Source organism: Heterodontus francisci, chromosome 10 (assembly GCF_036365525.1).
Source record: "Heterodontus francisci isolate sHetFra1 chromosome 10, sHetFra1.hap1, whole genome shotgun sequence".
NCBI classification, from domain to species: domain Eukaryota; kingdom Metazoa; phylum Chordata; class Chondrichthyes; order Heterodontiformes; family Heterodontidae; genus Heterodontus; species Heterodontus francisci.
This window is the reverse complement of record NC_090380.1, coordinates 54,775,000-54,847,088: the sequence shown is the minus strand read 5'-3', so window position 1 is coordinate 54,847,088 and position 72,089 is coordinate 54,775,000.

The following is a 72,089-nucleotide window of genomic DNA, read 5'->3' as shown; positions in this document are numbered from 1 at the left end:
TTATAGTTATAAGTTTGTTGTTTTCGATAAGACTTTTCTCTGTCTTGAGCTCTCTGATAATCTTGGACTTCAAGCCCTGGAAATAATTTTTTTGGGTAGGATGGGAAGTTGCGTTTTGAGCTTCCTTCCCGTCAACAGTACTGATGGTGCTAATCCACAAAGCAATGGAGTAGATCTATAGTTTAGGAGTGCTGTTTGAAAATGTTCATTCTTCTTTAACAGTGCTTTGATAGCTCTGACTCCTCTTTCAGTTTCACCATTAGATTAAGGATATCTAGGGGAATCTGTAAGATATACAAATGCAGCAAGACCTGGACAATATCCAGGCTTGGGCTCATAAGTGGCAAGTAACATTTGCGCCATGCAAGTGCCAGACAATGACCATCTCCAACAACAGAGAATCTAACCATCTCCCCTTGACATTCAATGGCATTATGATTGCTGAATCCTCCACTATCAACATCCGGGGGGTTACCATTGACCAGAAACTGAACTGAAATGGACATATATATACCATGGCTACAAGAGCAGGTCAGAGGCTAGGAATCCTGCGGTGACTCCCCAAAGCCTGTCCACCATCTACAAGGCACAAGTCAGGAGTGTGATGGAATACTCTCCACTTGCCTGGATGGGTGCAGCTCCAACAACGCTCAAGAAGCTCGACGCCATCCAGGACAAAGCAGCCTGCTTGATTGTCACCCCATTCACAAACATTAATTCACTCCACTACCGACCCACAGTGGCAGCAGTGTGTGCCATATACAAGATGCACTGCAGCAATGCACCAAGACTCCTTAGACGGAACCTTCCAAACCCACGACCTCTCCCACCTAGAAGGACAAGGGCAGCAGATGCATGGGAACACCACAACCTGCAAGGTCCCCTTCAAGTCACATACCATCCTGACTTGAACTATTTTGTCGTTCCTTCACTGTTGCTGGGTCAAAATCCTGGAACTTCTTTCCTAACAGCAGTGTGGGTGTACCTACCCCACATGGACTGCAGCGGTTCAAGTAGGCAGCTCACCACCACCTTCTCAAGGGCAATTAGGGATGGGCAATAAACGCTCATAAATTCCACAAAGTGCATGAAGTAGCCATTTGCAAATTGTGGACCATAATCAGACATAATCTGGCCAGGAATGCCATGTGTTGCAAAGATCTCTGTTAAAGCTTGAATGACTATCTCAGTAGTCATTGTGCACAAACGTTTGACCTCAATCCACCTGGAAAAGTAATCAATGACCATCAGATAGAATTTCCCATAAAGCATGAATAGATCCATCCGCAGACAGTCCCACAGTCTGGTTGGAAAGTGAGTCGAGATAAGGGGTTCCCTCTGGTTTGGTCTGTGCACTGTACATACCTGGCAATTAGAAATCATTTCTTCTATATCTCTCGCTATTCCCGGCACCACATGGGCAACTGAGCCCATGCTCTGCATTTTGTGATACCCATGTAGCCCTGGTATATTTTTTCCAAGATGTCTGCATGGAGTGAGAATAGAATCACCAGCCTCACATCATATACCAGCAAATCATCCACAGTAGTAAAGTGCTTTCTGTACTCAAAGAAGATTTTCATCACTGTAGCACTGGGATGCTGCTGTGGCCAACCTTGCATGCAATATTGGCGGATACAGATGCATTCCTCATCTTGCATCTGAGCATGACAAATTTCTTGGAGCTTTTTTGAGCTTGCTGGCCATTGTGATGCAGTGAACTGAAAATATGACTCAATCTCATTAATGAAGTTAACATCCTGTTTGTGTAGGATGGTCAACAGTAGCTCTGGACAATGAAGCTGCTTCAACTTTCATGGTAAGATTAAGGTCTATACATGCACTTCTACTTACAAAAGGGAAAATTCTTGATTCTGTAGAACATAGAGTGTTTCTAATATCTGCTTTCCTTTGTGTGGAGTGTTGCCTGTAGCTTTCCCTTTACTTTCAGTTCAATCCCTCCTGGAATATGTAACTGAGTTTCTATTGGTTACAGGTAATGCGTTCATAACCATGGTTCATTGTCTGATAAAATTGTTACACTTGCTCCAGTGTCTAGTTTAAAGTTGGTGATATGTCCATTGGCATATATATCTGCAGTCAGAATGCATGATTAGGGTCATTGGTCTTGCCAAGGAAGTTTTCTGAATTCTCTTCTGATGGAGATTGCTCAACTTCATTAATAGCTCTATGTGTGAAGACCTTTCCTTCAGAATCTGTGAAAGTAGAGGCTCTACTTTGGCACATCTTACCAAAATGGTCAACTTTCTTACAGTGAAAGCATTCTGTTTTGTTTGCAGAACACTGTTCATGCCTGTGAATCTTTTTGGCACACAGCGCTGGCAGGGTTTATGGTGTCTTTCACTTTCCCTCTCAAGTGTACCCTCTTTTCTGGTGCTTCTTTTGCAGTCCTGTGCTTAAGAAACTGTATGGTCATTGTTGGGAGGGGGCGGGGGGGGGGGGGGGGGGGGGGGTGGGGGGGTTCAATCTCAGATCTGTCCCTGCTAGGATATTCTTCATCTCTCAGTATTGTTCTGTTCTGCTTACAGACCTCTGCTTGTCTCACCAGCTGTATTGCTTTTTTTAGGGTGAGGTCTTCCTGCAATAAATTTGATAGGGATTCATCAGCAAAACCTGTGACAAAGCAGTCTCATATTAATTCTGATTTTGTGTCTCCATATTTGCATCCTTCAACTAGCCTGTAAAGATCATTAATAAAAGCATCTACCAGTTTACCTGGTTTCCAGACCCTACTGTTGAATTTGGCCCTTTCTAGAATCTTGTTGCTCCTCAGGTTGAAATAATTATCAAAGGTTTTTAAAACTTCTTCAAATTTATCTGATGCCTCCTTAATGCCTTGTCTTGCAATAACATCATCTGCTATTGCTCATATGGAATAAAGTAATGTGTTGACTTGTTCTGTTTCAGACTTGCTGTCTAAGTTTAAAGCAATTCTGTACCTCAAAAATCTCTTTCTCCAAAGTGAACAGTTTTGAGTTTGATTCGGTCCTTCCATGTGTTCAAACCTCTCTCATAGCGTAAATTTAAGATCCATGGGTTTTATAAGCTTTCTAGGTAGTTTACTTGCTGTTTCAAATTTTCCTTTCCAGTATTGGAAGATATCCCATATTTCTCAGCCTTGGTGGTCGCCACATATAATGCCGTCGATCTCGGATCTGTCCCTGCTAGGGATTTGGTTTTCCCTGTGCTACCTGCCGAGTGCTCCATTGACAGCAATTTGCTACCCTTTTTAAGGGTTGCTCAGTGGATCCTCGACCATTGCTTGATTCTTCAACTCGAAGACTGTGATCGCTGGACCGGGTTTTTTTTCACAGACCACCATGCCTCTGTGGTGCAGCCCAAATGCTTCTGCAAGCTGACTCCCTGACTCTCCATGCCTCCAGCTCTGGAGCTCCTCACAGCCTAATCTCGAGTCCTGCAGTTTTGGTGCCACATTTTTCAGGTCTGACTTTTTAACCTTCTTGAAAATACTTCTTAAAAATTTTCTGGGTGTTGTATGGCAAGAACGACTGCTGTTCACCGCTCCCACCACATTGTATATTTGGTTAGTCTAGCTAGGAGAGATTTCTGAGTCTTCAGTAAATTTTAACAATAACTAGGTTATTACATTTTAGAGAACTATATCTAACTTTACTTAAGCATGTCTAACTCCACTGATGCCATGCTGCTACTCCTTCTCTTCAAGTCTCTTTCTCATGTGCTCTCTTATATTATCATAGTGGGCAGTGTTACTCACACTGTCCCTGAAATTAACCCTTTCAAACCTTATACTACAATTTCAAATATAAAGTTTAACTTATATATGGACCTAGTGAAGGAGACAGTAAGAGTGTATGTTAGGTATGTTTGTAAGAGGGCTAGAATACAAAGTAATAGTGTACTTTTCCATCTCAGTTCAATCTAATTTACCCCAGACCATCAACCCCAACACTGTTGACCCAAGATCATAAATGTTTTCTCTATCTTCAGGTTTTGTCCGTTAGCATTTAGAAATCTGTAATTTCACATAAAATCCATACAAGCCCTGTACCAATGTTTACATTTGGACTCCAGCCTTTTGCTTGAGTTTCATGGTGAAAGACAGGATTTTGAATCGGGAACAAAAACAAGAAATGCTGGAATCACTCAGCAGCTCTGGCAGCATCTGTGGAAAGAGAAGCAGAGTTAACGTTTCGGGTCAGTGACCCTTCTTCGGAACTGACAAATATTAGAAAAGTCACAGATTGTAAACAAGTGAGGTGGGGGTGGGGCAAGAGATAACAAAGGAGAAGGTGCAGATTGGACCAGGCCACATAGCTGACCACAAGGTCACGGAGCAAAGGCAAACAATATGTTAATGGTGTGTTGAAAGACAAAGCATTAGTACAGATTAGGTGTGAATACACTGAATATTGAACAGCAGCAAGTGCAAACCTGAAGAAAAACAACCTGAAAAAAACTTGCTTACCCACTTTTTTTTTCAGGTTGTTTCTAGCTAGCTTTCTCTCTCTCCTACTCTAATTTTTCCCTCATTAATCTTTTAGTCATTCTTTGCTGTTTTTTTATATTCTGTCCAATCTTCTGAGCTGCCACCCATCTTTCTGCAATTCTATGCTTTTTTTTTTAAAGTTTGATAATATCTTTAACTTTTTTAGCTAACCACGGATGATGGGTTCTCCACTTGGAGTTTTTCTTTCTGGTTGGAATGTATCTGTTCTGTGTATTCTGAAATATCCCCATAAACGTCTGCCACTGCATCTCTATTGACCTATCCCTTAACCTACTTTCCCAGTTCACTTCAGTTAGCTCTGCTTTCAGGACTTCATAATTGCCCTTACTTAAGTTTAAAGTACCAGTCTTAGACTCACTCTTCTCTCCCTCAAACTGAATGTAAAATTTAATCATTATGATCACTGCCGCCCAGGGGCACCTTCACTATGAGGCCATTAATTAAGCCCATCTCCTAGTATAGCCTGCTCTCTGGTTGGCTCCAGAACGTGCTGTTCCAAGAAACTACCCTGAAAGCATTCTATGAACTCTTCATTTAGGCTACCTATGCCCATCTGATTTTTCCAGTCTATATGTAGATTAAAATCCACCATGATTATTGCCATACCTTTCTGACAAGCATCCATTACTTCTTCCTTTGTACCCTGCCCTACCATGTAGTTACTGTTAGTGGGACCTATAAACCACTCCCACAAGTGACTTCTTGCCTTTATCATTTCTCATCTCTACCAAAACCACTTCTACATCCTGGTTTCCTGAACTTAGGTCATCCCTCTCTGTTGTCCTAACACCATCATTAATTGACAGAGCCACTTCTCCACCTTTTCCTAGCTTCCTGTCCTTCCTAAATGTCACATACCCTTCAAATTTCAGGTCCTAATCTATGTCATCCTGCAACCATGTCTCTGTAATGGTCATCAGATTGTACTTACTTATTTTTTATTTGCACTATTAGTTCATCCATTTTGTTTCGAATGCTACGTGCATTCAGATACAGAGCCTTTAAGTTTTGTCCTTTTATCATTTTTGTGACCTCAAGCATTGTCTGCTGATTTACTCAGGTTTGTACCCACTGTCCCTTCCTGCCATGGTCGGTTTATCTTTTCCCATATTAATACCTTTCTGCCTTGCTTGGTCTCTACTCTGATTTACCACATCTTCCCTTGATCCCTTGTCCCCACTATTTGTGTTAAAACCCTCTCTACTTCCCTAGTTATGTGTCTTGCTGGAACACTGGTCCCAGCATGGTTCAGGTATAGACCACCCCAACGGTACAGCCCCCACTTCCCCCAGTATTGGTGCCAGTGCCCCACAAACCGGGACCCACTTCTACTACACCAGTCTTTGAGCCATGCATTTATTTCTTAAATCTTATTTGCCCTATGCCAATTTGCATGTGCCTCAGGTAATATTCCAGAGATTATTACTTTTGAGGTTCTGCTTCTTAATTTGGTGCCTAGCTCCTCAAACTGACTATACAGAACACCTGCTTCCTTGGCCTGCCTATGTCGTGGTACTAACGTAGACCAGGATGACTGGATCCTCCTCCTCCCACTGCAAGTTCCTCTCCAGCCCTGAGCAGATGTCCCAAACCCTAGCACCATGCAGGCAACACAGCCTTCTGGACTCTCACTCTTGGCTGCAGAAAATAGTGTCAATCCCCTCTCATCTGTCTGATGGACAGTGGTGTCCCTCAAGGTTTAGTGCCAGGACCACTACTCTTTTCATATATTGTTACGACAAGGTGAGAAGGGGGTCTAGGGGTTCCCCTCTCAGCCTTTGCCTGGTTTGACCATCACAGGGTTTAACTTTTAAAATACTGTGTTTTAAGCTTCCCCTCAGTGAATCCTTGTTCACAGTTCTTCAATTGTAATGGCAAAGAAATTAACCAGACAGGTTTTCTTAGATTTAAACAAGAAAGGTGTAAGTTTATCAACCTTAAAACTCTAATTAATTTGGTTAAAACTACTAGAAATACATGACGCGACCACGCTAGCATGCAGATGCGAGAAACACACGTGCAAAAAGAGACAGAGGAGGAGAAAGAAGGAGAAAGGTTTAAAGTAATAGCTGGAGTTCAGTTGCTGGCTTTTGGGTTTGACGTAAAGTCTTCGATGGCAGTTCTTGTTGGGGCCCAGTGCACACTTTTTAGTTGCAGGAATCTTTTCTCTTGAGGTTTGAGTGTCTTCAGTGGATCCTCCAGGAACTTCGTGACAGAGAGAAAGGGAGAGACTTTCCTTCTCTGTTATCTTCAAATTGCAGCCTCTTCTCAAAACTGTTCTCTGAGCACAATTAAGAACTCCAAGTTGGCCAGCAGGTTTGTCCCTTATTTGGAACAACCACTCCTGCGGTATGTGGATTTCAAAGCTCTCAGGGAGGGTGGGGGGGGGGGGGGATGATGTGGTGCAGTGCTGTCTCTTACACAGACAAGATGTGGATCACCATTGCCCACACCAATCTTTGTTAACTGAATCAGTGAGAAGTTCCCATTGTCCTTTTTTTTTTCCAATAGTCTTTTAGAATGCAAAACAAGCAGTCATGTTTCAGTGATCTTTTGAACCAAGCTACTTTTTCAGTCCAGTGACCACGGTGACTGCAACAACTACCGCAGAATCTCCCTGCTCAGCATAGTGGGGAAAGTCTTTGCTCGAGTTGCTCTAAACAGGCTCCAGAAGCTGGCCGAGCACATCTACCCTGAGGCACAGTGTGGCTTTCGTGCAGAGAGATCGACCGTTGACATGCTGTTCTCCCTTCGTCAGATACAGGAGAAATGCCACGAACAACAGATGCCCCTCTACATTGCTTTCATTGATCTCACCAAAGCCTTTGACCTCGTCAGCAGACGTGGTCTCTTCAGACTACTAGAAAAGATTGGATGTCCACCAAAGCTACTAAGTATCATCACCTCATTCCATGAAAATATGAAAGGCACAATTCAACATGGCGGCTCCTCATCAGACCCCTTTCCTATCCTGAGTGGCGTGAAACAGGACTGCGTTCTCGCACCCACACTTTTTGGGATTTTCTTCTCCCTGCTGCTTTCACATGCGTTCAAGTCTTCTGAAGAAGGAAGTTTCCTCCACACAAGATCAGGGGGCAGGTTGTTCAACCTTGCCCGTCTTAGAGCGAAGTCCAAAGTACGGAAAGTCCTCATCAGGGAACTCCTCTTTGCTGACGATGCTGCTTTAACATCTCACACTGAAGAGTGCCTGCAGAGTCTCATCGACAGGTTTGCGGCTGCCTGCAATGAATTTGGCCTAACCATCAGCCTCAAGAAAATGAACATCATGGGGCAGGACGTCAGAAATGCTCCATCCATCAATATTGGTGACCACGCTCTGGAAGTGGTTCAAGAGTTCACCTACCTAGGCTCAACTATCACCAGTAACCTGTCTCTAGATGCAGAAATCAACAAGCGCATGGGAAAGGCTTCCACTGCTATGTCCAGACTGGCCAAGAGAGTGTGGGAAAATGGTGCACTGACACGGAACACAAAAGTCCGAGTGTATCAAGCCTGTGTCCTCAGTACCTTGCTCTATGGCAGCGAGGCCTGGACAATGTATGTTAGCCAAGAGCGACGTCTCAATTCATTCCATCTTCGCTGCCTCCGGAGAATACTTGGCATCAGGTGGCAGGACCGTATCTCCAACACAGAAGTCCTCGAGGCGGCCAACATTCCCAGCTTGCACACACTACTGAGTCAGCGGCGCTTGAGATGGCTTGGCCATGTGAGCAGCATGGAAGATGGCAGGATCCCTAAAGACACATTGTACAGCGAGCTCGCCACTGGTATCAGACCCACCGGCCGTCCATGTCTCCGTTATAAAGACGTCTGCAAACGCGACATGAAATCGTGTGACATTGATCACAAGTCGTGGGAGTCAGTTGCCAGCATTCGCCAGAGCTGGCGGGCAGCCATAAAGACAGGGCTAAATTGTGGCGAGTCGAAGAGACTTAGTAGTTGGCAGGAAAAAAGACAGAGGCGCAAGGGGAGAGCCAACTGTGCAACAGCCCCAACAAACAAATTTCTCTGCAGCACCTGTGGAAGAGCCTGTCACTCCAGAATTGGCCTTTATAGCCACTCCAGGCGCTGCTTCACAAACCACTGACCACCTCCAGGCGCGTATCCATTGTCTCTCGAGATAAGGAGGCCCAAAAGAAAGAAGAAGACCTATTGTCAGAGCTGCATCTGGGCCCCCGGAGGCATCAGGTATGAAGGCAGCTTCCTGGAGGCAGTCTCTCAGTGGCAGACTCGGGTGGGGAAGGGGATGGCGCCAGCACTCCAGGCAGTCTCTTTGGGACCCTCCCTGCCTACCTGGCGTTAGCTGCAGCCACATGCCGCCCTGCGCAGACCCTACACAAAGGTCTATTTTTTATTTAAAAGTTTAAAATGTTGGAGAGAGGGTGCCTCCATCTTACCTGAAATGGCAGCCTACTGCTTCTGCTGTGCTAGAAGGCCTTCTATTGGTCCTCCAGCTTCGAGAGTCAGGACAGCGAGCCCACTCTCTGTCCACTAATTGGTCAATTTGGGGAAAATCACTGCCGGGTGACAGTTCCCTACACAGTGTGGGGATGTGACCCCCATTTGACCCCAATGTTGGCATCCCGACCAAAAGTGCAAAATCCTGCCCTGAGTTTAAGTACAATTGATGCAGCCTTCAATAGAATGTCTCCTTTACATATCTATATATCATTCATACCTTTTTTAATGTATGCATGGTATTAGAATTGTAAACTCAACAAATGCAGCATTAAGGTAAGCTATGAAAGAAAACATTAGCATGATGAAAGCTGAATGTGAGTGGAGATATTACATAAATTCATGCAGTAATATAAGCGGTATAGGATCTCCTGACACATTATACACTTCATGAAAAATCTCACTAATAAAGAGCAGTAGTATTTTACTGCTAAAATCTCTTTTGTTGCTTTCTTTTGACCTGTGACCCCTCTGATAGCTGTCTTTAAGGCTGAAGATTTGCTAAATTGGTCCTGTGAGATATTTTCAGTTATTCCAAATTTTGAACCAGAAATTGCATGGTGCTATGGTTAGTCAATTTCCTCTCATGCTTCCATCTAATACTCCTCTTAGTGCTAACTCATGATCATATACCTGCTAATGTCATGTAAATCATAAAGTGCACCATCTATACTGCCTAACTGTTTTACCCAAAAATATATTTGGTAAAGCAATGCCTATTCTTTTTAGGATTTGTCTTTCCTCTGTCATTCAAAGAAACATGGCTTGTACTACAATGAAACCAAATATTTATCCAATGACAATCCACCTCATTATTATTAGTATTGTTATTGCTCAAACCTGAGTAAAATAAGCCATGAAATGATTAAATAGTTTATTGATTGTAAGCAATTAATAGGAAGGTTTGATTGTATCTAAAAATAATTAACAAATACAAAATTCATTAATTTCTATTTTAACAACTTCTACTTATTTGGTCTGTTAATATGCACTCCTGTATATATAGATCTGTATGTACAATAATGGAACTTTTAGAAATAACTGTAAATCTACTCTTGAATTCCACTTATAAGGAATTCAAGAACTTATGAAAATATCAATGCTTATTATGCTTCCCTTATTGAACTTCTAAACATGTTGTACTATCATAAATACAAGTTATACATTTATCCTGTAATCAACTGTAAAATATTTCTCAAAAGATTTACAGTAATTACATCATAATCATAAAATTCCCCCTCAGTATAAATGTCGGTACACATTCATGAATTGAGGGGCCCTGGCAGTCGATGTCTGCACTGACACCCCCCACCAAAACAAAAATGAATTCAATTCATGAGTGATGGTGCTGCAGCATTTAAAGTACTGTACTGAGACCAATAGTTGCCTAGAGTAATGTGGAGCTAGCGTCATACTGCCAGCAAAGCTCTGCACACCATCATTCAAACACCGATATTAATGCCAAACATTAAACATTAATGCCATCCAAATGGCAATATCAAACAATTTAAAATTAAGTTAAAGAAGTACCCAGACAATCCAATTTTTAACATTAGTTTCACAGTGGTTACAGTTACATTGGAGTCAATGCAAAGCCAAAGCCACATGAGACTATCCATCTTCAGATGGTCTCATACAACCTGGCAAAAGACAATCATGATAATTTCCGTCCTGAGTTATATACATACATTGGGGATAAAATTGCTCCCAGTCACACCTGATCTCTAGGCAAAAGAAATAAGCCTAAGGAAGGGACAATTTTTGGGCATGATCTTTCACTGATGTGCACCAGCTGCACAAGGTTCCAGCCTAAAACTGGTGTTCGTCCCCACCAACCACCCCCGAATATGCAAATCAGGAACCTTGCATCTATTTTAGGATCTCAATGACAAATTCAGCAAAAAGTAGTCTGCGTCTATAGCAGCCGAACCAGTGAACCTTAAAGGAATTGCTTGAGGTACCAAAGAACAGAGTTGCTTTTGATGTTTACTTACCTTTATCCTATTCTTGATTCCACAATAATACTGTACGTTGTTGCCAGCCACACTGGACCCTTACCGCTCGTCTGCCCTTCACACCCCAGAACTTACCTGTAGCTGGCTCCGAATTTTCCGGATTCAGACTTGCAATCGACAGAGAGATGTTCAATTAGGGTCAAAACTTCATGATATTCTGTAGATGAGGCCTAAGCCCCCATTTCCAGGGATCCTTGGGCCTCCACCTTTGGGTGCATGTTGCAGTCCTGCTACCCACTTCACATCAATTATTCAGCATGAAAACAATTTCCCAGCCTTTGTGTCAATGTGTGCCAAAACTGCTGAGATTCAATCAAAATGTACAGCAATACTCCCTGTAAAACTATCCTGTAAAATTAGCAGCATATTAAAGGATAATAGATACCGGCGAGCAATTTCAAGCCAGTAATTTTATCTTGTGTTTCAGGTGGCAGTAGTAAACCTTTCAAGCTCCATTGTTGCAGTTTATAATGCCATTTGAATGCCTTGAATATTGTCTCATTATAATCTCCAAGTATCCATTAGTTTATGTAATCATGCCAGTCTGAAAATGATCTAATGTGTATTTGAAAAATCTACTGCTTCTGTTTTTGTCTTTGTCTTTCTTTTCAATCAGCAGGATGTAAGAATGCCAAATTTCTCAGCTGATTGCTGTTATGTCTGTATACAAAGCTGTATTTAGTATGCATGGTTTGCATAAAACACTATGCAAATTGTATAGAGTTCTCGATTTACCAAATAGAACAATCTATCTCAGACTGAGCACTATAGCTTATAAATCTGATGGCATTGTGCTCGTTTTACAGGTGCTGAACAAGCACTTAAGCCCACAATATGGCGGCAGGAAGCATGTGCTCATTATGAGCTGCAAGTGCGCCCATCCCCATATTATTATAGGCAAACAAATGGGAATCCAGGTCTACTACGTGAATAGGCATTAGGCCCCTTATTATATACAAAGGGAATAATGTCTGCTTGACATCCCCTGCGCAAAGCTCGTTGCTTGAAATGCTGGGTCAACTGTGTTCAAGAAAACCAGGTCTATATACAGCCCAACCAGTGGTTCTTAAAGGGACAACTGCTGGACGCCACCAAAACGGTACGCATCTTAAAAAATACAGTCATCAGTAAAACATTTAATAGTAATCCTCTGAATAATGTGTCATTTTATTCATCATGCTGGGAGAAAAGAGAAAAACTGAACTAGTGGAATTTTCAAATGGAATGACAAAAGCTCTGCTATGACCCTGTAAATGACATATTGGACGGACCTGCCACTGGTACACCTACTTAATGTGGAAGAATTGGAGGAACCATCCTCTCCCCTGTCCTCACTAGAAAGTGATAATCATTAAGAAATGAGGCAGAATCCCAGCAGAATCAGGTTCCATCCCAAATTCCAGCCTTCAGTGATCAATCTGCTCACTCTTGCCCCAGAAATTAATTTCAGGCTGTTTGATTTTCTGACGTTGGGTATGCACACAATTTCATTGCGATATAATAGTGCCTAGGCATTCGCTTGGCTTATGCTGGCAATGAACTGAAGTATCTGTTAGTAGCCTGGAGGCTGGTTGCACATCTGCACTTCAGCCTCAGTTGCATGCTGGATTTGAACTATTCACATTTTAGATGCTCAGAATGCCAATCTCACCTCATCCCTATTATAAAAAGGGTATGATATGTGAAATTGCTGTCGTGTTCCACAGCTATAGTATTTGGTCATCCAAAGTTGACTTATCGGGCTGGATTTTAAGAGCCTGTCGCCGATGTTGGCGGCGAGCTCAAAATATGACAGCCTGCCCGCATGGCTTGCACGCCAAAGAGCTGCCGCAATCTCCTGCGCAGTGGCTCATTTAAATAGCCAGGGCAGACCGCCCCACCACCCCCACATCAGATGGAGGAGGCATGTTATCTGTCCCCGGCAATGGCGTCAGCTGCCTGTGCACAGGTGCTGGTGCCATTTTTAAAGAGCAGACAGCCCTGCCGCCCAATTTAAATCGTTAAAGTCCTACCCCCCAAAATTAAATAAATACATTTCTAATGCCTCTTTTCCACCTCCCCAATAACAATTACAATAACTATTTGCCCTTCCTACCCCACCCCCCTGAGAAAGGGCTGTATTTTTAGCAGTCCTCAACGTTGAAATCTTTGGCGGAGGTGCCTGAAGATGGCTTTGGATGAGGCCCGCCACGGACCTCTGCGCCGGCAGGGCCCGGCCCGATCCTCTCAGCGATGGTGAGACTCTGTGGTGCCCCCCTACCCCCCCCTCACAACTGCTCGGCGAGGGGACCCCAATCAGCACATTCAAATTAATACAATTAATGCATTTACATATACTCATCCGCGATCTTGAGGGCCCACCGCGATCATTGGCGTGGCGGACGGCACTCCCGCGCCTTCAGATCTTCGTCCAGGGAAATGAGGCACGACACTTGTGGGGAGGGGGGAGGAAGTAAGTTTATCAGTGTGGTGGGGAGGCGGGGTCAAATAAACGTCATGGGTGGAGGGCATGGTGGGAAGGGATGTACTTTAAACTTTTCGCGGTTTGCGGGGAAAAGGTAAGTGTTTTGGGGGGAAGGACAAATAGTTAATGTATTGGTACTGGGGGTGGGGGAGAGGGGTAAAAGAAATGTTTTCATTTAATGTTATTGTATATGTCTTTAAATATTTAAATTTCCCAGCAGGGTTGACTGCTCTGTAAAAATGGCGCCAGCGTCCGCGCACAGGCAGCTGACTCCATTGCCGGGGATGGACAGCCCCACCCCCTCCAAGTGATTAGAGGGGGCGGGCTGCCTCGGCTATTTAAATGAGCCTCAACGCTTGAGATTGCTGCAGCTCTTTGGTGTGTGGCCCACGTAGGCGGCCACCATTTTTTGAGCTCACCACTGAGATCGACAGTGCCAGTGTGGCACTGTGTTTCCCTGGACAGGGATCTGAAGGCTCGGGAGTGCCGGCTGCCTGGCTGAAGAGCATGGCGGACCCTCAAAATCGCAGTTAAGTCTATTTAAATTTAATAATTTTATACATTTGAATATTTTAATTGAGGTCCCGTTGCCCAGCGGTGGGGGGCACCACAGAACCCCGCTACCACTGGGAGAATCAGGCCAGGCCCTCTCGTTGTTGAGGTCCGTGGTGGGCCTCATCCGGAGCTATCTTCTGGAACCACCCCCCCCACCCTCCCGTCATGGAACCTGCGTCTGGGGGAGAACAAAATCCAGCCCATCCACTTGGATCTTATTCTAACCAGTATCCAACAGCAATAAGGTGATATCAACAGATTTCAAAACAGAATAATTTTGTGTACTTTTTAAGTAATCCTTTCCACAGTACATTTCAATAACTAAATTCCAAGCAGTTATAAAGGAAAATAATGTGACTTGCCTACATATCTACATTTGTAGTGTTAATTAGAAATCAGCTCAAGAAATTTCTGGCCTGACACTCAAGCATCAAAGTTGGGAACTAAGTAATTTCCAACCAGAAAATATGTAGTTTCCTTCTAGGCTTTTAAAGTGAGGGACAATTTACATTTTAAGAAGTAAGTGTCAGTATTGAAAAATGTTCTAATTTAATCTCTAATGGACTTGGGAAGATGATATCTGTTCCTTGACATTGCATGTTGGTTTTGAAAGACATCTATTCTATAAAATATAATCAAATATTTACTCATTTCTTTTTCAAATCAGAAATGGTTCCAATGAGTCAAATAATCACCCAGGGTTATCTGGAAATTTCTTTTAACTTCATTTTCTCCTTATTCTTCATTTCCTGCAGGAACGCATTTATAAACAGTACTGAGTCTGACAACTATAGTGGCCAGAAGTAAAAATAAATATTTGAAAAGCACAAAAAGGTTTGAAAGCCAAACCAAAATGTGACGAAGATATTAAGTTTATGACATTGAAAAAATATATACTTGTACTCTACACCTTTGGGTGTAGTGTCTAGGTTATAACTTCCAGTTTTAGAACTTATGTCCTGTTTGTTTTCAAAATATTTAATAAGAAAATGATTAGAACATTCGCATATTTTAGATGGAGTCCAGCATTATTTTTGACACAGCTGTGTGTCTGCCTCAGTGGTAAGGGGGCATAGGGTTGGCAGGGTGGAAGCTGTATCGATGTAGCACCTTGCTACAGCATAGGTGAACAACTGAAAATCTATGAAAAAGACATATAAAAATGCCATTTTGATGTTGCTATGTTCCCAATGGCAATTGCTAATTCACCCCAAACTCCTTCCTGCCTGTCCAGATTGACAAGGGAAAAATTTCAAATTCCGGCACCATCATTTGAGAGTAGAGTTAAAATAGATTGGTACTTTACTCCAATCTTCTTCAGACTAATAGTAAATTCATCGCTGCTGGTGGAAACTCTGAATCTATCCCTCATCAGCTGATGAACGCAGATATCTCAGAGAGTTGTAGGGGTAGAGGAGATTACAGAAATACGGAGGGATGAGGCCAGATTTGAAGGACAGAGGGACAGTATCTGATGAGAGAACTGTTAACAATATCAGCTAACATGGGAGCTAGCAAGGGAAGTTGAGTGGTCAGCAGTTTAGTGGGAATAGGATCGAGGGAGCAGGAGGTGGGCCTTATGATCAAGATGAGCTCAGAGAAGGCATGAGGGGAAATAGTTTTTTTAGTTTTAGTTTTTAGAGATACAGCACTGAAACAGGCCCTTCGGCCCACCGAGTCTGTGCCAACCATCAACCACCCATTTATACTAATCCTACACTAATCCCATGATAGATTGTTTCAGCACTGTTTTGTGTCAATCACACTGGGGGTAAAGGGGAGAGAAGTGTGGCCGTTGCATGTTCTTGTAACATGGCTTCACTGCTGCAACCTAAGAGAATCTTGCATTACTAAGGGCATCCCTGACATCCTAGGCAGCAATGTGAGCATCTGGTGCTGCATTGCCCTCTTTACCCTCCTCCTCCTCATTTTCCTCTTCCTCTTCTTCCTTGGAATTGTCCGAAGAGGATCTGAGCTCTTCCCCTTGTTTCTCTTGCAGGTTTAAACCTCACTGATGAGCAATGTTGTGCATTGAGCATGACCATTCTAGAGACCCTAGCTGGTGCATACTGAAGGACGTCTCCAGATCTGTCCAGGCACCTGAAGTGCATCTTTAGCATGCCAATGTTTTTGATCATACATCTGGTGGTCATGTAGCATTTTTTCGTAGTGATTTTTGGCTTCATTGATTGGGTTTCTGATGAGTGACATCACCCAATTAGGGAGTCGCTATCCCTTGTCTCCTAACAGCCACCTTTTAAGTCTGCTTGTATGTCTGAAGATATCAGGAAGCTTGGAATGCCACAGAGCAAAAACATCATGGCAGCTCCCCAGGCATTTGGTGCACATTTGCAAAAATATCCTTTTATGGTTGCATACCAACTTTACTTTGATAGAGTGGAAGCCCTTGTGGTTCACAAATGCTCCTGGTTATTCTGGAGATGCGTGGAATGCCACATGTGTGCAGTCGATGATGCCCTGCACCTATGGGAAGCTAGACAGAGCCACAAGTCTGGATGCCTGCTCATTCTGACTGACATTATCGCAGGTGAAGTTGGCGTAAATGCTGGCCCTGGCAAACAAGCCTTAAGTCGTGCATTTGTGGGCCGCTGACTGGGAGATCCTGGATATGTCTGTTACAGAGCTCGGGAAGGATCCAGAGTCAAAAATGTTGTGTGTCCTGGTAGCCACTCGTAAGGCGTGGTTACTAGCTCCATGGTATTAGCAGGGAGCATGTCTTCTAGGAGTCTGCAAATGTCTGCCACCGCTTGATGAAAAACCTAAGCCTCCGAGTATTCAGACATGTCAAAGAAACTCAGGCTTGCCTGATCATCCTATATCTCAGATATTGCCTCCTGCAAGCTGCTTTGCTCTCTGCTGTCCAGTGACAAGTCTCTGAACAGCAGGCTGCTGCTGGTCTTATTGCTCCTTGCCTGAGGTTCAATCCAAGACAAAGTGCCATACATCCTGGTGTGATTGCAAAAACATCTAAAGTGTAGAAAGTAACCGATCAGCATAAGTACTGTGAGCAAACCTTTTCCCATTAGCCGATAAGAAAGCAACTGTGTGCACAGAGTAAAGCTTGGGGCAGCAGCCGCAAAGACTCAATGGGGAAAGGGCACAGTGTAAGGTTCTCCTGCCATTGTATACCGAGGGTCTGGAGCCCATGAAAAACCCCTCAGGCTGTATGCACCAAAATATGGTTTTTCTGTGTAATGCAAATGTACATTGCATGTAAAATGGAATGGAAGGATTGTGAGGCAACTCACGTTCTGTATTGAAGAAAACTGATTACTTTTGCACTTTCTGGATTGTCAACTTGGAACTGTTTTGTAATGTATTTTTTTTACAGATTTTTATGAATAAAGTATATTTTTGAAAAAAGTGTGCACAGAGTATATTTATTTAGAGATACAGCACTGAAACAGGCCCTCTGGCCCACCAAGTCTGTGCCAACCATCAATTTATACGAATCCCATATTCCTACCACATCCCTACACTAGGGGAAATTTATAATCGCCAATTTACCTATAAACCTGCAAGTCTTTGGCTTTGGGAGGAAACCAGAGCACCCAGCACAAACCCACACGGTCATAGGGAGAACTTGTAAACTCCGCACAGGCAGTACCCAGAATTGAACCCAGGCCACTGGAGCTGTGAGGTTGCAGTGCTAACCACTGCGCCACTGTGCTACCTTGTATGGCTAATCGATTGATTCAGCCTCCATCAATTGCTGTTGTGTTTTCACTTTGCCTTCACTGATGAGTTTCAGGAAGCCTGGGAGACCTATTGATGCAACAATAAAATAAAAATGTGTTGAGATATCATTCTAATTGAGCATATGTTAGAAAGCTACTTGCCTCTCCCAAGGGGCTTGTGCACAAACAGCCTAATACGCTCAAGTTAAATACGGAGGTCGGCTTCCTAACATGCTGCCAATTTTGCTGGTTTACACCCCACAATCACACCTGTGTTTCTCCATGTTAACATTCCCCTCAGAGATTCTAATTTCTAATGCCCATGAGGCAAAGAGAAAACACAAATAGGAAGAGAAGAAAATGGGCAGATTTTTTATTCCTTATTATTTTATTGAGTTGAATTTGGAAAGAAAACAAGGAGCCTTTGAGGGAAAAAGGTAGGAAGGGAGGGTAGGAGGGAAACAGGTTAAGAGTGAGGAGTCACTGGGCTTTTTGTGGGAGGGGGAGCAAGTGGGGGTGGAAGAAAATGGATGGATGTTTAAAGGTGAAGAGACAGTAGAGTAAGGGAGAAGGGATGATACAGGATTATATAGGAGTACATAGGATATATGGCACAGAAATAGGCCATTCAGCCCAACCAGTCCATGTTAATGCACCACTCAATTCTCCTCCCTTCTTTCCTCACCTAAATCTATCATCCTAATGCTCTATTCCCTTTTCCCTCATATGCTTGTCTAATGTCCCCTTAAATGCATCTGAGTTGAGTAGTTCAAATAGAAAGAGCTGAGATAATGATAGAAGTGCTGGGGTAGTAGAAAAGAGAATCCATATTGCACAAACTGGCCCAAAACTGCTCAATTTCCAATATCCAAAACTAAGCTTTGAATGTTTTTTTTTAACAGAACAACAATAACATGATTAATATATCCATTGAATTATCTTTTGTGTCCCTTAACTGTGCCTTCATTAATGTTTTTACTACAAGGTCTCAGTCACTCCCAAAAGCGTGGGCTTGGTATTTTTGCCTAGAGCTGTATCTCTTGAGTTGAATTTGGATTGTGCAATCTGAACATGTGCAGTGTACCTAATGTTCCAGAATGTATCAGCATTGTTCAGTCAGCTGTACTGTTGGCAATTTATTTTCAGCTCCTTCAACTCTCTGCTTAGTAGCTTTTATCAAATAATCTTGAAAAATAAGAATAAATTTCATAAACTTGATTAAGGTAAAATTTATATTGACAGTTTTTAATTAGGCTTTGTCAATGTGTGTCTGTGTGATAGTGAGAATAAAATTACAGTGTACTAAATATATACCTGTTGCAGCTTTTATTCTATGTTTTCTGAACCTCTAAAAATGTAATGGACCAAATTTTGTTGAAAAAAATAACAGGAACTGAACTATGCACAATGCTATTAATGTGCAAATCAGCCAGCAACTTATTGCAAGGAAGAGATACCTCGAGAACTGCAAATTGGCACAAGTTGCTGGTCTATTTGTGCCGCTCTGCTGTCAGCTTTGCAAAAATGGTATCTCACCCTTAACCTCCATGTGCTTTTCATGACTATGCTGTATTTGCACATTAATTGTCCATTAAACTTGCCACAGAAATTTAAGTCCAGTAATTAGTAAGGTCAGTATCATTTTAACAACAAAATTGCTTAAAGATTACTAATCAATCTCACTTGCCCAGAAAGTAAACAATTGTAAGTGTGAAGTCTCATTCCTTCAGGTTATGAATTGATTTAGGAGATTTTATAAAAGGCAAATTCAAAATTTTTACATTTTACTTCTTACTATTGCAGGACATATCTTTCTACCCTTGACAGGTTACTTTACGGTTTGGATATGAGAATTACAAGAAATAATGAGACAATACTCAAAGTCCAAATTAAGCACTAATGTCTTTACTAGGTTTGGTATGAATACCAGTTCGCAATACAATACACCTGTTAGTCACAAATATATTCCAAGAAATTACACATACGATCATCCAATTATCGATCACCTCCTTTGTGATCGTACTCTTCAGCAACCGACCAAGTTACCTGGCTACAGCACCAAATCATTCTTTACAATGATCTTTATACTCTTCTTTCCCAGGAGGGCAGAATGTTCTGTTGATAGGGTCATACATAAGCTACAATTGTCCAGTGGGGCATCTAATTCTTTGCTCAACTCAGCATTAAGCCCTGCCTCGACATTGTTCAACTGTTTTAAACTTCCATTGGTAGTTTTCCATCACTATTGGTACGACAGATGTCTTTAGATCGTTATCAGCACACACAACAGTAGCTTCTTTTTCTGGCCACACATTCCAGGACCAGCAAGATAATTAAACAATCAGAGTCCCACAAAATCACTGACTTCTTACAAGTTGTTGCTCGGTGAATTCAAGACAGAGTTTATCTGATAAAGCATATAAATAAACAATAGCTTCTTGTGGAGTTAGTTTCTCTGCCTTTCAAAAGAAGACAAACTCTGATATCATCAATTAATGTCAGTTTCTTGCAGCTTTTAAGTAAACTCCTCACCACTCAAATTAGCTGGATTGGCATTCTTTTCCCCAGAGTTGGAGACTTCTGTCTTTGATTTGTAAACTAACTTTTAAGACTTCCTTGTTCAGTTTTGCCTTTTGTCATTTATCTCAATTCAGAGCATTTCATTCAGTTTCATTTCTTACTAGACTTTTTGAAACATAAAGTTTCACTGAGGTTCTAACTTTGCATTAAAAAAGCACAGCTTTGAAGTCTGATTGTTGTTGGTTTCAGCCATATTTTATGACCCTTAGGCCTCTCAGCTAAACATTCCATGGCTTTGAACGTGTGATCTTCATCATAGACCAGTGGCCTCTGTTTATTTGTGGAAAAGTAGCCTATAGCTTTTAGTAGGTTTGTTTTACAAAAGTCTCTTTTGGCCTTGAAAAGCATGCTGATAAGACTTCTGTGCAAAAAGTACTTCACCTTTTATCTGAACAATCAATGTTCCCCGGATTAAATAGAGTTTTCAAATCTCAACCACAAATTTCACTTAAAGTGCTATCAAGTTATTCAAGAATATTACAGCTTCTTCCATTATTCCTTTCTCTCTCCTTTTCTCTCTCTCAATCCAATCTTTTTTTCACTTTATTTCTCCTTCTTTACCTGACTTAACATTAAATTCACTCTGATTCACTCTAAACACTCTAATTCACTCTCCTTCTCAGTCCTTCCTCTGTTATTTTTAAATCCTTTACACAGTGTTTGTTCCAGTCCTGTTTGTACTGCTGCTTCACTTAGTAAATTTGCTCCTGCTTTGCTTTTCCCTTGCTGGGATCATGTGACCTACATGGACCTTCCACCTTTTTCCATCAATTTCAACCAAGTATCTTTTGGTTCCACATAATTCTACTATATTTCCCACATCCCTCTCATGTGACTTGTGGTGGGGGTGGGGGGGGAGGGGGGGTGGTGGGGTGGGTGGGGGTGGAGGGAGGAAATCAAAACACAAACATGCTCATTTTGCCTGAAACTGCATTCTCTCTTGGTTGTGTCGTACTGACATTTTTGACTGAATTGTTTGTGTTCAACTTTAGCAGTCTAGTTTGGTAGGACCAGACTCAAACTTGTCCATAACCATATCTTCATCAAAAGCTCAGCATGTGTATACCCTGTAGTGGAGCCTGGGGTTGTTCTGTGCTTCAGCAGGAAATTAGCAAACCACTGTATCATACTGAGTTTTGAGCAACCATTCAGCACTTGTTTCTTGAGTGCTTCTTTAACTCTCTGATTGGATCTTTCAGCTGCTCCATTTGATGCCAGATGGTAAGGAGGAGTGAGGGTATTTTCGATACTGTTTGCTTCATGAAATTTTGGAATGGAGCAAAACGAAATTGAGGGCCATTATCTAAGAGAAGCTCCTCTGGTAAACCATGACAAGCAAAAATAGACTGTAACTTGTCTATTGTTCATTCAGCACTGGTGTGTTGACCCATGTGCTTGACTTCAATCCACTTCGAGTGGCTATTGATGAGTACTAAGAAATTGTCATTTTCTATCTCACAAAAGTCTATGTGAACACTTTGAAATGGTTGAGTTGGCCACGGCCATAGTTTTAGGCGACTTATTTCTACAGCTTTGGCAGATAGTATATTTGCTAACCGAGCAGCCAATGGTCACAGTCACAGGTGGCTGTTTACTGTATCTGAGAGAGAGCTCAAAAGTATGTTTAGGGTCATCTGTTTCTACTTTGGCTACATTCTCTCGTTCTTTTGCTGTGGTATGCATACGTGGCACCCTTATGTTATTATTGGTCTTAGTAGTTGATTTGGTGATGAGCTCAAACACAAACAAAGTGATTGGGTTTGCCCCAAGCTTTATACTGTGTACCAGTAGCAGGATACTCTGTCCAGTGTGGGTGAGCACCGCCATACTGGAAACATTCTTCGGAAAAGTCGCAGCTCTGTTTCTGAGATGACTGTTGTTCCTTTTCAATGACGTGAGCAATGAACAGTGTTCACAGGAGTTGAAATTGGAGTGTGGTAACTACTGTTAGCAGCCTCAACTTCAGTAGCTCTGGACTCTGAGGGTAATATTGATCTTGCTAACTCCAACAGCTCTAACAACTTTCTGTCTTTCTGAAGAGCTTTTTGACAGAGTTGACTAGAGAGACAGCCTGTGATTGCTTGTGCTTTGACTTCCTGTTCAACATGTTCAACATCATCGAAGTCATATTTTGTTGATAGTTGTCTCAATTACGTGCAATATTGGTCAATTGTCTCATTTGCTTCTTGCTTAGTGAGTTGGATGTATATTGTGTTTCTCTTGGGTATAAAGTAGATGGTCAGCTCATTTTTTGCTGAATCGTAGTCATTTTGCTCAGGTATGAGTGTCTCAAAGATATCTTCTAATTCTTCAGTTCAAAGTAGAGAAATAGAGCCTTTTTTCTTTTGTCATCTGTGATTGTAAAAGCTGCCATTGCGCCTTCGAACAATCGCAGCCACTTTTGCCAATGTGGGAATACAGATGTTGGCTCTGAATGTACATCAACAGGTGGTAGATTGGACACAGACAACACCATATTGATCAGCAGCACAGTGATAATGCATGATCAAGGATTTCAGAGGAAACTTCTCTACAATGATCTGAGATTTTTTTTGTTGATCGGATGGTTATTTTGGAAAAATCATTGTGTGTGTACACTGTACAATCTTCTTGTATGTGTCCAACACAGTCTCCAACTTAAAATTCTGTTCTTCAGAAAGCCAACAAAATCTTTCCAAAAGTTTCATACCTGAAAGCAATGTTGCTGATTTTTCACTATTTGATTTCTATTTACCTTGTCGACCTTGTGGTGTTCTCGGCACTGAAGTAAGATTTAGCCAAGTTTAGTAAAAGATATGAGACTGCATGCTGTTGAAAACAATGGATTCTTCTCTTTCCTTTTATTTTCACTTTTACCAGCCCTTCTGCTGGCACATCTGTGTGTATATAGTAGCCTCAAGTGAACAAAATGCACAATGCAATTTTCAAAACACCACATTATTAGCTTTGGAAAACATGTCCTTTCATTCAATATATGAACTGAACGAATCTCAAGCTCTCTTATATGTTCCTAGCCTTCCGATGTATCCTGTGGGTGCAGCCATATTGTCCCATTTACAAATTCATGTTAACCAGTAAACACTTTACTGTGGCTGCCCATACAGTGATAACTAAAACCAGTCTAGTTGGTGGTTGAAAATATTCTTTTACTGTAATGAGCACTTTGAATCTGATGCATATTAGGACCCTGCAGCATCCCATTCAACTGAGGAGACAGTTTGAGGCTCAGGCTTTGTACAGTCCAGCAAAAATCTCCACCATCAAGCAGATAGGTCTCCAGGAGCTAGCTGACCTTGTTCATTGCTGTCCCTGCTGCTGTTTGATGCTGATGTTTATGGACCTTCATCTCATCCTCGTCAACATTTTCTGGAATACATTTGGGTGGCACGAGCAGAGAAAGTAGAGACCAAGCATGGCTAATTCAAGGAAGTATTTACATCATTATGTCATCATGTCATTAGCAGAATATACATTACATGGGGGATCCAGCAATGGCTCCGAAGCCAATGGCTACCTTTTGCCTGACTGTCATGGTCAGTCCAATAGCACACATAGTCACCAGTCCTCTTGAACAAGTCATTGGTCACCTCCTTGATGTAGCAGTGGGCTGTTGCCTGGAAGACACTCACACATCCCCAGTGCATCCCTGGGACGAGACAGACATGTAAAAGTTGAGTGTCACGGTGATCTTCAGGAACAAAGTCCATAAGAACATAAGAAATAGGAGCAGGAGTAGACCATACAGCTGGTCAAACCTTCTCCACCATTCAATATAATCATGGCTGATCTACCCTGTCTATCCCTTTAAGTATTTTGTAGGTTTCAATGATATCACCTCTTATTCTTTGAAACTAAAGAATACAGGCCCAGTTTCCCCACTCTCTCTTAGTACTGCAATCCCAGGAACAAGACTGGTGAACCTTAATTGCAATTCCTCTATGGCCATAATATCCTTCCTAAGGTAAGGGGACCAAAACTGCACACAGTACTCCAGGTGCAGTCTAACCAAGGTTCTATGCAATTGAAGCAAGACTTCACTAGTCCTGTACTCAAATCCTCTCGCAAAAAAGGCTCACATACCATTAGCCTTCCTAATTGCTTGCTGTGCCTGCATGTTAGCTTTCAGTGACTTATTGACGAGGACACCCAGGTCCCTTTGTACATCTACACTTTCTAATCTCTTACCATTTAAGAAATTCCGCCTACCAAAGTGGATAACCTCACATTTTTCCACCTTATATTCCATCTGCTATGTTCTTGCCCATTCACTAAGTCTGTCCAAAACCCCTTCAAGCTGCTTTGCATATTCCTCACAACACACATTCCCACCTAGTTTTGTGTCATCCGCGAACTTGGAAATATTAAATTTGGTCCCCACATCCAAATCATTGATGTATATTGTGAACAGCTGGGGCCCAACTACTGATCCTTGTGGTACCTCACTAGTCACAGCCTGCCAATGCAAGAATGACCTGTTTATTCCAACTCTCTGTTTTCTGCCTGTTAACCAATCCTTAATCCATTATGGAAATGTGGCTACAGGGTGACTAAGACTAGGAACTGAACATTCAAGGATATTCAACATTTAGGAAAGAGAGGCAAAAAGGAGAAGGAGGTGGTGTTGCGCTGATCAAAAGGAAGGATCTCAGATTGGAAGAACAAAATGTGGAATCTGGGTGGAGCTAAGAAACAGCAAGGGACAGCAAACATTGGTAGGAGATGTTTATATGTCACAAAACAGTAGCGCTAGTGTGGGGCATAGTATTAGTCAGGAGATTAGAGAAGCATGCAGCATGGGTAATACAGTAATCATGGGTGACTTCAATCTGCAAATAGACTAGGTAAACTTCATGAGCACTAATGCTGTGGCGGATGAGCTTCTGGATAATCTTTAAACAATTATTACATAGTTTACAGCAACTATACATTCCTTCAAGGCCAAAAACCCAAAATGAAAAGTCAGTCAACTGTGGCTAACAAAGGAAGTTAAGGATTGTATAAGATTAAAAGATGACGGGGCAGGCAGTGAGGCGTCAATGGTATTATCAACAGACACGACGCTGGTGCTATTTTAAAATGCTGCCAGTGCTGCTTAAACTGCTGCTTCACTTTCTGACTTTGCTGCTACTTTTCCTTTGCTGTTGCTGCACTGCTGAACTGCTGTGCTGCTGACCAAGGCATCAAAAGGCCAGGAGCTCTCCATTAGCCAAGAGGAATCATGCAAGAGAGTGAGGATTGGCTTCCATTAACATGCAGTTCACCTCTGGAGATCCACGTCACACATGGTTGGCATGGCAAGATCTGCACAGTCTAACCCACACATGTTTGTGTTCTTTCATGCAGGTCGGCATCTGCAGGAGGCTCCAGCAGAAGGGATGCAGCCATCAACCTCTGAGGAGAAGCAGTCAGACCATGCACAATCCCATGACTCTCCTGCACCTTCCATCAGCGCAGATAGGTTCACCTTGGTGGGTTTTTGCTTGGCTGTAGAGTCAGGGTCACATGTTGGTGAGAGCACTGCACACACGCCCGAGCAGCTGGCTGAGGCTGAGACAGCTGAGAACTCTGACTGCCGGAGGATTGTGTGTGGCCTGGCCCATGCTGAGCCCCAGGCTCATGATGAGCCTCTGGTGTCAACAGCATAGTGCATGCTGAAGTTGCAGGGAAAAGTAAGGCAACATCTGATGGAGATTGATTGTTGGAGGTCAATCATCTCAGCTCCAGGACATCACTGCAGGTGTTCCTCAGGGTAGTGTCCTAGGCCCAACCATCTTCAGCTGCTTCATCAATGACCATCCCTCCATCATAAGGTCAGAAGTGGGGATGTTTGCTGATGATTACACAATGTTCAGCATCATTTGTGACTTCTCAGATACTGAAGCAGCCCATGTCCCGATGCAGCAAGACCTGGACAACATCCAGGCTTGGGCTGATAAGCGGCAAGTAACATTCACGCCATGTAAGTGCCAGGCAATGACTATCTCAAACAAGAGAGAATCTAACCATCTCCCCTTGACGGTCAATGGCATTACCATTGCTGAATCCTCCACGAACAACATCCTGGGGGTAAGCATTGACCAGAAACTGAACTTGACCAGCCAAATAAATGCTGCTGCTACAAGAGCAGGTCAAAGGCTAGGAATCCTGGAGCGAGTAACTCACCTCTTGTCTTGCCAATACATTTCCACCATCTACAAGGCACAAGTCAGGAAATGGAATACTCTCCATTTGCCTGGATAGGTACAGCTCCAACAACACTCAAGAAGCTTGACACATCCAGGACAAAGCAGTCGCGTGACTGGCACCCTATCTACCACCTTCAAAATTCACTCCCTCCATCACCGATGCACAGTGGCAGAGGTGTGTACCATCTGCAAGATGCATTGCAGCAATTCACCAAGGCTCCATTGACAGCACCTTCCAAACACGCGACCTCTGCCACCTAAAAGGACAAGGGCAGCAGATGCATGGAACACCACCACCTCCAAGCCGCACACCATTGTGACCTGGAACAATATCACCGTTCCTTCACTGTCACTGGGTCAAAATCCTGGAACTCCCTTCATAATAGCATTGTTGTTGTACCTACGTCCCTAAGACAGCAGCGGTTCAAGAAGGCAGCTCACCACCACCTTCTCAAGGACAATTAGGGATAAATGCTGGCCTAGCCAGTGACGCCTATATCCCACAAATGAAAAAAAAGATGCCAAGGTCCGTGCACAGCCATAAACGGACAATGGAGGAGTCCAACCATGCCATGACTTTTGCTATGTCTCAGGCATGCGAGTGCATGGCTTCCTCCATCGAGAGATTAGTGACCCTCATGGAGACCCAGATCCTACAATGCGCACAGATCTGCACACCATAGCCTTGGATGACTTTGATGCAGCAGTGGCAAGGCAAGAGAAGAACAAGCTCTCTGGAGTCTTCTCCAGCTCCTCATCCTTCTCTAGTGAGCAGGGTGGTTCAAGTGAGCCTTGAAAGGGAGGAGGAGAGGCTGACCTCCATATCTGGGGGCTCCCCTCACGGCGCTCTGAGTGTGGGCACAGTCTCCTCAACCCCTTCGCCAATGAGCCTAGCTCCAACAGCTGCAATGTCTGAGGAGAGTCCTGCACCTGTACAGGAAACCCTAAGGCAGCCAGGGATTTTCAGGCCTCAGGCAGCCAGAGGATGCGCGCCAAAGTCATCACAGGCCAAGGGCAGCCTGATCAGCAGCCTGGCTCCAGCCCAGCTGCTATCGCAGGAGTTACACCATGTGGAAGCGCTCATAAACATATAAAGAAAATATTATGAAGAATATTGTTCTTGTAAGTCGGCATTCAATATCTATTGAACACAGATATAGGAAGGTTAGTCGCTTTTACAAACACATAAATAACTATATGATTTGATTAAAAATCATATTGTCTGAATAGACTTTCTGAAATTCCACCTAGAGGCACTTGGTGTTTGAAATTTGACATTTGATTCATCAAATGAAGTTTGTTTGTTTTTGAAGTGATTATTCTATGATGCATTACTTGTGAGCTTCTGACTTCACCCTTCCCCCTTCGTGGGTGCCAATGTAGGCACAGCCGTAATTTGAATAGCGTCTTCCATGAGCCATAGCACATGGTTCAGCTGAGCACTAGACAGGGAAGACAAATAGAAAGGAGGTAACAAACTGCATGCATTGAGGTGAATTTTTATTGTTTTTACTCTGAGTGGCCATAATGGTGGCTAGAGGTGGATAAGTACGAGATTGTCTCTTGTCTTCTTGGCCCGTCATTCAATTTGCCTGGCTCCAGTGCTGCTTGCTTAGCCCCCTCCTCCAAGTCCTCCTCATCGGTGGAGGAGTGACATTCAATCATGTCCTCATCATACAAGGCCCCCCATTCTGCAGTGCTCGATTGTGCAGAGTACAGGAGACCACAGCAATATGCACAAGCCTCGCAGGAGCATATTGCAGGGCTCCACTGGATTGATCTAGGCAATGGAATCTCATCTTCAGAAGCCCAATGGCCTGCTTGATGGTTGCTCGGGTGACTCCGTGGCAAGTGTTGTACCTCGCCTCCGCTGTATTGTGAGGGCTTTTCACAGGTGTCAGTGTCTTCAGTGGGTAGCCTTTGTCGCAGAGAATTTATCCCTGAAGGTGAGTGGGGGCTGGAAAAGGTGTGACACCTGTGACTGTTGAAGCTTGTACGCTTTGTGACTGCTTCCTGGCAAGTGGGCACACCAGCAGAAAACGCTTTCAGTGGTTGCAGACCAGTTGAATGTTGATGGAATGGAAGCCCTTCCTGTTGATGAAGGCAGCTGGCTGGTCCGTTGGATCCTTGACAGCTACGTGCATGCAATCTATCACATCTTGCACCTGGGAGAATCTGGCGATGGCACCGAATCCAGTGGCCCCCTCCACCTGACTACCAGGGTTGGTCCGGTAACACACATAGTCGCCAGCCCTCTTGAACAAGGCATTGGTTACCTCCTTGATGCAGCAGTTGGCTGTGGCCTGGGAGACCCCACACATGTCCCTGGTGGATCCCTGGAAAGATCCAAACGCATAAAGGTTCAGTGCCACTGTGATCTTCAGGACCACTAGCATAGGGTGACCACCAAATCTCATAGGCCCCAACTCGTCCTGCAGTAGGGCAGATAAGTCGGCGACGGCCTACCCAGAGAGCCGTAGTCTTCGCTGACAATGCCGCTTAAACATATGGAGGTAGCTGATTTGAGTCTGGTACACTTTTTGGCTCTGGTGGCCTTTCTTGGCATGGCCGATTGCTGCTGCCCTCATCATGGAGCTTAATGGGCAGGCAGTGCTGCTTCCTATCCTCCCTCTGTTGGAGATGCTGCATGCCGCCACAGGGGTACAAAAAGACAGGGTGTATGAGGCCCATGCCAGGTGATCAGTGGGCCTCCGGAGCACTGTCCATGCAGAATCAGAAGTGCAACCTCAGAGCAGGAAAAGGACGGTGTTGTCATGGCCATCAGGATGGCTGTGGCATTCAGTTGCTAGCCCAGAGGTCCTTTCCAGGCTGGAACAGACAGCATCATCAACATATCCCTGCTTGGCATCCATCGTTGCATCTGGGAGGTGACAGAGGCCCTGTATACCCGGAGATGGGACTTGATTACCTTTTTTTTAAACAGAGAGAAGCAGGAGGAGTGATCATTTGGCTTTGCCAGGATAGTAGACTTTCCCAAAGTGCAGGGAACCATTGACTGTATGTACTTGGCCTTGCAGGTGCCATATCACAATGGTGGGGGGGGGGGGGGGGGGGTGTACTGTAACCACAAGGGATACCACTAACTCAATGTACAGTTGGTGTGCGACCATGTCCAGGACTTCATAGAGTCATAGCGTTATACAGCACAGAAACAGTCCCTTCGGCCCATCGTGTCTGTGCCGGCCATCAAGCACCTATCTATTTTAATCCCATTTTACAGCACTTGGCCCGTAGCATTGTATGCTATGGCATTTCAATTACTCGTCTAGATACTTCTTAAATGTTGTGAGGGTTCCTGCCTCTACCATCCCTTCAGGCAGTTTGTTCCAGATTCCAACCACCCTCTGGGTGAAAATTTTTTCCTCAAATCCCCTCTAAGCCTCCTGCCCCTTACCTTAAATCTATGCCCCCTGGTTATTGACACCTCCGCTAAGGGAAAAAGTTTCTTCCCATCTAACCCATCTATGCCCGTCATAATTTTGTATACCTCAATTAGATCCCCCCTCAGCCTTCTCTGCTCTAAGGAAAACAACCCTAGCTGATCCAGTCTCTCTTCATAGCTGAAATGCTCCAGCCCAGGCAACATCCTGGTGAATCTCTGCTACAATCACATCCTTTCTATAGTGTGCTGACCACAACTGTACACAGTACTCCAGCTGTGGCCTAACTAGCGTTTTATACAGCTCCATCATAACTTCCTTGTTCTTATATTCTATGCCTCGGCTAATAAAGGCAAGTATCCCATATGCCTTCCTAACCACCTTATTTACCTGTGTTGCTGCCTTATGGTCTATGGGCAAGTACACCAAGTACTTCCTAGGGTCCTACCATCCATTGTATATTCCCTTGCCTTGTTAGTCCTCCCAAAATGCATCACCTCACACTTCTCAAGATTAAATTCCATTTGCCACTGCTCTGCCCATCTTACCAGCCCATCTATATCGTCCTGTAATCTAAGGCTATCCTCCTCACTATTTATGACACCACCAATTTTTGCGTCATCAGCGAACTTACTGATCATACCTCCTATATTCACATCTAAATCATTAATTACACGACAAACAGCAAGGGTCCCAGCACCGATCCCTTTGGTACACCACTGGTCACAGGCTTCCACTCACAAAAACAACCCTGGACCATCACCCTCTGCCTCCTGCCACGAAGCCAATTTTGGATCTAATTTGCCAAATTGCCCTGGATCCCATGGGCTCTTACCTCCTTGACCAATCTCCCATGTGAGACCTTATCAAAAGCCTTACTGAAGTCCATGTGGACTACATCAACTGCTTTACCTTGATCTACACATCTAGTCACCTCCTCGAAAAATTCAATCAAGTTTGTTAGACATGTTGGTGAATGCACACTATCCTGGTAGCAGCCATGATGCTTTCATTCTGCATCAGTCCACAGTTCTATGCATCAGTGAACTATGCTATGAAACCAGAGTCTGCAGCTCGGTAACAAGGGCTATCTGCTGCACACGTGGCAAATGAGTCCCTTTTGTAACCCGACCACATGTAGCCTGCGCTCCAACAATGAGAGCCATGCTGCAATTAGGAACATCATAGAGCAGGCCATTGGCCTCCTGAAACAATGATTCTGCTGCCTGGACCACTTGGGGGAGCCCTCCAGTATTCACTAGAATGTGTCTCTCGATTTCTGATGGTCTGATGCATCCTTCACAACCTGACCAGCATCAGGGCACAGCTTCCACCACCATGGCTTCAATGACTACCTCAGGAGGAGGAGGAATAGGAGGAAGAAGAAGAGGAACAGGAGGAGGAAGGGAGGATGCAGTTGATACAAGAAAAACCTAGCTAATCCCACCCCCTGCCCCTTTCCCCATAGGCCTGCATTTTTTCCCCTCTAAATGTGTTTATCAAATTCTGTTTTGAAAGCCATGATTGTATCTGCCCCCATCACCCTCTCAGGCAGTGCATTCCGGATTCTAACCACTCGCTCCGTAAAAATGATTTTCTTCATGTCTCCTTTAGTTCTTTTACCAATCACCTTAAATCTCTGTCCTCTTCTTGACCCTTCTGCCTATTGGAACAATTTCTCTCTATCTAATCTGTCCAGATCCCTCACGCTTTTAAACACCTCCAGCAAATCTCCTCTCAACCTTCTCTTCTCTAATGAGAACAACCCAGCTTCTCCAGTTTATCCTATTTAAAGGTAAATAGGATTTTAAAAATAAATAAATCTCTTTTGCCGCTCTCCCTCCCGCCCAATAACAATTAAAGTAATTATTTTCCCTTCCTCTCCCCCCACCAAAACACTCTTTGGAGCTTTGGCAGCTTTGGAAAGGGTGCAGAGGTGATTTACTAGGATGTTGCCTGGTATGGAGGGAAGGTCTTACGAGGAAAGGCTGAGGGACTTGAGGTTGTTTTCGTTGGAGAGAAGGAGGAGGAGAGGTGACATAATAGAGACATATAAGATAATCAGAGGGTTAGATAGGGTGGATAGTGAGAGTCTTTTTCCTCGGATGGTGATGGCAAACACGAGGGGACATAGCTTTAAGTTGAGGGGTGATAGATATAGGACAGATGTTAGAGGTAGTTTCTTTACTCAGAAAGTAGTAGGTGTGTGGAACGCCCTGCCTGCAACAGCAGTAGACTCTCCAATTTTAAGGGCATTTAAGTGGTCATTGGATAGACATATGGATGAAAATGGAATAGTGTAGGTCAGATGGTTTCATAGGTCGGCGCAGCATCGAGGGCCGAAGGGCCTGTACTGCGCTGTAATGTTCTAATGTTCTAATGTATCCACATAACTGATGTCCCTCACTCCTGGGGATGGATTTTAAGGTGTCCTCGACATTGAGATCTGTGGCGGGGGAGGGGTGGGAAGGCCTGAAGATGGCCCCGGATGAGACCCGCCACGAGCCTTGACCCCTCCATGGCCAGGCCCAATATTACTGGCGATGGTGAGGCCTCGTGGCAGTCCTCGCACCGCTGGGCAATGCAACTGCAAGTTAAATGTTTAAATAAATTAAAATACCTGAATTTATTAATTTCATGTCGCCTCCTGATGTTCCACCGCAATCTTCACCCCGATGGCTGGCACTGCCGCTCCTTTGGCGACCCATCTGGGGAAATAAGGTGGAACACTTGTGCGGAGGGGGAAGGAGGTAAGTTTATCAGTGCGGGAAGTGGGGTTACAGAGTAAAATTAACAACATGGGTGTAGAGGATGGTGGGATGGGTTGTAGATAAAAGCTTGTCCAGTTATAGGGGGAAGGTCAGATGGTAAAGATAGTGTTTTGGTGGGGGGAGAGGAAGGGAAAATAATTACTTTAATTGTTATTGGGCGGGAGGGAGAGCGGCAAAAGAGATTTATTTATTTTTAAAATTCTATTTACCTTTAAATAGTTAAATTTACTGGTAGGGATGATAGCCCTTTAAAAATGACATCAGTGCTTTCACACAGGCAGCTGACGACATTGCTGGGGACGAACATCCCAACCCCTCCATGTGATCAGTTGGGGCGGCCCGCCCTGGCTATTTAAATGAGCCACCGTAATTCCAAGCATGGAGCCAGCATTTTTTTCGCCTGCAGCTGATTTCTGCAGCGGGCTTATAAAATTCAGCACCTGGAATCATTCTTGTAAACCTTTTCTGCATCCTTTCTAAAGACTTCACATCCTTCCTAAAGTTTGGTGCCCAGAACTGGACACAATACTCCAGCTGAGGCTGAACCAGTGTTTTGTACAGGTTCACCATAACTTCCTTGCTTTTGCCTATGCCTCTATTTATAAAACCCAGGATCCATATGCCTTTTTAACCTCTTTCTCAACCTCAATAGTTTCCATCTTTACTTCCATGCCACCTTCAACAATTTGTGCACATATAGTCTCAGGTTTCTCTGTTCCTATACTGCCTTTAGAATTGTAACCGTTAGTTTATATTGCCTCTCCTCATTTTTCCCTCCCAAGTGTATCACTTCGCACTTCTCTGTATTAAATTTCATCTGCCATGTGTCCGCCCATTCCACCAGCCTTCAATGTCCTCTTGAAGTCTATCACTCTCCTCGTCACAGTTCACTTTGCTTCCAAGTTTTGTGTCATCTGCAAATGTTGTAATTGTACCCTGTACACCAAAGTCTAGGTTATTAATATAGATCAAGAAAAGCAGTGGTCTAAGTACCATCTACCTTCCTCCAGTCTGAAAAACAACTGTTCACCACTACTCTCTGTTTTCTGTCACTCAGCCAACTTTGTATCCATGCTGCCACTTTCCCTTTTATTCCATGGGCTTCAATTTTGTTGACAAGCTTATTATGTGGCATATTATAAAATGCCTTTTGGAAGTCCATATCTACCACATCAACTGCATTACCCTCATCAGCATATTGTTGCCTTACCACAAACTAAATGAAGTTAATTTAACACAATTTGCCTTTAACAAGTCCATGCTGGCTTTCCTTAATTAATCCACACTTGTCCAAATGACTGTAAATTTTGTTCCAGATTAATGTTTCTAGAAGCTTTCCCACGACCAAGGTTAAAATGACTTGTCTCTTGTTGCTGGGTTTATCCTTACACCCCTTTTTAGGCAAGGTGTAACATTTGCATTCTCCAGTCCTCTGGCAGCAACCCCTGTATCTAAGGAGGATTGTAAGATTATGGTCAGTACCTTGACAGTTACCACCTTTACTACTCTCAGCCTCTTTGAATGTATCCCATCTAGTCCTGTGACTTAGCAACTTAAATTACAGCCATCCTTTTAATACCTTCACTTTATCAATTTTTAACCTGTTTAGTATCTCAACCATTTCCTCTTTCACTGTGACTTTGGTAACATCCTCTTCTTTTGTAAAGACAGATACAAAGTGCTTATTTAGTATCTCAATGATGCCCTCTGCTTCCACATGGAGCACAGATTGCTGGACTGCTGTGAGGCCCCGCAAGTCCCTTTGAGCACTGGTATATGCAGCCAAGACAGCAGTAATCTGGGCCTGCATGGCACCAAGCTTAGCTTGCATGGCAACAAGCAGAGATCTCATGATATCAGTCTGAGCTTCCAATGTTATGTGGTTTCTGCCTTTGCTGCAGTGGAAGCTGAAACATTGGTGAGCAGACCTGCATTGCAGGTGGGTCTGCAAGTGCTGTCATGGAGTTGGTCAGCACTTGGAAAGGATGGGCTGCAAGATTATATACCTTATTTGCTTTTAATAAAATGTGTCACTCAAATCTTAAAATGTGTAGATGTCAAGATTAAAGTTCAAAATACAAGTAATGTTTTAGAAATAATTTTTGTTTTGTTGAATTTTATGACATAATTTGCAAGCAAGCCAAGTTCGGCATTTTTGTATGATTTTTCTTTTTGTTTTATGCTGTTCCTTACCTCTTTTGTCATCCATGGCTGTTTTGTTTTGGCAAGTAGAGCTCTTGCCCCTTAGGAGTATAAACTGGTCTTCATCACATTAAATCATTTTCAATACATCCTACTGATCTTCTGTCATTTTACCTGCTAACCAATTTGCCCAGTTTACTGTGGACAGTCTCTGTCTCATCGCATTAAAGTCAGCCTTACCTAGATCTGGAATCTTAGTAGCTGTTTCACGTTTCTCCCTTTCAAAGTGCTCTCTACAACAGTTTAGAATTTGAATCCCAGAACAAATTTGCAAAAACATACTGAGATTATTTCACAGAATCACCGAATCGTTACAGTCCAGAAGGAGGCCATTTGGCCCATCGTGTCCGCACCTGCTCTCCGAAAGAGCAATTTACTTAGTTTCATTCCCCTGCCTTCTCCCTGTAACCTTGCACATTCTTCATTTTCATATAACAGTCTAATTCCATTTTAAATTCTTCAATTGAACCTGCCTCTACCTCACTCTCAGGCAGTGCATTCCAGACCTTAACCACTCTCTGCGTGAAAAAGTTTTTCCTCATGTCACTTTTGCTTCTCTTACCAAGTGCTTCAAATCTGTGCCCACTCGTTCTTGATCCTTTCACAAGTGGGAACAGTTTCTCTCTATCTACTCTGTCCAGACACCTCATGATTTTGAATACTTCTTTCAAATCACCTCTCAGTCTGCTCTTCTCCAGGGAAAACAGCCCTAACTTTATTTTTTATTTTTATTTATTTAGAGATACAGCACTGAAACAGGCCCTTAGGCCCACCGAGTCTGTGCCGACCATCAACCACCCATTTATACTAATCCTACACTAATCCCATATTCCTACCATATCCCCACCTGTCCCTATATTCCCCTACCACCTACCTATACTACGGGCAATTTATAATGGCCAATTTACCTATCAACCTGCAAGTCTTTGGTGGTGGGAGGAAACCGGAGCACCCGGCGAAAACCCACGCAGACACAGGGAGAACTTGCAAACTCCGCACAGGCAGTACCCAGAATTGAACCCGGGTCGCTGGAGCTGTGAGGCTGCAGTGCTAACCACTGCGCCACTGTGCCGCCCATACTTCTCCAATCTATCTACATAACTCAAGTTCCTCATCCCTGGAACCATTCTGGTGAATCTTTTCTGTACTCTCTCCAATACCCTCATATCTTTCCTAAAGTGTGGTGCCCAGAACTGGACACAATACTCCAGCTGAGGCCGAACTAATGTCTTATACAAGTTCAACATAACATCCTTGCTCCTGTACTCTATGCCCCTATTAATAAAGCCCAGAGTACTGTATACTTTATTAACCGCTCTCTCAATCTGTCCTACCTCCTTCAATGACTTATGCACTTATACACCCTCTAACCCTGCATCCCCTTTAGAATTGTACCCTTTATTTTATATTGTCTCTCCATATTCTTCCTACCAAAATGAATCATTTCATATTTCTCTGCTTTGAACTTCATCTGCCACCTGTCTGCCAATTCCACCAACATGTCTATGTTCTTTTGGAGTTCTACACTATCCTCCTCTCAGTTCACAATGCTTCCAGTTTTCGTATCATCTGCAAACTTTGAAATTGTGCCCTGTACACCAAGGTCCAGGTCATCAACATATATCAGGAAAAGCAAGGGCCCCAACACTAAGCCCTGGAGGACTCTACTGAAAACCTTCATCCAACTCAAAAAACATCCATTAACCATTACTCTTTATTTCCCGTCACTCAGTGAATTCCATATCTATGTGCTGTCCATATGCTGTCTTTCTTTAATTAACCTGCAATTGTCCATGTGACTATTAATTTTGTCCCGAATTATTTTTCCAGAAGTTTCCCCACCACCAAAGTTAAGCTGACTGGCCTGTAGTTGCTGGGCTTATCGTTACACCCTATTTTGAACAAGGGTGTAACATTTGCAATGCTGCAGTCCTCTGGCACCACCCCCGAGTCTAAGGAAGATTGAAAAATTATGGCAGTGCCTCTGCGATTTCCACCCTCCCTTCCCTGGATGCATCTCATCTGACCCTGGTGCTTTATTCACTTTAAGTACAGACAGCCGATCTAATACATTCTCTTTATCACTTTTAAACCCTTATCAAAGAAAATTACAGTGAAATGGCAAAGATACTGTGTTTTTTTAAAATTCAGAATCATTTAATTCAAATTATCTGATAATTTGAATTTTTTGAACCTAAAATTCCCAATTGGATGTGATATTTAGGTTGCTTGATTCATAGTATTAGATCATTCAATTTTGTTTTCGTGCAAGAGATGACTTTGAATTATTCTGGGTAGTTTGTGTTAGTTGATCGATAAAGTTTTAAGAATATAACATCAAAAATAGGAGCTGGAGTAAGCTATTTTGTCCTTCATGCCTGCTCTGATGGTCAACAAGATCATGGCTGATCTTGTACCTCAACTGCATCTTCCCGCGCCATCCCAGCATTCCTTAATTCCATTAGTGGCAAAAACCTATCGACCTTTATCTTGAATATACTCTACGACTGAGCATCCACTGCTCTCTGGGTTAGAGAATTACAAAGATGCACAACCCTTTGAGTGAAGCAATTTCTCCTCACCTCAGTCCTAAATGGCCAAGCCCTCATTCTGACACTGTGGCCCCGTGTTCTAGACTCCCCAGCCAGGAGAAACATTTTCTCAGCATCTACTCTGTCAAGCACCTTAAGAATTGTATATGTTTCAATTAAGTTACTTCTCATTCTTATAAACTCCAGGGAATATAGGCCCATTGTACTCAATCTCTCCTCATAGAACAATCGCTTCGTCCCAGGAATAAGTCGAGTAAAACTTCATTGTACTCCCCATCTAAGGCAAGTAGGTAAGGAGACCAAAACTGCACTCAGTACTTCAGGTGTGGTCTCACTATTTCCTGTATAATTGTAGTAAGACTTCTTTACTCTTATACTCCAATCCCTTTTTAACAAAAGCTAACATACCATTTACAGTCCTAATTGCTGACTGTACCTGCATTACAACTGCCTCTGATTCATGGACAAAGATACCCAGGTCTCACTGAATGCAAAAATCTTCCAGTCTCTCACCATTCAAAAACGTATTCTGCTTTTTCATTTTTCCTACCAAAGTGAATAGCTTCACACTTCGTTACATTATATTCCATCTGCCATGTTCTTGCCCACTCACTTCACCCATCTATATTCCTGTGCAGACTCTTTGTGTCCTCCTCACTTCATACTTTCCCACTTTACTTTGCATCTGGATGATGAAAGAGATACACATTAAGATGAAGAAGAAAAAGTTTGTTATGACAGATGTCAGGTAGCTAATACAACCGAGAACCAAGCTGAATATAAAAGGTTTGGAGGTGAATTGAAAAAGCAAATAAGAGAAATAAAGAGAGAATATGAGATGAGACTGACAGCTAACATAAAAGGGAATCAAAAAGTCTTCTATTGGCATATAATGCGTAAGAGGGAGATAAAAGGGGGAGTGGGGCCAATTAGGGACCAAATAGGGGATTTACGCATGTAGGCAAGGGGGTTGGCTGAGGTATTAAATGAATACTTTGCATCTGTCTTTGCCAAGGAAGAAGAAGCTGCACAGGTCATGGAGAAAGAGGACGTAGTACAGCCACTTGAAGGGTTTAAAATTGATAAGGAGGAGACATTCTATAAAGTGCTGTCTCTTTGGCCTCCTTATCTCGAGAGACAATGGGTAAGCGCCTGGAGGTGGTCAGTGGTGTGTGGAGCAGCGCCTGGAGTGGCTATAAAGGCCAATTCTAGACTGACAGGCTCTTCCACAGGTGCTGCAGAAAAATTTGTTTGTCGGGGCTGTTACACAGTTGGCTCTCCCCTTGCACCTGTGTCTTTTTTCCTGCCAACTACTAAGTCTCTTCGACTAGCCACACTTTAGCCCCGCCCTTATGGCTGCCCGCCAGCTCTGGCGAACGCTGGCAACTGACTCCCACGACTTGTGATCAATGTCACAGGATTTCATGTCGTGTTTGCAGACGTCTTTAAAGCAGAGACATGGACGGCCGGTGGGTCTGATACCAGTGGCGAGCTCACAGTACAATGTGTCTTTGGGGATCCTGCCATCTTCCATGTGGCTCACATGGCCAAGCCATCTCAAGCGCCGCTGACTCAGTAGTGTGCATAAACTGGGGATGTTGGCTGCCTTGAGGACTTCTGTGTTGGAGATACGGTCCTGCCACCTGATGCCAAGGATTCTCCGGAGGCAGCGAAGATGGAATGAATTGAGACGTCGCTCTTGGCTGACATACGTTGTCCAGGCCTCGCTGCCATTGAGCAAGGTACTGAGGACACAGGCTCGATACACTCGGACTTTTGTGTTCCATGTCAGTGTGCCATTTTCCCACACTCTCTTGGCCAGTCTGGACATAGCAGTGGAAGCCTTACCCATGCGCTTGTTGATTTCTGCATCTAGAGACAGGTTACTGGTGATAGTTGAGCCTAGGTAGGTGAACTCTTGAACCACTTCCAGAGCGTGGTCGCGAATATTGATGGATGGAGCATTTCTGACGTCCTGCCCCATGATGTTTGTTTTCTTGAGGCTGATGGTTCGGCCAAATTCATTGCAGGCAGCCGCAAACCTGTCGATGAGACTCTGCAGGCACTCTTCAGTGTGAGATGTTAAAGCAGCATCGTCAGCAAAGAGGAGTTCCCTGATGAGGACTTTCCGTACTTTGGACTTCGCTCTTAGACGGGCAAGGTTGAACAACCTGCCCCCTGATCTTGTGTGGAGGAAAATTCCTTCTTCAGAGGACTTGAACGCATGTGAAAGCAGCAGGGAGAAAAAAATCCCAAAAAATGTGGGTGCGAGAACACAGCCCTGTTTCACGCCACTCAGGATAGGAAAGGGGTCTGATGAGGAGCCACCATGTTGAATTGTGCCTTTCATATTGTCATGGAATGAGGTGATGATACTTAGTAGCTTTGGTGGGCATCCAATCTTTTCTAGTAGTCTGGAGAGACCGCGTCTGCTGACGAGGTCAAAGGCTTTGGTGAGATCAATGAAAGCAATGTAGAGGGGCATCTGTTGTTCGCGGCATTTCTCCTGTATCTGACAAAGGAAGAACAGCATGTCAACGGTCGATCTCTCTGCACGAAAGCCACACTGTGCCTCAGGGTGCTGTACTTAAAATTAATAAGGCACCATGACTGGATAAGATGCATCCTAGAATGCTGAGGGAAGTGAGAGTGGAAATTGGGGAGGCACCGGCCATAATTTTCCAATCTTTCTTAGACTCAGGGGTGGTGCCAGAGGACTGGAGAATTGCTGATGTAACATTCTTGTTCATAAAAGGATGTAAAGATAAGCCCAGCAACTACAGGCCAGTTAGTATAACCTCAGTAGTGGGGATGTTTCTAGAAATGATAATTCGGGACAACATTAAGTCACTTGGACTAATATGGGTTAATTAAGGAAAGTCAGCACAGATTTGTTAAGGGCTAATCGTGTTTAACTAACTTGCTGGAGTTTTTTGATGATGTAACAGAGAGGGTTGATGAAGGTAATGTGGTTGATGTGATGTACCTCGTCTTCCAAAAGGCATTTGATAAAGTGCCATACAATAGACTTGTGAACAAAATTAGAGCTCATGGATAAAAGGGACAGTAGCAACATGGATACAAAATTTGCTGAGTGACAGGAAACAGAGAATAGTGGTTAATGGTTGTTTTTCAGACTGGAGGAAGCTTTATAGTGGAGCTCCCCAAGGGTCGGTGTTAGGACCCTTGCTCTTCCTGATATAGCTTCAGTTTTTCACTTTGTTGCTTATCTGCACAAGCTTAAAAAACTGTAACTGGACTTGAAGGGTTATTTAATAAGTACATTAACATTGGAGCCATGTACTGGAGGTGGTGATAGAGTGTGTCCGACCCAACCCGAGCCCGAATGCCGGACCTGGAAGAGTGACCCAACCTGACCCGAACCCGACACATGTCATTGGGTTCCATCAGGTAGCCATGCTGTAATGCGCAGTCCTTAAAGGGTTAAATTTTGTGCCTCCATCAGCTTGCAGTACCCTGGCTGGCCACACCTATTTTCAGAATTCGGATTGATGGCGCTATTGCTGCCGTGCCATGCTTTTGTGAGGCCAAGCCCATGAAGCTGCGTTTCGGTGCCAAAAATTTTTAATGACAATTTAGGTCATTTTCAGCTTTTTCGAAGTTGTTGAAGGCTGCCGCTCGATTGACTTCTTATTTTTATTTTCTGGCCCTGTTGCAAATGTTTGGTCTCCCCCCCCGGCTACCATCCCTCGGTCTGCCTGATCCAGTGCCCTGATGCCCAACGACACACCTCACGGAGTCAGTTATCGAAAAACTTTTCCTGTACAGGCCATATCAGCAGTTGGACTCAGACTAACATTCCACCAATTTGCAGTTGTTTCACTGATGCCTGCCTGTTGAAGAAAGGTGCTGTGTAGTGGATACATACACTGCTGCAGAATCACACTCACAGAGACTTCCACGCTGCTCTAAGTGCTGCAGATGAACTTGTTGGATCTTAAAAGTGCGCATGGAGAGGTTCAATGCCACAGATCCTACAGAATCGTTGAATATAATCTTCAAACACCACCAGCTGCCACCATATTGTGCTTTCTACTTTACAAAAAGACACCAACTGTGCAAGGAGGATTGGTAACTCAAACAAGTGGGTTCTGTATTTGAAGAGATAAAAGTATGTACAACAATAACTGGACTCTATGACTGCTCCTAACTTCTGCCTGATGGTTTTATGAGTATATACAACACATGCAGGCTGGTGATTGGCAGCAGTTTTAAATATACCCCTTACCGGTATACCACAACAGACTCTTTCTGTGCTGTAATCATTCTATGATTCTACAATATGATTTAGCAAATTTGGATATATTACACTCAATCCTCTCATCTAAGTCATTAATATAAATTGTGAATAGCTGAGGCCCAGGTACTGATCCTCGCAGTATACCATCAACTACCGCCTGCCAACCCAAAAATGTTGTGTCTATTCCTACTCTCTGTTTTCTGTCCATTAGCCAATCCTCAATCCATGCTAATATATTACCCCAAATTCTATGGCGTGAAATTTATTCAGGCGCCGCGTTCTGCGGCGGTGCCCTTTGAACAAGGTGGTGTATCTGCATTCACTGGCCGCCGCTGAGCCCCCGCGATATAACTTTGTTTCTCTCTCCACAGATGCTACCTGACCTGTTGAGTTTCCCCAACACTTTTTGCTTTGCTGCTACATATTTACCCTGCTGCGTCCTAGTGTCCTATGAAGTTGTGATCCTCTTCTTCTACTCAAGTGTTATATTGCCTCTTGTAGGCATGCCGCACCTGGGTGAATATCTTAATTTCGCACATTCCAGGAAGTGAGACTTAAATGTCCCATTAAAGGCAAATACACAACAGAAATAAAACCATAATTGAAGAATATTTACATACTATGGGCTTCTAATTATCTGACTGTGAATACCCGCAGACTCATATGCATTTGGAATCTGTATTAATTTCTCTGCTAACAGTCATGTGAAATGACATGTAACCACAATTAAACGATCTTTGTAAGAAAACAGGAAAATATGTTCATATTCTAGCTGCATTGCCAACTAGAAATATTACACCAATAACTATGATCAGCTGCTGCAGAAGCAAAGTGTTCGTGAACATGCATCGATGTGTAATAGTTGAAACACCATGACAACAGCATAGATTTCCTCACTAGTCTTGCATTGGTTTTCAAACATGTGCAAGACAAACCTTATAGCAGAAGTTAGAGCAGTTACACGGTGGAGTCAGCTTTGCATTTAAAGGACCAGACCAAAAGTCGAGGATGGCAGAGGGGTGCTCGAGGGTGGACCCACAGTTTAGCACAGCCTCCCTCGTCACTCTCCTCCTGGCTGTGCGAGCAAGGAGGGAGGTGTGATGGTAAGAGGCTCTCCCTCCTGAACAAGGCAGCCTGGCTGCAGATGGCAGAAGAGGTGAGTAGCCACGGGGCCATCTGGCCTCAAAGGGTCTAATGCCAGAAGGAGATGAATGATCACTTGCCCAGCCAGCTGGGGTCCTCTAGGCCTCGTGCACACAGGGTACAACCGCCAAAGTCATCCACAGCCAAAGGGCCATCAGATCAGCAGCCTTCCTACAGTCAGGCTGCTAGTACAGAAGTGGCACTGTGTAGGAGAAACCACAAGCATTTCTAAAAAGCATCGTGACGCAGATGGGTCTGCATGTGTGACAAAACAATGTAGAAAGGCTGAAAACAAAATCGCCTTCACTAACATGTGCGTTGCTTTACTGTGTGAATGAAGTGGCACCTCCCATTACATCATTGGCCTTTCAGAACTGCATCATTGCCATGCCAGTATTACTCATGTGCGTCTCCATGGCTACAGTAATATGGACAATGGCTCAGTATTCTACTGCCAGTAATGGTGGACGCAAAGATGTTGCAGATGTGGATTGCTGCACAAAAGGCAAACGAGGATGCTGTGTGGCGTGCAGAGTCCACGGCGGTTCCTATGACATGGAGAACCTTTGATCAATGAGGTGCTGCAGTGCATCCCTAACTCGCTGTTCACCCTGCATGCAGTGCCTGGATGCCCTCTGTCCTCCCACTTGCCTTTCCTGCTGTAGGTCCTCAATGTCCTCATCGTCCAAGGATGTGTCCTGCTCATGTCTCTCCTCATCCTGCAAGGCCTCCCCTCTATTGAGTGTATAGCTGTGCAGAGCACAGTAGATAGCAATGATGTGAACTATCCTTTCCGGCTTGTACTGCAGGGCACCACCCGATCTATCCAGGCAGCGGAATTGCATTTTCAGCATGCCGTTTGCCTGCTCAATGGTGGCTCCTGTAGCTTCATGGCTGGTGTTGTATCGCTCTTCTGTGGCAGTGCTGGAGTGTCTCACTGGTGTCAGGAGCCATGTATGGAAGGGGAGTCCTCGTCTCCAAGAAGCCATCCCTCCATCTGGGCCATTTCAGTGAACAGCAACGGCAACTGGGACTGGCACAGGATGAAGGCATCATGGCAGCTGCCTGGAAAGCGGGTTCAGATTTGCATGAATCATTTCCAGTGATTACATATGAGCTGCACGTTGATTGAGTGGAATCCCTTCCGGTTTACGCATTCAGCTGGTCGCCTGGCGGGATCCTTGATGGCTACATGGATGCAATCTATGATCTCTTGTACCTGTGGGAATCCCGCGATGGAGACGAAACCAGTGGCCCTCTGGGCTTGGCTTTCAGGGTCCGTCGTGAAGTGGATATGTGACCAGCCCTTCCGAACAGGGCATCGGTGACCTTCCTGATGTAGCAGTGCACTGCTGACTATGTGACCACACAAAGGTCTCCGGTGGGCCCCTGAAATGATGCAGAGGTGTAAAATTGAGAGCCACTGTCACTTTGAGGGCCACAGGCAAAGGATGTCCCCTGAATCCCCTGGGCTGCAGGTCATCATTCAGCAGGGCACAGAGATGTGTCACTGCCTCTCTCGACATTCGCAGTCACCTCTGACACTGGCGCTCTGACATCTGCAGGCATGTCATGTGGGGACCTGTAGATGCGCACTGATCTGTAGTGGCGAGCTCTCCTTGGATGCTGCTGCTCACGACTGGGGGCCTTTATGCGTGCTGCAACTGCCTGCTGGTTTTGCCTGCAGCGCATATGGATCCTCTCAAGAAGCGCATCAAAGAATATCGGGTGAACCATCCCCATCTTCAAGTTGCAATTCAACTCAGTTCCTTCAATTCTTCGAAGGTTCCTGACAGGGCAGAGATTGATGTTGAGTGGTGCTTTCATGCAGCAGCTATATGGCATGGCATGGCATTGCCCGTATTAGCTCCCACTAAAAATGGCACTTCATGACCACATAAAGATTCTACAAGCTTCATTGATTGGCCAACAAGACATATAAGCTTCACACGCCGACCGTCTCTGCCACTCTCCCCATGTACAGAGTGACTCAAGTGCCATTGCTCCTTCAATGAGAGGCAGTCAATGGCACAGAGCTGCCAACCATTACGGAGGGCGGAATCGCAGTGACTCCATACAGGTCTGCAGAGTGAGACCCCTGAATATCCCCCCCTCCCTCCTCCCTTCCAGAATGCAGAGTGAGACTCCTGAGTATCTGAACTTGCCTTCGCTAGCGAAAATCTCTGCCTCTGATGACCTGCAGGCTTTTCTGTTCGGGAACGGGATGGCATGTGACGGCTGCCCGTTCAATGTAAAATCCGGAAGTGTGTATCGAGAGGCGGTGGGCTGCATATTCTGCAGAGGTAAGTTCCATTTTGAACATGATAATTGGGGTGCCACCAGTAATATGCAGTGGGCCCTTCTCAACGTCGGGGGTTGAGGCAGGCCTCTCCCCCGCAGAATTTTACCAGCCCCCGCGCCGCAACCCACGGCATTGAGGGGCTGGTAAAATTCAGCCCCAGGAATCCTAATTTTGTGTAATAACCTCTTATGTGGCATCTTATCGGATGCTGTTTAAAAATCCAAATATACTACATCCATTGGGTCCCCCTTATCTATCCTATTAGTTACATCCTCAAAAACCTCAATAGATTTGTCAAACATGATTTCCCTTTCATAAATCTGTGTTGACTCTGCTTAATCATATTATGATTTTCTAGGTCCCTGTTATCCAGTCTCTCATAATAGGTTTTAGCATTTTACTGACTGCTGATGTTACATTAACTGGCCTATAGTTCCTTGTTTTCTCTCTTTCTTCTTTCTTAAATAGAATGGTTATGTTTGCTATGCTCCAATCCATGTGAATAGTTCTAGAATCGAAGGAATTCTGAAAGATCAAAACCAATGCTTTTACTTTCTCTGCAGCTACCTCTTTTAAAACCTCATGCTTTAGGTCGTCAGGCCCAGGGATTTGTCACCACTTAGTCCTATGAATTTTGCTCGTCAGATGCCATTACTTATACTGATTTCTGTAAGTTCCTCTTTCTTGCAAGACCCTTGGTTCCCCATTATTTTCAGAATGTTTTTGCTTCTTTTACCTTGAAGTATTTGTTTAATGTCTCCACCATTTCCTCACTCCCTGCTATAATTTCACTTGTCTCTGCCTCTATGGTGCCATGTTTACTTTCACTAGTCTTTTCCTATTTACATACTTTTAGAAATGTCTACAATCTGTTTTATGTCTCTTGTTAGTCTAATCTCATATTCTCTTTCCTCTTTCCTTACAATTTCTTGATTCTCCTTTGCTGAATACTAAAATCCTCCTAATCTTTGGGCTTACTACTCTTTTTGGCAACACCTTCCTTTGATCTAACACTATCTTTAACTCCTCATGTTAGCCACAGTAGCACCACTTTTTCTGTGGGATTGTTGTGCCTTAAAAGAATGTATAATTGTTGCAAATTCTGTATGAATACTTTAAATGTTAGCCATTGCTTGTCTACCATCATATTTCTTAATGTAGCCTCCCAACCTACTTTAATCAATACACCCTTCATATCTAAATAGTTAACTTTGTTTAGATTTAAGACCCTAGTTTTGGACCAAATTAAATCACTTTCAAACTCAGTACTCTCAAACTCAAACTCTATCATATTATGATCACTCTTCCCTAGAGACCCCTTTACTACAAGTTTGTGAATTAATCCTTTCTCATTGCACATTTCCCATTTCTTTAATGAGGAACTATGCCTTATGTTTGCTGCTGCTTTGGTATGTAGTGGGCTCCATTAAACATTTTTTAAAATGAAATTAGATGTAGCCTCAAGCTAGTTGGTGATCCTAGAACTCATGCATTAAACATTTATGGGTTATATCTATAGCAAGATCCTGTACCCAGATCTGTGCAACAGCCTTCAGGGTGCTGTTTGTCACTGTTCTTAAAAGTTTATACAATTGCTGCACCAAATGAAATTTGAATATTTAGAAATTCTTTCAATTTAAATTTGTTCAGCAAAGATTCTTTCATTGAATGACTTCAGGAACTCAGATGTGGATATAAAAATAGTTGATCTTCTTCTGGGGCAATGTTTGACAATCACAGGAGAAATTGTATTCCTCTGAGAATATTTCTATTATATTATATGTGTCCATTAGCATTCCAACTATTTTATTTTTGGTTTATATCATAGTTCCTTAAAGGGAAAGTTTAAGTGATGCACTGAACACCTAAATAAAAATATCTAAAATCTGATGACATAGCATAGTTCCAAAAGCTTTGATATCATGTGCAAGTGGTTCATATTCATTTCTACATTAATATACTTGTGATTTAATTCAAATGAATTTAGGAATCTGTTGCAATAGCAGACAAAGGAACTTCATATGAACACACTAATTTTCAACAGAATATGAGATGGAGAGGTGATCTGATTCAGGTGTTTAAAATGTTAAAAGGATTTGATAGGGTAGATACGGAGAAACTAATTCCTCTGTTAGGGAAATCAAGAATTAAGAGACATAATCTTAAAATTAGAGTTAGACCATTCAGAAGCGGAATCAGGAAGCATTTTTTTGCACAATGGTGGGAGAAATTTGAAACTCCCCCAAAAGGCTGCGGATGCTGGGACAATTTAAACTTTCAAGACTGAGGTAGATAGTTTTTTTTTTATGAAGGGTATCAAGGGATATGCAACAAAGGCATGAAAATGGAGATGCGGTGCCGATCAATTGTGATCTAATTGAATACACTATGGAGCCGAATGGCCTATTGTTGCTCCTACGTTACTATGTTGCCATCAACAGCATAATTTCACTCATGCTGAGCAGCTATTTAAACATAAGTCTGATCCTGTCTTCTGTTCACGTGCCGACAAAATACTTCCTGCCATAGATAACTGAAGAGCAATCCAAAGGATAAATCCAGGCTATTTTGCATTCCCTAAACTGAATCTTGGCCTAGAAAAAAACATTCGAACCTGAGACCTTCCTGGTCAGTATGGCTCATATCAAATAATACATTTATACACTAAACTATCAGAGAAGACAAATGTAATTTATTTTTAAAGCATGGTGATAGAGAAACAACAAATCACTTTCCTCACAAATTGGTAGGGAAAGGTTTGAATTGGAATAGAATCTGACAGACTATTCTGGTTATGTGTGGTATGCATGCCCAAGATGCAGCAACCTTGCTGTTTAACATCACTACTGGGAAATCCATATCAAGCCAGTTGGCCCAAATAAGAGAGTACAGAATTCTTTGACAAAAAGCTGAGGACCAGCTCGGACACATCAATAGTAATTAAATGGAATGATGTGTGAGCAATAAAGAAAAAAAATATGATTTTATTGGTAAAATTCAATTCTTCTTTAATTCTCTGATGTCTCTGAATAAACTACCTCACTCCCAAAATAAAAATTGGTCTATTATATTTTGGTGTAATATTGGCTCAGATTTTGGTCTCCATGAGGAAAAAAATGGCTTTTATCACTCACCTAGCTGACAGTTACTCATAAAGTTTTTATGGGCTTGTCAACAAAGATTTCAACTAATCCAGCATCTGATCCAGTGTCGCTCCCTGTACAGGGGATCTGTGGCTTCTATGCACAAGGCAAGCAACAGCGAGGCACTTCAACCGATCAGATTGAAGTATCCTCACTGAGACACGTAGACAGAAATCCAGGAAATATATAACATGATATATAAATGACATTTAAATCATTGCCCAGGAAGCAAAATCAAGATTGAGAAATACTAATGGGATTAACGGAAAGAGATAAAAGAGACAGGCAGAAAAAGTAACAATAATAAGTTTTATTTTTTTATAAATTATGTAACATTAATTTTCTTCTGAGGGAGTGAGACTCCACACTTGTAAACATATTTTTTCAGGGCCAGAGAGGTTATTCAGCAGTAATTATCATATAATTATGCCATTGAAAATCCACCGACCTTAAAAGTCTTAACTTTTTCAGCTGTTTTCAGTGTGGAACTTTGGATAATACCATTAGTTCACACCATTACAGTGGCTTGTCTATTGGCGAGGATTGAAACAATGCACCGTATGGAGGAGCAATGCATCTCTGGCAGCAACTTCCGGATTTCCATGTTTAACTGCACATGTACAGATCCCAGAAATTGATGACATATTTACTCTGTAATAATGGCAAGCACTGATAGCTTCGCTGTTGTTATTACAGAAAAATCAGAGCCAATGCCCTCAAAAATCTATTCATGAGTGATGTGGCACAATGTACATAGGTAAGGCATATCACAGACAGGCTGCAAGGATATGCCTCACAGAATTTAAAGAATTTCTGCAGTTCCTGTTTCAGAATTGACCATGGACTTTGCAGCTGCTATGTGTTAAACAAAGGATTTTTTATGTACTGGATATTTTAAATTTTATGTATTTTAAACAGTCCCATAAAAAGCAATGTGGAAAGTCTTGGAAGTAGATTAGCTGAATAGTTTGCCAAACCTACGGCGTCTAACTGCTTAATAGCTGGAATACTGCTAATCCAATGTAGTATATGTGGGAACATTTCAGTTTCAGGCACCTCACTGATCAATTATGAATAGAAGATTTGCCTTCAGTAGCTTCCTTGAGCATCTAAGCTGAGTGGAAAGCTATATGAGCAGAATATTTTTTTGTATGAGAGCACCAACAGTAAGCACTGACTGATAAACAATTAATTTTTGGGGGAAAGAATTTGTCAGAAGCCAGCCTCTAAACATTCGTTGAATAACCCTGGTGATTTAGGTGGATGTTTGGCTGGAGGCTTTTTCTGGAAAATGTTACACAAATAATTTTTAGGGATAGTAGGAGGCTGAAGATATTTCTATTAACTGCTTGAATATGAAAAATTATAAACCAGATAATGGTTAATTAAGTTCCACAAGTTATCGATTTGGTTTGTTTTACAACACATTTACAAAGTTTTAGCTGTTCTGTAAAATATGATTGATTGCAAACAGTGAAATGTTCCAAACATTCTATAAATAAACACATAAGAACACAAGAAATAGGAGCAGGAATAGGCCATATGGCCCTTCGAAAGTGCTCTGCCATTCAATAAGTTCAGAACTGATTTTCAACCATGCCCTCACTTTCCCTCCTGATCCCCATATTTATTGATTCCCTTGGATTCCACGAATCTATCAATCTGTATTCACTAAACTCAAAAATAAGCACTTGGAACCCGTAGAAAATTCCAAAGATTTACAACCCTCTGAATGAACATTTCTCCCCACCTCAATGCTAAATGGCTGACCCCTTATCCTGAGACTATGTCTCCTATTTCTAGACTCTCCAGATAGGAAAACTAGCCTCCTTGCATTCATCCAGTCATGCTCTCGCAGAATCTGAAACGGTTCAATGAGATAACCTCTCATTCTTTTCAACTCCAGAGAGCTTTGGGCTTTTCTGCTCAATCTCGCCTCACAGGACACCCCCTTCATCCCAGATATCAATCCAGTGAACCTTTGTTGCACCTCCTCAAAGACAATTAGGACTCTTCCTAAGTACGGAGACCAAAAAAGGGTTTTTTTCAGTGCTGTATGTCTAAATCTAAATCTAAAAAAATCTGCAGCCAAACCTTTAAGAGCTTTAAGATGTGGACCATCAGGGATTTGCCAGTTATTAGTCACAGGAGCACAAGAATTATGAGCAGAAATAGGCCATTCGACTCCTCGAGCCTGCTCCGCCATTCGATAAGATTATGGCTGATCTGATTGTGGTCTCAACTTCACTTTGCTGCCTACTCCCCCCCACCTAACCCTTGACTCCCTTATCTAACTCAGCCTTGAATATATTCTATGACCCAGTCTCCACTTCTCACTGGGGAAGAGAATTCCACAGACTAATGACCCTCTGAGAGAAAAAATTCTCCTCATCTCAGTCCTAAATGGGAGACCCCTAATTTTTAAACTATGCCCCTAGTTCTAGACTCCCTCACCAGGGGAAACAACCTCTCGGCATCTACCCTGTTAACTCCCCTCAGGGTCTTATAGTTTTCAATAAGAACACCTCCCATTCTTTTATACTCCAATGGGTATAGGCCCAACATACTCAACCTTTCCTCGTAAGATAACCCCTTCATCCCAGGACTCAGTCGAGTTAACCTTTTCTGAACTGCTTCTAATGCAATCATATCCTTTCTTAAGTAAGGAGACCAAAACTGTTCACATTACTCCAGATGCCGTCTAACTAAGGCCTCTACAGCTGTAGCAACACTTAGAGGAATATAGCACTGAAACAGGCCCTTTGGCCCACCAAGTCTGTGCCAACCATCAACCATCCATTTATACTAATCCTACATTAATCCCATATTCCCACCTTCCCTAGGGGCAATTTACAATGGCCAATTTACCTATCAACCTGCAAGTCTTTGGCTATGGGAGGAAACTGGAACACCCAGCGGAAACCCACACAGTCACAGGGAGAACTTGCAAACTCTGCACAGGCAGCACCCAGAATTGAACCTGGGTTGCTGGAGCTGTGGTGCTAACCACTGTACCACGAGGGTGGCACAGTGGCACAGTGGTTAGCACCGCAGCCTCACAGCTCCAGCGACCCGGGTTCAATTCTGGGTACTGCCTGTGTGGAGTTTGCAAGTTCTCCCTGTGTCTGCGTGGGTTTCCTCCGGGTGCTCCGGTTTCCTCCCACATGCCAAAAGACTTGCAGGTTGATAGGTAAATTGGCCATTATAAATTGCCCCTAGTATAGGTAGGTGGTAGGGAAATATAGTGACAGGTGGGGATGTGGTAGGAATATGGGATGAGTGTAGGATTAGTATAAATTGGTGGTTGATGGTCGGCACAGACTCGGTGGGCCGAAGGGCCTGTTTCAGTGCTGTATCTCTAACTAACTAACCCTATTACTTTTATACTCTATTCCGGTTGCAATAAATGTCAACATTCCATTTGTCTTCCTCATCACTTGCTGTACCTGCAAACTAACTTCCTGTGATTCATGTACCAGGACACCCAGATCCCTCTGTACCATAAGTCTCTCTCCATTCAAATAATATACTGCTTTTCTATTCCTCCTGCTAAAGTGGACAAGTTCACATTTTCACACATTATACTGCATCTGCCAAAGTCTTGCCCACTCATTTAACCTATGTAAAACCCTTTGTAGACTTTGTATTGTCCTCTTGACAGCTTAATTTCCTACCTATCTTTGTATCATCAGCAAATTTAGCTACCATACATTTGGTCCCTTCATCCATGTCATTATTATAAATCGTAAATAGTTGAGGCCCCAGCACTGATCCCTGTGGCACTGCACTGGCAAACAGCTTGCCAATCTGAAAAAGACCCATGTATCACTACTCTCTGCTTCCTGTTAGCTAACCAATCCTCTATCCATGCTAATATGTTACCCATACACCATGAGCTCTTATTTTGTGTAGTAACCTTTGATGTGGCACCTTATTGAATGCCTTTTGGAAATCCAAGTACTCCACATCTACAGATTCCCCTTTATCCAACTTGCTTGTTACTTCCTCAAAGATCTGTCATAAGCAAGCGTAAGTGAGCCACATTGCGAGCCTGACTGATAATCTTAAATTGGTTGCTAGTGTTAGCACACTTGGGATTGTTAAATAAGTGCTGTCCAATCACGGAATCACATCTAACGTTAGATATTGTGTTCTGCATTTTGCAAGTACAGACTGGAAGCTACATATATTCATATGCAGGGATCTGTCCTTTGCAGGCAAAAGGAACATGTCCAGGCGTTGCGCCTTTTTTTGAATTAAAGAAAAGTTTGGGGGGGCAATAATTCCCTGGTGCATTCTTCATGACAATGCCTCGACCAATTAGAGTCGACTTGCCAACTAATCAGCAACCTTTTCTCATGCAGTATAAATTGTTGCTCCCTTTGAAATTTGGCATTCTTGTGGCTATCCTGATGGGTGCAGATGAAAAGCCTTGATAGCATGTCTCATTTTTCAGCAATACTATGATTATCATAGTTTGGACTGCCTTGGATTTTCTACATCTGAAAAAAAATTCTTTATCTTGTGGATTTCAATCTCAAAAAGCACCAATATCATATTTTGAACCGATTATATTTCATTGTCTATTGCAAGAAGTGTTGAGAAAGTACATTTAAAGAAGAGTTGAGACTTCTTAATGCTTTCTTACTTGATTTCTGATATAAGTCCAACTTTTCAACTAACACATAATCATTATCAGGATAAACATCAATTAGGATCGGACACTGGAAATATGCAGAGCAGGCAGATCATGACCTCCGTTAGTGTGCAACAGTGATCTCTTGCTACAGTGCCATTTTGGAGCTCCACATTTTTGTTAACACCCTCTCTTAACCTCACTAAAATTAACACACATTCAGCAGCAGAAAGAACACCTCCCCAGACAATTTAGAGGTTAGTCACTGGTTAATTTCTTCTGGCAGTTGCTTTGATTCTACAACTGTTTGGTGATTTATATAGTTGTTTGAAGTTTCCAAAGTATACGGGGAGTTGTCTGGCAGGTGCTCAAGGAATTTCTGTTGACTTTACTGCATCTGCACAAGCCAGCTGCTCCCAAACATGCATTCGCCTTGGAATACAGCATGACTTGGAGAATTTACAGAGATAACACAGAGCAGGACAAGCTGCTGGAAGAAGAAGGAAATATAGGTGATCATATTTCGCAACCACAACAACTTATATTTATGTAGTACCCTTAATGTAATAAAATGCCCCAAGGCACTTCACAGGAGCTTTACAAAGCAAAATCTGAGACTAGGCCACATAAGGCGATATTAGGGCAGATGACCAACAGCTTGCTCAAAGAGATAGATTTTAAGAAGTGTTTACATAGAGGAAAGTGAGGTTGAGAGGTGCAGAGGTGTAGGGAGGGAATTCCAGAGCTTAGGGCCTAGCCAGATGAAGGCACAGCCATCAATATTGAGCAATTAAAATTGGGAATGTTTAAAAGGTTAGAATTAGAGGAGTGCAGATATCTTGGAGGGGTGTAGGGCTGGAGGAGATTACAGAGATAGGGAGGAGTGAGGCCATGGAGGGATGAGAAATCAAGGATGAGCATTTTAAAATTATAGCATGCTAAACTGGGAGCCAATGTAGGTCAGTGAGCATAGGGGTGATGGGTGAACGGGACTTGGTGTGAATTAGGACATGGGCAACAGCGTTTAGATGACTTCAAGTTTATAGAGAATGAAACGTGGGAGGCTGTCCAGGAGTGCACTGGAAGAATCAAGTCTGAATCCAATACAAGCTTCATTTTTAGTCACATTTCACATTTTAGCATTGTTTGTTGCCATTAAAAATGAATTGCAACTGCAGGGAACATGATAGAAATTGATTTGGTAGAAGGTACATCTTTGAAAACATAATTTGTCAACTGGCAACATATTTCAAATTCACAATTCATTTTAAAGAATGCAATTAATTATTTTCAAAATGTTGCTGTTTTTGTTAGGCTACTGCATTTATAAGTAATGCCACCTGTGATTTTATTTTGTATGGGCAAAATAATTTTTTTCAATGATGTGCTGATAACCAAAGTTGTATTCAATGTATGAAATCGCTCACAACTCATACAAACAAATTAGATTAGAGATACAGCACTGAAACAGGCCCTTCGGCCCACCGAGTCTGTGCCGAACATCAACCACCCATTTATACTAATCCTACACTAATCCCATATTCCTACCAAACATCCCCACCTGTCCCTATATTTCCCTACCACCTACCTATACTAGTGACAATTCATAATGGCCAATTTACCTATGAACCTGCAAGTCTTTTGGCTTGTGGGAGGAAACCGGAGCACCCGGAGAAAACCCACGCAGACACAGGGAGAACTTGCAAACTCCACACAGGCAGTACCCAGAATCGAACCCGGGTCCCTGGAGCTGTGAGGCTGCAGTGCTAACCACTGCACCACAGTGCCGCCCTAATGTTGCATGCCAGAAAACAGTGAGTCGATGAAAAATAGATTTATTGGAGGGCATTGTCAAAGGAAAACCTTCAAAAGGGAAGAAAAATGAGGATAGAAACTGAGGGTGGGAAGTGTTGGAGAGGCAGATAGAACTGGAATGGAGAATGATAAATTATCAAAGGCATATGTGCTTATGGTCATAGAGTCACAGAGGAATACAGCTCAGAAACAAGCCCTTCAGCCCATTGTGTCTGTGCCAGCTATCAAGCACCTATTTATTCTAATCCCATTTTCCAGCACTTGGCCCGTAGTCTTGCATACTACGGTGTTTCAAGTGCTCATCTAAATACTTCTTAAATGTTGTGAGGGTTCCTGCCTCTACCACCCTTTCAGGTAGTGTCTTCCAGATTCCAACTACCCTCTGGGTGAAAAGATTTTTCCTCAAATCCCCTCTAAACCTCCTGCCCCTCACCTTAAATCTATGCCCTCTGGTTATTGATCCCTCTGCTAAGGGAAAACCTTTCTTCCTATCTAACCTATCAATGCCCCTCATAATTTTGTATACCTCAATCTGGTCCTCCTCAGCCTTCTCTGCTCTCAGGAAATTAACCCTAGCCTATCCAGTCTCTCTTCATAGCTGAAATGCTCCAGCCCAGGCAACATCCTGGTGAATCTCCTCTGCACCCTCTCCTGTGCAATCACATCCTTCCTATAGTGCGGTGACCAGAACTGTACACTGTGCTCCAGCTGTGGCCTAACTAGCGTTTTATGCAGATCCATCATAACCTCCCTGCTCTTATATTCTGTACCTTGGCTAATAAAGGCAAGTATCCCATACGCCTTCCTAACCAACTTATCTACCTGTGCTGCTGCCTTCAGTGATCTATGGACACGTACACCAAGGTCACTCTGACCCTCTGTACTTCCTAGGGTCCTACCATCCATTGTATATTCCCTTGCCTTGTTAGTCCTCCCAAAATGCATCATCTCACACTTCTCAGGATTAAATTCCATTTGCCACTGCTCTGCCCATCTTACCAGCCCATCTATATCGCCCTGTAATCTAAGGCTTTCCTCCTCACTATTTACGACATCACCAATTTTTGTGTCATCTGCGAACTTACTGATCATACCTCCTATATTCACGTCTAAATCATTAATGTACACTATAAACAGCAAGTTTCCAGCACCGATCCCTGCGGTACACCACTGGTCACAGGCTTCCACTCGCAAAAACAACCCTCGATCATCACCCTCTGCCTCCTGCCACTAAGCCAATTTTGGATGCAATTTGCCAAATTGCCCTGGATCCCATGGGCTCTTACCTTCTTAACCAATCTTCCATGCGGGACCTTATCAAAAGCTTTACTGAAGTCCATGTAGACTACATCAACTGCTTTCCCTCATCTACACATCTAGTTACCTCCATGAAAAATTCAATCAAGTTGTTAGACACGGTCTCCCCCTGACAAAGCCATGTTGACTATCCCTGATTATTCCCTGCCTCTCCAAGTGGAGATTAATCCTGTCCCTCAGAATTGTTTCCAATAGTTTCCCTACCACTGATGTTAGACTCACTGGCCTGTAATTACCTGGTTTATCCCTACTACCCTTCTTGAATTCGCTGTCCTCCAGTCCTCTGGTACCTTTCCTGTGGCCAGAGAGGATTTAAAAATTTGTGTACAATAATTCCAGCAATGGCAGTCATTAAACCATTGATAATAAACCAAGATGGATCAGAAAATTAAACAAGTTGCTGAAAATTATTTAGGAATGGTCTGCTGGTTTGGGATTCTATAATAAGAATATTATAGAAAAAACTATTATCCCTGAGTTTTCTTATAATTGGAACTGACTTTCTGCAATGTTACTGAATTTTTACATTGATAATATATTTTGCATGAAATAATAATATTGAATGGTAAATAAGAATTTAAAATCTCAAGTTTTCAAAATTGTACAAATCAAATTTATTTACAGACTAAGCCATCTTCGGGCAGTAATACGTTATGCACAATTAAATCTAGTTAAGAGTAACATTTGTAATCTAAATTATTCATACCGTCTAAATAATTTAAACAGCATTAGTTTGTTATTTTAACATGCTGCTATTACTGAATACATGCAGCTTTATTTTGCATATATGATGTATTCAAAGAGTGGAATGGAAACAAGACAGGAAAAATGTAATTGTTTTAAATGGACCACGTCAGAATACAACTTTGCAAGTTACAGTTCTATTTTTTATTATGCATGTTTCATAATTATCTGGGCAGGAACATGCAATTGCATTGAAAAGGTCAGCAGGTAAATGTAATAGATTGATTAGAAGAACTCAGTTGCCAAGGCTGCGTTCTCTAAAATTCCCTCCCTAAACCCTCCACATCCCTCTCCTTTATGACTCCTTCAGATGCACCTTCATTCCAAATATCTACCACATTTATACATGAATGGCCATAGACAATTAAACAATTAATGGGAGGAAGAAGCTCCATGAATATCCCTCTCCTCAACAATGGCAAGGCCCGGTATGTGAGTGGAAAAGACAAGGCTGAAGCGTCCACAACCATACTCAGCCAGAAGTGGCGAGTGGATGATCCATCTTGGCCTCCTACTGAAGTCGCCACCAACATAGCTGCCGCTCTGTAGCCAATTCGATTCATTCCACATGATATCAAAAAATGACTAAGCGCACTGGATACAGCAAAAACTATGGGGTCCAACAACATCCCAGCTGTAGTGCTGAGGACATGTGCTTCAGAACTAGCTGCGCCTCTACAACCCTGGCGTCTAATGACAATATGGAAAATTGTAGGTATGTCCTGTCCACAAAAAGCAGCACAATTCTAATATAAGCAATTATCAACCTATCAGCTTCCTCTCAATTATCAGCAAAGTGAAATAAGGTGTCATCAACAATGCTATTAAGCCACACTTACCAGTAGCCTGCTCACAGATGCTTAGTTTGGATTCTGCCAGGATCACTCGGCTCCAGACCTCATTATAGCCTCAGACCAAATGGGCTGAATGTTACCGGTGTGGAGGCTGGTAAAATGCTGCGGGGAGAGGCCCAACTCAACCCGCGAAATCGAGAAGGGCCCGCCGCATATTACCAGCGGCGGGCGGACCTCGGTGCAGCCCCCGCCTCCTGGCAGCGTGCATCTCCACATGCAGATTGGCACTAAATATATGCAAAATAACTTACCTGCCAGCCCACGCTGATTTTACAGCCTCCGTTCGACCTTCTCACACCTTTGGAACTCCGCACGTATTTCCAAGGTGAGAACCTGGTGGGGAGGGGGAAGGGCCTCCATTTCTTTTTCTATTTAATAAAAATCATTTATGTTTTGAATTTAAAAATTAAAATTAATTGTAAGGGCTTAAAGCCCTTTAAAAATGGCACCGCGCCTACACAGTGGCGCCGGATGCCGTTGCTGGGGATGCGGAGGCCGCCCCTGCACGTTATTGGGGGCGGGCGCTCTGTCCCCACTATTTAAATTAGGCCCATGTGAAATATCGCAGGGAGTCCTTGGTGGCCACTGAATGTGGGCACCCCGCCGAGTTCAAACGGCACCGCTGTGGAGTAAAAGTCAGCCCAATATGAGCAAAAGAGCTCAAATCCAGAGGTAAGGTGAGGGTGATGTCCCTTGACACCAAGGTACTATTTGACCGAGTGTGGCACCAAGGATCCTGAGCAAAAGTAAAGTCAATGGGGATCAGAAGGAAAACTGGCTGGAGTCATACCTGGCACAAAAGAAGATGTGGTTCCTGGAGGCTAAGCATATCGGCCCCAGGACATCGCTGCAGGAGTTCCTCAGGGTAGTGTCCTAGGCCCAACCATTCTGATAAAAGGTCACAGACCTGAAACATTAATGCTGCTTCTCTCTCCACAGATGCTGCCAGACCTGCTGAGTATTTCTAGCATTTTCAGTTTTTATTACTGCTGTTTTATCAGTGACCTTCTCTCCATCATAAGGTCAGAAGTTGGGATGTTCACTGATGTCAGTTTGGGCTGCTAAGCAGTAAGTAACATTTGCACCACACAAGTGCGAGGCATTGACCATCAACAACAAAAGTCTAACAATCTCCCCTTGACATTCAATGATATTACCATCGTCGAATCTGCCACTATCAATATGCTGAGGGTCACCATTGACCAGAAATTTAACTGGACCAACCACATAAATATTGTGGCTAAAAGCGCATGCCAGAGGCTGGAGATGCTGCAGTGAATAATTCACCTCTGACTCGCCAAAGTCTTTCCACCATCTATAAGGCACAAGTCACAAATGTGATGTAATATTTTCCACTCTCCACTTGCCTGGATGAGTACAGCTCCAACAATGCTCCAAAAACTCAACAACATCCCAGACAAAGCCTGCTTGATTAGCACCCCATCAAGGACCTTAAACATTCACTCCCTCCATCAAATGGTGCACTGTAGCTAGAGTATGTATCATCTGCAAGATGCACAGCATTCACTTGTCAAGGCTTCTTTGGCAGCAAATACCAAACCCTCAATCTCTACCACCTAGATCATACGAACATACGAATTAGGAGCAAGAGTAGGCACTTGGCCCTTCAAGCCTGCTCTGCCATTCAATACGTTCATAGCTGAACTGATTACTTCACATTTCCACCTCCCCCCGATAACATTCAACCCCCTTGCTTATCAAGAATCTATCTACCTCTGCCTCAAAAATATTCAAAGACTCTGTTTCCACCGCCTTCTGAGAAAGAGAATTCCAAAGACTCACAACCTGCTAAGAGAAATAATTTCTCCTGATCTCTGTCTTAAATGGGCAACCCCTTATTTTTAAACAGTGACACCTAGTTCTATCTTCTCCCACAAGGGGAACCATCCTTTCCACATCCACCCTGTCAAGACCCCTCAGGATCTTATATTTTTCAATCAAGTCGCCTCTTACTCTTCGAAATTCCAGTGAATACAGACCTGGCCTGTCCAATCTTTCCTGGTAAGACAGCCCGCCCATTCCAGGTATTAGACTAGTAAACCTCTGTAAACCTCCAACGCATTTACATCCTTCTTTAAATAAGGAGACCAGCACTGTACACAGCACTCCAGCTGTGGTCTCACCAATAGCTGAAGCATAACCTCCCTACTTTTCTATTCAATTCCCCTAGCAATAAACAATAACATTCTATTAGTTTTCCTAATTACATGCTGTACCTGCATATTAACACTTTGCGATTCATGCACGAGTACACCCAGATCCCTCTGAATCGCAGAACTCTGCAATCTCTCACCATTTAGATAATATGTTTCTTTTTCATTCTTCCTGCCAAAGTGGACAATTTCACACTTTCCCATATTATACTCCATTTGCCAGGTCTTTGCCCACTCACCTTACCTATCCATATCCCTTTGTAGCCCCCTTATGTCCTCTTCACAAGTTACTTTCTTACCTATTTTTGAGTTATCAGCAAATTTAGCAACCATACCTTCAGTCCCTTCATCTAAATCATTTATAAAAATTGTAAAAAGTTGATGCCCCAGCACAGATCCCTGTGGTACACCACTCGTTACATCTTGCCATTCAGAAAATGACCCATTTATGTTTCCTCTTAGCTAGCCAATCTTCTATCTATGCTCATATGTTGCCCCCTACACCATGAGCTTTTATTTTCTACAATAATCTTTGATGTGGCACCTTATCAAATGCCTTCTGCAAATCTAAGTACAATACATCCACTGATTCCCCTTTATCCACAGCACATGTAACTCCCTCAAAGAACTCTAATAAATTGGTTAAAGATGATTTCCCTTTCACAAAACCATGTTGACTCTGCCTGATTACCTTGAATTTTTCTAAATATCCAGCTATAACGTCTTTAATAATAGCTTCTAACATTTTTCCTGAGACAGATGTTAAAAAGTTAACTCGCCTATAGTTTCCTGCTTTCTGTCTCCATCCCTTTTTGAATAAAGTAGTTACATTCACTATTTTCCAATCTAACGGAATCTTCCCCGATTCTAGGGAATTTTGGAAAATTAAAACCAATGCATCAACTATCTTACTAGCCATTTCTTTTAACACCCTAGGATGAAGTCCATCAGGAACCGGGGACCTGCCAGCCCGCAGCTCCAACAATTTGTTCAGTACCACTTCCCTGGTGATGATAATTTTCTTGAGTTCCTCCCTCCCTTCCATTTCCTGACTTACAGCTATTACTGGGATGCTACTTGTATCCTCAATAGTGAAAGCCGATGCAAAATACCGTTCAATTCACCTGCCATCTCCTTATTATCCATTATTAATTCCCCAGACTCACTTTCTATAGGACCAACGCTCACTTTGTTAACTCTTTTCTTTTTTACATATCTATTGAAACTCTTACTATCAGTCTTTACATTTCTAGCTGGCTTTCTCTCCTACTCTAATTTTACCTTCCTTATCAAGCTTTTAGTCATTATTTGCTGATTTTTAATTTCTGTCCAATCTACTGACCTGTCTCCAATCTTTGTGCAATTGTATGCTTTTTCTTTAAGTTTGATACTATCTTTAACTCTTTTAGTTAACCACGGATGGCAGGTCCCACCTTTGGAATTTTTCTTTCTCGTTGAAATGTATCCTGTGTATTCTGAAATATCCCCTTAAATGTCTGCCACTGCATCTCTATTGACCTATCCCTTAAACTGATTTGCCAGTTCGCTTTCTCTAGCTTTCATGCCCTCATAATTGCCCTTATTTAAGTTTCAAATACTAGTCTTGGACCCACTCTTCTCTCCCTCAAACTGAATGTAAAATTCAAACATATTATGATCGCTGCTGCCTAGGAGTGCCTTACCTATGAGGTCACTAATTAATCCTATCTTGTTGCACAATACCAGGTGTAGTATAGCCCGCTCTCTGGTTGGCTCCAGAATGTATTGTTCCAATAAATTATCCCGAAAACATTCTATGTACTTCTCAGCTAGGCTACCTCTGCCCATCTGATTTTACCAGTCAATATGTAGGTTAAAATCCCCCATAATTATCTCTGTACATTTCTGACAAGCTGCCATTATTTCTTCCTTTTTACCCCATCCAACAGTGTGGTTAATGTTAGGTGGCCTGTACACCACTCCCACAAGTAACTTCTTCCCTTTATGATTTCTCATCTCTTCCCAAACTGCTTCTATATCCTGGTCTCCTGAACATAGGCCATCCCTCTCTATTGCACTAATACCGTCATCAATTAACAGAGCTACCCCTCCACATTTTCCTTGTTTACTGTCCTTCCTAAATGCCATGTTCCCTTCAATATTCAGGTTCCAATCTATGTCGTCCTGCAGCTATGTCGCTGTAATGGCTATCAGATCGTACTTATTTATTTCTATTTGTGCTCTCAGTTCATCTGTTATATTTCAAATGCTACGTGCATTCAGATGCAAAGCCTTTAGTTTTGTCCTTTTATTATTTTTGTAACCTCAAGCCTTATTTGTTGATTTACTCTTAGATTTGTACGCTCTGGCCCTTCCTGTCACTGTCTGTTTATCATTTCCCATATTAATACCTTTCTCGCCTTGTCTCTACTCCTTGATTTACTATATTTTCCCAAATCTGATCCCTTGCCCCCACTATTCAGTTTTAAACCTCTCTACTTTCCTAGTTATGCAGCTCGCTAGAACACTGGCCCCAGCACAGTTCAGGCGTAGACCATCCCAATGGTACAGCCACCACTTTCCCCAGTATTGGTGCCAGTGCCACACGAACTGGAACCCATTTCTACCACACCAAACTTTGAGCCATGTATTAATTTCTTTAATCTTATTTTCCCTATGCCAATTTGCACGTGGCTCAGAGATTATTACCTTTGAGGATCTTCTTCTTAATTTGGCACCTAGTTCCTCATACTGACTATGCAGAATCTTTTTCCTTGTCCTGTCCATGTCATTGGTACCTACATGGACCACAATGACTGGATCCTCCCCCTCCCACTGTAAGTTCCTCTCCAGCCCTGAGCAGATGTCCTGAACCCTGCCACCTGGGACAGATCTCAGAGGATTGTAGGGCTGGAGGAGATTACAGAGATAGGGACAGACAATACCATGGAGGAATTAGAACACAAGCTTGGTCAGAGAGGTAAGTTTTAAGTAGTTTCTTAAAGGAGAGGAGGCCAGCCAGGAGAGGATGTAAATAGTCGATTCTGGAGGTAACAAAGGCATGGATAATCTGATGTAGTTATGGGAGCTGCATATTTTGATTTCCCTCCCTCTCTGAAGCTTCACAGGAGCTGTCTAAAAGGAAGCACCTCTTACAAGATATTTCAGGTCTTCTTTGAGTATCACCATAAAAGTAGAAATCAGAATATGTGCTTCCCATAATTCCATCTGGTAATCAAGCATGTACAAAATTTCTAACACAGAGGATGCTTGCTGTTCAGGATATAGCTCTTGTGCCCTTTGAAATTCAGCTCTGAGGTGCAAGACATCATATCAGATATAAATGATACAGTGATCATTCACTGAAAAATTCAAAGTCTGCAGTAGGTGGTCAAGCTCAACACTCCATTTTAAACACCATCAACAACTTGCCGTTATGCAGCATTTTATTTATATCAGACTTGGTTTTTCAAGTGCAGGTAACATTTGTGTAGCTTAAGTGCTAGGCAATGATCGTTTCCTCTGCAACAATTGATAACATCAAATCCTCTCCACTCCGGCCAGGAGTGTAATGGAATTCTTGCTATTCACCAAAATGGGTACAGCTATAACAGCCTTTAAGAAGCCTAACACTATCCAAGACAAACTATTCCACTTGATTGGCATCCTGCCATTAGATGTAATATCCACTCACTTCTCCACCAGCACACTGGTTGCAGCATGTACTATCAACAGAATATACAGCAACAACTCACCAAGCTGACATTGACAGCCCGTCTCAGCCTTGAGACCGCTATCACCATGAAGAACGCTAGCAGCAACATCGTGGGAACACCATCACCTGCAAGTTTACTTCCAAGGCACACTCCATCCCAACCTGGACACATCAAAAAGAAAAGAAAGACTTGCATTTATATTGCTGGATCAAAATCTCAGGATTCCTTACTTAACATAATCATGGGAGAGCACCATCACTACAAGGACTGCAGCAGTTCAAGGAAAAGGTCCATCACTGCATTCTCAAGAGAAGTGTAAAAAGGCAATAAAGGCAATCTTGCCAACTTCACCCAGATCAAATCTGTTGAACAAAATCAAAAAGTCAGAACAAAAAAATCCCATCATGGACAAAATAATGTATGTTGCCGAAGTCAGTTTATGTTTATACATCCCAATGATATCATAAATGCTTGACTGAAATTTATCAGCCCATCGCGGGTCCGTGCAGGGTGACTGGATGAAGGTGGCGGTGCTGCTCGTTACATGTGCAGCCAGCCGAGCACAATCATGTGGTGGCCGGCCCATTTGAATGCAGGAGGTACGGAGCCTGTCCCATTGGAGGATGGGGGTGAGCGGCAAGACGCCGATGACATCATCAGCGGAGTTGAACGCTGGTGCTGGCATCATATTTAAAGCTCTACCAGTCTTGCTTAAACTGCTGCTTCATTGACTGACTTTGCTGCTGCGTTGCTTTTGTGCTGCTTTGCCTTTGTGATGCTGACTGGAGTACTTGTGCTGCTGTGTTGCTGACCCCCTGCCTGGAGTACCTGTGCTGCTGTACTGCTGACCCCCTGCCTGGAGTCCCTGTGCTGCTGTGTTGCTGACCCCCTGCCTGGAGTCCCTGTGCTGCTGTGTTGCTGACCCCCTCTGCCTGGAGTCCCTGTGCTGCTGTGTTGCTGACCCCCTGCCTGGAGTCCCTGTGCTGCTGTGTTGCTGACCTCCTGCCTGGAGTCCCTGTGCTGCTGTGTTGCTGACCCCCTCTGCCTGGAGTCCCTGTGCTGCTGTGTTGCTGACCCCCTGCCTGGAGTCCCTGTGCTGCTGTGTTGCTGACCCCCAGCCTGGAGTCCCTGTGCTGCTGTACTTCTGACCCCCTGCCTGGAGTCCCTGTGCTGCTGTGTTGCTGACCCCCTGCCTGGAGTCCCTGTGCTGCTGTACTTCTGACCCCCTGCCTGGAGTCCCTGTGCTGCTGTGTTGCTGACCCCCTGCCTGGAGTCCCTGTGCTGCTGTACTGCTGACCCCCTGCCTGGAGTCCCTGTACTGCTGTCCTGCTGACCCCCCCCTGGAGTCCCTGTGCTGCTGTGTTGCTGACCCCCTGCCTGGAGTCCCTGTGCTGCTGTACTGCTGACCCCCTGCCTGGAGTCCCTGTGCTGCTGCTATACTGCTGACCCCCTGCCTGGAGTCCCTGTGCTGCTGTACTGCTGACCCCCTGCCTGGAGTCCCTGTGCTGCTGTACTGCTGACCTCCTGCCTGGAGTCCCTGTGCTGCTGTACTGCTGACCTCCTGCCTGGAATCCCTGTGCTGCTGTACTGCTGACCCCCTGCCTGGAGTCCCTGTGCTGCTGTGTTGCTGACCCCCTGCCTGGAGTCCCTGTGCTGCTGTGTTGCTGACCCCCTGCCTGGAGTCCCTGTGCTGCTGTGTTGCTGACCCCTTGCCTAGAGTCCCTGTGCTGCTGTGTTGCTGACCCCCTGCCTGGAGCCCCGTGCTGCTGTGTTGCTGACCCCCTGCCTGGAGTCCCTGTGCTGCTGTGTTGCTGACCCCTTGCCTAGAGTCCCTGTGCTGCTGTGTTGCTGACCCCCTGCCTGGAGTCCCTGTGCTGCTGTGTTGCTGACCCCCTGCCTGGAGTCCCTGTGCTGCTGTGCTGGAGTAAATCCTGTCCCGAACAATCCTCTCTAATAATTTCCCTACCACTGACGTAAGGCTCACCGGCCTATAAATTCCTGGATTATCCTTGCTACCCTTCTTAAACAAAGGCACAACATTGGCTATTCTCCAGTCCTCTGGGACCTCACCTGTAGCCAATGAGGATGCAAAGATTTCTGTCAAGGCCCCAGCAATTTCTTCCCTTGCCTCCCTCAGTATTCTGGGGTAGATCCCATCAGGCCCTGGGGACTTATCTACATTAATGCTTTGCAAGACACCCAACACCTCCTCCTTTTTGATAATGAGATGACTGAGACTATCTACACTCCCTTCCCTGGGCTCATCATCCACCAAGTCCTTCTCTTTGGTGAATACTGATGCAAAGCACTCATTTAGTACCTCGCCCATTTCCTCTGGCTCCACACATAGATTCCCTCGTCTGTCCTTGAGTGGGCCAACCCTTTCCCTCGTTACCCTCTTGCTCTTTATATACATATAAAAGCCTTGGGATTTTCCTTAATCCTGTTTGCCAATGACTTTTCATGACCCCTTTTAGCCCTCCTGACTCCTTGCTTAAGTTCCTTCCTACTTTCTTTGTATTCCTTAAGGGCTTCGTCTGTTCCCAGCCTTCCAGCCCTTATGAATGCTTCCTTTTACTTTTTCTCATACAGATCATGGTATCTCAGAGGTAAAATCATCTGCTGGCACCGCTGGAATCCTGTCATCCTCTGAGGACGAGGAGAAAGAATCCTCAGACGTTCCCTCCAACAGTGCAGATACTCTCACCTCTGAGGGTTATCTGTTCAGGCTTACATGCAGGGTCACAAGTGGGCAAGAGCACTACACACATGTCTGAGCAGCTGACAGAGGCCGTGACTGGGGAGGCCACTAACAGCCGGAGGGCTATGGAAGGCCTAGCCTACACTGAGCCCTGTGAGACGAGTTGAAGAAAATGCAGAGAGTAAGGACACGAATAGCAATCATGGAATATTGTTTTCTGTCAACAGGAATAATGATGAGAAAGTTCCAGTGATTGTTGGGGGTGTTGAAGTGAGCATTATTATAGATTCAGGCAGTGACAGTAACGTCATCAGCAGAGCACTGTGGGAGTAACTGAAGACAAAGAAAATCAAGTGCACAGCTCGAAGCTATGTCAAAAAGCTCTACCCTTACACATCTAAAACCCCACTTCATGCTGTTGGATGCTTCCCTGTGGGTGTGAGAGCTAGTGATTGGAATGTAGAGGCAGGATTCATAGTGATTGAGGAGGAGGGTGAATCTCTTCTGAGCAAAGAATCTGCCCAAGACTTGGGGGTACTATGCATTGGATTGAAAGTGAATTCTGTGAAATCCAATGCAGAGTTTTGAGAGGAGATTGGACCAGTGTTTCAAGAAATTGGGAAGCTGCACAACTGCCAAGTGAGATTAACCACTGACGGGAACTCGAAGCCTTTAGCTCAGCCTATATGCAGAACACCTTTTGGTCTTAGAGGGAAGGTTGAGGCAAAGATTGTTGTATATTGTTGCTGGCATTTAAGGTGCTAGGTTGAGCATTGCTTACAGAGATCTCAGAACCTTGGTATGTTTAAATAGTAACCATTTATTGTGTTTACCAATTTATATACGCTCTCCTTAAGCATGTCCAGCTAGCATCTCTCATGATGCTTTTAGCTTCTTCCAAGCAGATTACCCATGTGACTATTACATCATCATCATAACATTGGGAGGGGTTACCCTCACTGTCTCAAACATTAACCCTTTCAGATCCTTATACTACAGAGTCCAAGGAACTGGTTGACCAATACATCATAGGGTTCGTTGAAGGACCAACACCGTGAGTGAGCTCTGTTGTGGTAGTGCCGAAACCAAATGGTGACTTCAGATTCTGTGTTGATATGTAACAGGTGATCGAAGCGGTAGTGAGAGAACATCACCCAATTCCCACTGTGGATGAAGTCTTTTAAGGGTTGTCAACAAGTAAGGTATTCTCCAAATTAGACTTAAAATGGAGATACCACCAGCTGAATCTTCATCCTGATTCAAAGAAGATGACAACTTTTGTCACTCATTGTAGACTTTACCAAGGCAAGAGATTGCTATTTGGCATCAATGAGCCACCAGAGATTTACCAACATGAAAGTTATAAGGTGATACGTAGGATTCTGGAACAACCAATATCTCAGATTACATCATTATTCATGGAGCCAACAGAGAGGAACATGACGTGAAGCTGAGATTAGTATTGACTAGACTGCAGGACTTACAGTAAATGCAGACAAGAGCTTGCTGGGCCTGACAGAGCTAAAGTTCATGGCCATAGACTCACGAGCAGTGGAATCAATCCTGCCAAAGACAAGACAGAAGAAATAGCAGAGGCATGTGAACTATAAAACACTAGTGAAGTGAGAAGTTTTCTGGGACTTGTGAATTATTGGGCTGAATTTTATGTCGCCCCAGTGGGTCAGTTGGTGGCATGGGGGCTGCGTAAAATTGAGCAGGAGGCTCCGGGAGGCCTACCCACCCCACTCCCACCTCCGGTCAACTTTCCGGTGGTTGGGCATGGCGTGGAAATGGCCCGCCCGCCCGAGGACAATCAAGGCCTTTAAGTAGCCACTTAACGGCCACTTAAGGGCCCTCGCCCGCCTCCACAGATATTTTACCCATGGCAAGCGGGCGTGCTGGGGACGTGAAAGGCCGCCCAGCAATAGCTGCTGGCCTCTCCGCGCGGCGTGGGGGGTTGGGGGTTGCTTTTCAGTCGGGCACAGGGTGCTCGATTGAGGGCTGCCCCCTGCCCCCAACCCACCCATGGGACCCAAGACGCGCCCCCCCCCTCCCCCCAAACCACCACTCCAGCCTCACCAGGCAAGGACCGATCCCCTTGGTGAGGCATGCCCAACTCACTCACTCTCCAGGGTCCATGGCGTCAGCTAGGCTGCAGTCCCAGCAGTGGCCACCGCTATCGGTGGCGCTGGTGGGACTAACAGCTACCAGCCCGCTGATTGGCAGGCAGCTCACTGAGGCGGGACCTCCTCCCTCAAGCGGGTGGAAGTCCCGCCTCGGGACAATTAAAGCCTGGGGACCCGTAAAATGCGGGACAGGTCTCCAGGCTAGGTGGAAGTGGGTTCGCCACCGACTTTCACGTCAGTGGCGAATTCACGTCTGCCCAAGGTAAAATTCAGTCCATTGTGCGAGGTATATCCCAAACCTCGCTACTGTGGCTGATCCATTGAGGATGTTAACCAGAAAGAAAGAATGGTTCCGTTTTGATGAAGAACAGAAAGCACTATTCAAAGTTTTGAAAGACAGCTTAACAAGTGCTTGAACACTGGAATACTATGATCCAAAAGCATCAACAAAAGTCATTGCAGATGCTCATCCAGTAGGATTAGGAGCAGTGCTGATGCAAATGCATGCTGAGGGCCCAAGAATCATTACTAATGTGAGCAAATTTCTGACAGATGTGGAGAGGAGACATTTTCAGATGGAGAAAGTGGCCCTAGGTTTGGTGTGGGCATGTGAAAGATTCCATGCATACTTGTTTTGCATCTTGTTTGAATTAATGATGGATCACAAGCCATTACAGATAGTTTATTCTCCCAGATCCAAACCATGTGCCAGAATTGAAAGATGGGTTTTGAGACTCCAGCAATACAAGTACAAGGTGATTCACATTGCTGGAAAGATGAACATTGCTGGAAAGATAATCATTGCTGACTTGCTGTCTTGACTACCGAGGGAGGATCAAACACAAATGTTCACTAGAGAAGGAAGCTGAATCGTTCATGCAGTTTGTGGCCGTTCATGCTGCACCCAGAGTAATGACAACTAGAGAGATTGCAGGAGAGTCAGACAAAGATCCAGAATTGGATGAAATCAGACAGAGAATCCAAGCTGTAAATTGGAAGAATTGCCCAATCAAGGTATACAGCATCATACAAGATGAACTATGCACAATTGGGAAGTGTGTTCTCAGAGGCAACAGACTTGTAATGCCACAAAAGCTTAGGCCTAGACTAGTGATGCTAGATCATGAAAGTCACTTGGGAGTGATTGGTGCTAAGCAAAACTTGCAAACCAAAGTATGGTGGCCAGGGATGGAGAAAGATGTGGAGCAGTTTGTCAAAGCATGTCATGGATGTTAACTTGACAGCAGACCCTATTCAGCAGAACCAGTACGCAGCACACTGTTACCGGCTGGACCATGGGAGGATGTAGCAGTTGAGTTCTTAGGTCCATTTCCATCAGGAGGGTCCATACTGACGGTGATTGACTATTACAGCCATTATTATCAGTGTATGATAATGAAGTCCACATTGGCAGAGAAAACAGTGGGCCACAATTAATTTCACAGACTTTTGCAGATTACGTGTAAGTCACAGGTATTCACCATCACAGCGTAACCCCAAAATGGCCATAGGCAAATGGGGAAGTGGAACGACAAAATGCTTAGAGAAACAGATAAGAATTGCTCAGGCTGAGGATAAAGACTGGAAGGAGGTGTTGTTGTCATATGTGGCTATGTATAGAAAAGCTACACAGACTGCGACGGGAAAGAGCCCAGCAGAGTTGTTACTTGGATGCAAAATACGCACCAAGATACCAGAGCTGAGGGACATTAGAGTTGATCAGGAGGTTTGAGATCATGATGCTGAGACAAAAGGTGCCGCAAATTTTTATGCAGACCACAGAAGGAGAGTTAGACAGTCTGATGTGATGCCAGGTGATGAAGTATTGCTGAGACGGGAGAGTCTTCGTAAGATGGATACACCATATCACCCCAAGCCATACATTGCCATTGCCAAGAAGGGAAACAGTGTGACTGTGCAGTCACCACAAGGAGTACTGTTTGACAGAAATTCTGCATGTGTCAACAAGTATCATTGTTACAAAGACACAACAACAGATGAACCAGATGTAGGAGCTGAGGGAAAGCTGACACCCAGCAATCCAGAAGTCCAACAATGCTGTTGGCAGGCAGACAGCTTGCTATCCAGAGGGAGAAACATCGGTTTCAGAGGGGCAATGACACTTACTAATCCTGACATAGTGACCAGATTTCCTGTGACAACAGGCAGACCATGGCCCGTTGAGAGGAGACCACGGTGAGAGGAGACCACAAAAGCAATCTGAAGATTTTGTGTGTGATTTATTGACAGAGCGCAAAATTGGAAATCAGCGTGGAGCAACAACTGGTGATTGAAACCAATGTGATTTTAAGTTGAAAAACAGCAAATCTTGACAGGAAGCATGTGCTGAGATGTGAAGTTTTGTGTTGTGATCATGTTCAAAACAAAAAGGGTTTACACCAAATGCTGTCCTTGAAAGTAAATGTGTTGAAAGGAAGAAAGAAAAATACTTAACAAAAGACTGAAACTATATTGGGTTGAGATGCACTGAACTTACCCCCTGACATTTGTAATTGAAGAAATTTATTTATTTATTTATTTATTTTATTTGTTTAGAGATACAGCACTGAAACAGGCCCTTCGGCCCACCAAGTCTGTGCCGACCAACAACCACCCATTTTACTAACCCTGCAGTAATCCCATATTCCCTACCACTTACCTACACTAGGGGCAATTTACAATGGCCAATTTACCTAGCAACCCGCAAGTCTTTGGCTGAGGGAGGAAACCGGAGCTTCCGGCGAAAACCCAGTTTACTCAGTGATTTGGGAAAATAATGATTTGTTAAGGTTGTTTTAAAAATGTATTACAGTATGTTTGGTAAGGGATGGAGTCTAAGCTATGTAATGAGTTCTTTATATTGTCTTATGCAACATTATCTACAGTACAGAGCAAACTATTTACAGAGCCTTCATCTAGGTGTTGCAGTTGCAGAGTGACTCTGGCTTGTAGTCACATGACTGCATCCTGGTACTTAGCTCATTAGCATACTAAGATCTTAAAGGACATCACTCTTAAGGCGATCGTAAAACAGGCTACATACATCAAGCAGGAAAATCATGGACATGCTTTGGTCTGAGAAGGGAGGGATGGCATGATGGCTGATTGCGTGTGTGGGTATTAGTGTGCATAGTATTAGATACTATATGGTACTTGGATGAAAAACTGAAAGGTATACTCTGTACTATAGAGAGTCATCTGACCTGGGGGGGGTGGGGGGGTTGCAGGGTTACAAGGTTAGATAGCACATGTAGCAGCAGTAAAAAGAGGCCTCCATTTAAGCTTGTGATTCTTTCAGCCTGGGATGTGACAGTGTTCACCTGTGGGCAAATCTGTGAAGTCAATGCTAACTTCAATCTATGGTCCTGGAAGTAGTTCAGACATCTTGAGAAGATCATGAAGATTTGACATTGTGGTTGCTTGACATGGCAAACATCGACTGATTTTGTGCTCTACCATGCGGTCGATTCCTGGGAACCATACCTTTTCCCGAAAGAGTTGTTTGGTTTTGACAAATTCCTGGTGTCCTTCGTGTGCTATATTGACAAAACCTTCCCTCAATGAGTGTGGAATGACTGTACAGTTGTTCTGCAATACGAGATCAGATGTGGTTGTAATGGTGAGCTCAATTCGAACATTGCAGTGTGTGAGCAATTTCATTTGTAGATGCTTTCTCGATCATCTCTTTCCAGTTTTGTGATTCTATAGCCTTCATACACAGTTGCAAAGCCTCATCTTGTTTTGTTGCTGTTTTTATGCCAGCTAG